At 39.3% G+C, this 72,089-nt stretch overlaps 1 long non-coding RNA gene across 1 annotated transcript; it reads left to right on the top strand.

The window, feature by feature from the left end:
• Positions 1-26,167: 26,167 nt before the first annotated feature.
• LOC123377381 lies at positions 26,168-57,460 on the top strand. The gene is made up of 3 exons (XR_006582191.1): positions 26,168-26,259; positions 51,225-51,288; positions 57,342-57,460. It is a non-coding gene; the product is annotated as an uncharacterized LOC123377381 (long non-coding RNA).
• Positions 57,461-72,089: the final 14,629 nt, after the last annotated feature.

The raw sequence follows: 72,089 nt of genomic DNA, 5'->3' as shown, positions 1-72,089 counted from the left end.
TCTGGAAATGTTTAGTCATTGAAGAGATTTCAGTTGCTCTTCTGTAGTCTTCAAGGGAGCCAGGATTTCTTTTGCTGAGATCTTTAACACATCCTCTCTCTTACCAACCTTTTTAATCATGGTTAATCTGCTCATGCTTCCTTTGAAAAGACAACATACTACCACTGTCATTTTGAAGTAACATCACATTTTAATGCTGATGAAAGCAAGTGTGTCTTTTTTTGACAGCCTTCAGGTTAATAATAATGCCATTTAAATGAAAGAAAATCTATCTTTTCTCCAGAAATCAAAGTTATTTGGCCAGATCCTGATTTCAATTACACTGGCATAAATTCCAAGCAATTATAGTGACACCAACAGAATTTGCTGTGGTTTACATTGTTGTTTTTCAGATCAGAATCTGGCACTCTATTATCTCTAGACAGCCTTAACTTTTTTTTTTGTTTGTGTAAACTAAATTATCACATCTCATAAGTATCAGAGAAGCTATGTCTGAATTCTTTTGCTTTCTATCCTGTTTCAGGCCTTTCAATGTGGGGAAAAAAACCTTATGGCTAACCTTCTTTATTTCTATCTTCAGTACCTCCTCTGCTTTCTTCTCTTGAAAATGGTATTCTACATATTAAAAGGTTCAAATCAAACCTTTAATAAATGTAAAGGAATTTTTCCAGAGGATTACTAAAGATTTCAATTACTTCTTTCAGCATAATCAGACTATAACTACTTCTGTTTTTAGAGTCCCTGTTAAGAAGGATCTATTATTTTTTTTCTTTTCCCTCTGTTTCAAGAACAATGACATACAATTATAAGAATGAAATAATAAAATAGAGAAACCTCAGAAATCTACAGAGTGCTATACAGAATTGCTATTAGCCTAAGCAGACTTCAAAAAATAGTAGATATATCAAAGTATGTATAAATGTTAGATAAGACAAGATATCAGTGTACTGTACTATCCAAATCCTGAAATCCTAGAGAAAACTCATATTAACATCAGTGGAGTTAAAGACTGAATAATAATGATGATAGGATTTGGCCCTGTGTCAATGCTGAATCCCTACTCTGTCACTTTGAGTACAGAAGGTGGGGCCCGCAAGGATTTTAAAAAGTAATACTTGCCGCTCCAGGCTTGTAGTACACTCCCAAGGTTACAGCTTTTCTCTGACCTTGGCTTGGTAAATGCTGCCATCACCCAAATGCAAAAAAACCCCAAACCCTTGAACCCAGGAAGGAGCATTTGGGAATTCCTCCCTGTGGCTCAGTGGTTTGAGCATTGACCTGCTAAACCCAGGGTTGTGAGTTCAATCCTTCAGGGGGCCACTTAGGGATCTGGGGCAAAAATTGGTCCTGCTAGTGAAGGCAGGGGGCTGGACTCAATGACCTTTTGAGGTCCCTTCCAGTTCTAGGAGATAGGTATATCTCCAATTATTACCTATAACAGGGAAAGTTTCTTTCCCAATTTTAAAAAGTTCTACCTTCCCATTGGTTCTTTTGGTCACTTCCTTTTCTTTACCTGGAGGACTTTTAACCCTTTACAGGTAAAGCAAGCAGAGAACAGCTACCAAGAGGGATTTTACAGCTAACTGGCTGGTTGGGTGTCCATAAAGGGGAGCTACCAGCCCCACACACTTAATTTATCACACCCTGTATGAATATTGTCTATAAACAATTCCAGAATAAGACACCTTCATAAGGTACATTTGCATAACTTCTATTAGATTTTATTAAACATAATAAATCTGACATCCTTACTTCTAGTTCCATCTACATACTTGTCTGCATTATCATGGTCTTCAGAGGCACAACAATAACGATTGCCATATCCCACTAACAAAATAATCTTTAATTATATCTTATTCTAACCACCACCATGCTAAACCCCTTTGTATATAATACAGTCACAGATCCTGGAGCAAGATCTCAGGAAACAAGTCAGCTACATCACTGTACAAGCGTGCCAGAATTTTACATGATGTAAATTGGTGTAGTTCCACTGACGTCAATAAAGCTACACTGATTTACATCAGCTAAGGATTTGGCTGTGAGTGTATAGTGATGTTGTAAATATCATACTGTCAGACATAATGCTTAATTAGTTCTACATTCTTTATTGGATGATTAGGCAACACAGAAGTATTTGGTTTGTGACATTCCCAATGATTCTCCAACTCAAGTCTAAAAGGAACCAGGGCTGCCCAGAGGGGGGGGCAAGTGGGGCAATTTGCCCCAGACCCCAGGCCCCACAGGCACCCCCATGAGAGTTTTTTGGGGCCCCTGGAGAGGGGTCCTTCACTTGCTCTGGGAGCCCTGGAAAACTCTCGCGGGGCCCGGGCCCCCGGAGCATCTTCCACTCGGGGTCTTCGGTGGCAATTCGGCAGCCGGGGGTCCTTCTGCTCCGGGACCCACCGCCAAAGTGCCCTGAAGACCCACGGTGCGGGGGGTCCTTCCTCCCCAGGACCTGCTGCTGAAGTGCCGGGTCTTCAGCAGCAATTCAGCGGTGGGGGCCCCCTGCCGCCAAAGTCCCCAGGCCCCCTGAATCTTCTGGGCAGCCCAGAAAGGAACTAACTGTTTATTTAATAACATTTTAATCAAATATGCCTTCACTCTCTCTTTCTATGGTAAATTCATTATTGAGTGTCTATCTCATTAAGAATTTCTCAGAACCACAAGAAGTTCTTTTCCCCATGAACAGCTGTGGAAAAAATGATCTATCTGTCTATCAAAGCTCAAATGTCTGTTGTTACTAAGTTAAACAGAAGAGAGTGTAATAAAGAGGTCACACTAATATAACATCATTAAATACTGCCAGGTCTGACTTGGCAGTGCATGTTACCAAGCATATTGATGAGACAAGAGAAACTAGATTTTATGGGATGAAAATAAATTATTAAAAGGCACACATGAGTTTAGATTACAGATGTGCCTTGAAACAGTGTATATAACTGATAATTATGTTGTAAATGGATGTATTGGGGACAATAGAGTGAAAATTGGCATGGCTGGCACCACAGGTTAACTTAATAGTGGTGCTCCAGGAACAGTTACTACTGTTTCCGTCTCATGGGCAGATCAGTAGAACCGTGCTCTTTATTTGGTGTTGCTTTTAATAAGTTATTGCATTTTGTTAATTTGTTTCAGTTTACAAGGTGAGCAAAGGCTTTTTATTGGCTCTTCTATATTTTGGTCCCATGTTTCCAGGCCATTCTGAGCCTTACCTGTTTATCTAAGCCAGGGGTCTGCAACCCGCGGCTCCGGAGCCGCATGCGTCTCTTCAGCCTCCTTGTTGTGGCTCCCTTCGGCCTTGACAAAAGAAAAAAAAAAGAAAAAAAAAGAATAACGGTTATTTATTAATTTAATTTTTATGTATATATTATTTTATTTTTGTTTATTTTGTTGCACAGTTATCTTGGAGTTCGAGGTGATACTTTAACATCGAATTTTTTAAAAGTTTTTATAATTTGTCAATTAAAATATGCGTCAGATCCACGTCTATAGCCCTCGCCTTTACCTGCAGGCGGCTTCTTGAGTGTGTGACCCCCGCGGTAAGCTAACCATGAATACATCCCAAAAAAGAAAAATCTCAGAAGAAAATGGAGAGTTTAATTCTGCATGGACAGATTCCTTTTCCTTCACTGCCAACGGCGCTGGCTTACCTGTGTGCTTGATATGTGGCGAGAAATTAGCAAACAACAAAAAATGTAACGTTGAAAGACATTTTCAAAACAAGCACTCAGCATTTTCTGAAAAGTACCCAACTGAAGATGGGCGAAAGAGAGCGATTTCGGAACTACTACGGAAAGTTGAGCAGAGCAAACATACTTTCAAGAAGTGGATCAACTCTCCAAACTCAACTACAGCTGCTAGTTTTGTGGCAGCTCATGAGATCGTAAGGAGGGGGAAGCCGTTCACAGACGGAGAATACATGAAAGAATTGTTCATAAAAATATCAGAGCATCTATTCTCCGAATTCAAAAACAAACAGGAAATTATTCAGAAAATTAAAGAAATGCAAAGACCGTCAAGGACAGGACCATTAAAATGGCAACAAACATCACCAGTAAGCAAATTGATGACATCAATTCAGCTCAAGCATATTCAATTGCCTGTGATGAGTCAAGTGATGTAAACGATATTGAGCAGACAGCACTTTTATGCAGATATGTGAACTCTGATGGGCCACAGGAAGAACTGATTGAACTCATACCGCTAAAGGGCCAAACACGGGGACAGGACATTTGTGAGGCTGTTTTGAGTTGTCTAAAAGCCAAAGGAATAAACACCACTCACCTGGTGTCAGTGTCTACTGATGGTGCACCCAGTATGAGAAGAGCACAGAAGGGCTTTGTGAATTTACTTCAAAAGTCACTGGATCGAGAGCTGATGACGTTTCACTGCATCTTGCACCAAGAAGCACTGTGCGCTCAAACATTCCCCCCTGAATGTGTAGAAGTGATGAACCTCGTTATTATGATAGTGAACAAAATAATTGCAAACGGGTTAAACCACCGACAGTTTTGTTCATGGTTAGATGAAGTCGAGAGCGCATATTTGGATCTCCTGCTGCACAACAGAGTTCGGTGGCTGTCAAGGGGAGACATGCTGAAACGCTTCGCTGCTTGTCTGGAACATGTGAAAACCTTCTTGGAAAGCAAAGGCCTCAGCTATCCCGAACTGGGAGACCTCGATTGGCTGGAAAAGTTTTATTTCATGGTGGATATGACAAGTCACTTAAACACGCTGAATAAAAATCTCCAGGGAAAGGGAAGCACGGCCCTGCAGTTGCTGGAGGATGTTCTGGCGTTTGAGCGCAAGATGACAGTGTTTGCCAGAGATGTACAGAGAGGTACGCTCTCTCACTTCCCCTCCCTGAGAGAGTTCAAAGAAGAGAACAATCACATAAATTGTGATTATTTACACCGTGCAATTATGGCAATGCAAGCTGCATTTGGAGAAAGATTCAGCGAGTTCAGAAAGGAAAAAAAACACTCTGTCCTTCCCTGTCACACTGCTGGACATCGACCCATCCCTACTGAACATATCCGCATTCACAGGGATAAGTCAGCCCGATCTTGAAATTGAACTGGCCGACATAGCGGATAAAGACTTATGGGTGTCCAAGTTCAAAAGCCTGACAGCGGATCTCGAAGAAGTCGCCCGTCAGAAGGCCACTCTCGCTAAAGAGCACAAATGGAATGATATTGAAAACCTCCCCAAACCCGACAAACTTGTTTTTGAAACATGGAGTGCCATTCCCGACACGTATATGAACTTGAAAAAGTATGCATTTGGAGTCCTGTCCATCTTTGGCTCAACATACTTATGCGAGCAAGTTTTCTCGAGCATGAACTTCATAAAGTCCAAATATCGCTACTGCCTCACAAATAAGAGCCTACAGTCCTGTGTGAAGATCAAAGTCACATCTTACGGCCCCGACATAGGGAAGATCAGCATCGAGCTTCAGAAACAGAAGTCACATTAAACAGGTGAGAACACTAGCATTTAATAGGCTATTATTATTCAGAAAAAAACATTTATTTCAGACCCAGAGCTGATGTAGTTTTTTATTGTATGTTCAGGTGCTTCGGTTGATTGCTGGCCGAGAAAGAAACCCGAAGAAGATGAGAGCACACTGAAATGGACTTGTCAAAAAACGTTCCTAATTTTATGTTTACTTTTTTAAAACTGCTAAGCTGCAACTATATGTTTTTTTTATATTAAAGTGGGCTACGTTTTATTTTAATTTTACACAAATACGGGAAGGACTCAAAAAGGCCTGCATAGTTCAGTGTTTAATTTATTTCAAAGTAGGCCTACACATGCACACTGCACTTCTGTTTGTTGTATTCTGTTGTTGTAACAGGTAAAATTAAAAAAAGATTCAAACTTTTAAAAGTTTATAAGCAGTGTTATGTTTTGCGGCTCCAGACTATTTTTCTTTAGTGGAAGAGGGGGCAAAATGGCTCTTTTGATAGTAAAGGTTGCCGACCCCTGATCTAAGCTATAGCCATTCTGCTAATGCTTAGCTGTTGCCCTCTCCTCTGGACAATGCTAATGACTATTGATATATTCCATCCTGATGATGCCTGTCTGACATTTTGATGTCCTTCGCTGATATCTCCATAATTAATGACCTTGTGCAATGCATTTGTAGGGGGTAGCAAAAAAAAAAACAACAACCCAAAAACAAACAAAAAAAAACAAGACAAAACAAAAAAGAGTACTGTTGTGACCCATGGACACATAAGATAGTTAGAATTTAGTAGTAGTTTTTGCAGTGATTATATCTGATCTTTTTTTCAGACATACCAAAGCACGGTAGAAATAAGAGAGTGGATTTATCAAATTTCTGATCATTTTTAACTTTATTTTTTAATATAGACTATAATCACATAAAACAAAACATAAATAAATACACGCTTAAGATGGAAATAGCATATAAAAACAAAATTCAACATTCATTACTTGTAACACCTGTAAAAGAAACCAAAAACAAACCAAAAAACCTGAATCAGTAGAGGTTATGAAGGGCATCAGCTATTAAAGTGATTAAAAAGTTAAATAAGTGAGAACATAACCTATGAGTATTGGGGACTAAATATACTCAACTGCAAAAGTTTGCAATAGTTTTATGTGTGACCAGACATCCCCATATTTTTCCAAGTGTTTTTATTAAAGTCATTTTTCCATTAATGCAGTAATAGTGAACTCATTAAGCCAGTCTGTGTATGAGGGAGGAGCTGCAGATTTAGATTTTCTCAAAATAACTTTTGGCCACTAAAATAATTACTGCAATCCATTTTTTATGTTAACTGCTAACATCAATGTGTCTTCAACAAATGTTCTGGAGTCCAATATTACCCGCTTAATATCTTGTTCTAGAAGAATCGTAAGGATAAAGTCCTTGAAGCCTGTTTCACATTAAGCCAGACATGCTCCCAGATTTCTGTAGTGATAGTAAGGCTAAATTCTTTCCCCATTTTTTTCAAGATTGAGATTGAGGGGGTAATGCAAAGCATTAAGCCACCTATAAGTAATTCCTACAAAGTGACTTTTGTTTCCATATTTCTTAACAAGTTCTTCAGAATCACTACTCTTGACAATCAAATATTTTGCATGTGAACGAGGGGAAAAAAAAGAATGGTGCCAAAGCTTAGCATCATTAAGTAGCAAGAATTCCTATAAAAGTCAATGGGGATTTTGTGTAAACATTGACAGAAGGATAATGCCCTTAGAGCTTATTTCTATTTCAGATTAATCCTGCTGTTCTGCATTGCCACCTGTGCTGTCTCTTGTGTGACAAATTAAAAAGAAACATAACAGGTATTTAATAAAAATCACAGAATGTCACTAACATTTTAAAAGAATGGGGCAGTGTCAAATACTTTTGAAGCCCCAGATAATGACCAAATCCATATAATTTCAATTATTGCTTACATGACAGGACAATCCACCTGAATTCTGAAGGCCAGATTATGAACAGCTTACTTGCACTTGTGAGCAATTATTTACACAAGTAGTGATGGGTCTCACAGCCAGTGAACACCTGTAGTTTCCATTTCACTGGAAGTTTTGACATTTCATTCTCAATTGGAACAAAAACCAAATAGTTCTGAAATTTCATGTGAGATGAAATTTTTTGAAAAAAATCAATTATGAAAATTTTGGTTTAGAAAAAATGAAATTTTATTTCAAACCAGAATTTTTATTTCAAAATGTTGCTTATTCATGTTTATATTATTTTCAGTATTTTACATTATTTCATGACATTTCAATATTAGTGCATAATATCAGATGGCATATCATGTTATAATATAAAATTAATGTCATTATGATATAATGTACAAGTAAAATATTCTATTTCATTTTATATATTTTAAAAATCAGTAAGGGCTGTTGCTACTTAGTACTGATTGAAATATCTTATCTTATTTTCTAGATCAAAGTGGATAAGCACAGTGTACTAATCAGAAGAGAAGCTGTTTTCAGTGTCATAGAAACATGATTGCAGGCTAACGCAAGGACTTTGAAAACATCTGTTCTCTTAATATAAATAAAATATCATCTAAATTTGAGAAAAATAAAATAGATTTTCCAATTAAAAGTTTGTTTTGAAACAAAATTTTCAATTTTTTCCAAAATGAATTTTTCTGAAACAAAGTTGTTTTCATTTCAAAATATTTTTATCTACAGGAAATTTAGTCCAAATCAATATGATTATGCAACAAACAAAAAAATCAGTTTTGATAAATCATAATTTAATGGGAAACTCTTTTGATAAAAAATTTCTAACAAGCTCTAGTCTCAGTCCATTTTCCATTTGTGTGTGCCCTGTCTGTTGTTCACAGAATTGGTACATTTAGTTCTTGATTACTAAATGGAGTAATTAATGTCCCCATTAATATCCTCATGACTTGCACCAGACAACAGAAGGATTCAATATCAGAATAAGGATTAAAAGTCAAACCTATAGACCTCTCCTTGGACACATATGGACTATAAACCTTTCTGAATGGTTCACCTGTCTACTGGAGTACAGCAGAGCAATAAACCTGGGCATGAAGACTTCAGTACTTAAGAAATTCCAACTAGTGCACATATCCTCAGCTACACAGACTACCATGAGAATATCAAATCTGGCTTCCAATAGAATATTGAACCAAATTCAAGGTCTTGGTCCTTATCTTCAAGGTGCTTCATGGCCTGAGCCAAGAATATCTAAAAGACTGCCTAAAGTTCTGGTACGAAGGCATGGTCAACAATGTCTCTCCTTGGTACAATGGTAGGTTTACCAACTCTCCAGGATTGGCCTGGAGTCTCCTGGAATCGGCATCAATCTCCCAGTGACTATTGATAGCAATCTGGGAGATTTTAATAGGATATTTTAAGAAAATGACATTACGTCATGTTGGGGGGAAAAATCTCCCAGAATAACTTCAGTCAGAGTTGGCAACCCTATACAATGGAGCTCTCTACAACAGAGGTAAAGCTCATCTGTGCAGCAGACAAAACTTTCTTGGGGGTTAGTCCAACTCTGTGGCATGAACTCCCCCAGAAACTAATGATCAACACAAATCTCACCATCTTCCACTCCAAGTGCAAGGCTCATTTCTTTGAACGTGTCTTCACTAATTTAAATACATAAGATTATGTGTGTGTGTCTGTGTGTCTAGACATGCACACAGAAAAACAACAACCAGAAAATCAAAAAGAAAACTAAAAAAGCCTACCAAAACAAGATACTACATTGCTCACATGTCTAACTCTGTGGAGAGAATGAGAGAACACACAAGTCACAGATGTTAGTCACCTTGCTTAATGCACTACTGGATGGTGCTCAAATACTACAGTATTGAATGTGGTATAAGAACCTGAATAGAATAGGATTAAATAATTCTTTGTTTATTTTGAGTTCCAGAATATCCCAGGGACCATCTATTGCATCATGTTGCAACTAGTGATGACAATCCTTCTCCACGTAAAAGATTCTGACAATAAGTATGAATGAACCCTCTTGGTTAAAAAGATACAGACACATTTTCAGTACCTGTAGACATAAAATAGCAGTTTACTCTAGCTCCTGTATGTTGTAACTTTCAAGGGGCCTAGATATACCCTACCTTTGTATTTCTTCGTATTTACAGACTTTCCGCAACAGGTCTCATACTCTTAACAGAATTAAAACCTGTTTTATATGTACAGCTGCATCTTCCATACTGGAAGCTGGAAACACTTGATCTTGGATCAGATCAATCCTTTCCAAATCCAGTATTGACATTTCCTTGCTCAGACCTCATTTACTTTGTCACCTAGGCCATAATTAATTATCTAGATTTGCATGCAGTGTTATTTAGGGACAGACAGTCAGGAGGGGAACATGGCTATCTATCTTTTTATTGATGACCTTTGACAAATCCCATGATTCTTTGGCTTCAACTTCTCACCTTCAGTAAGTAACATGTTAACTTCCAGTGGTAACAGGGTAACTCCATATTCTCCAAACGAAGAAGGTCTGATTTACCAAATTGACTTCTTATAGTTCATTGCATTCCTTCCTACCCTTTTCTTTCCCTCTTCTCCACCTTTTGTCTTCCCTCCTTCCGTTCCTAGAGTAAATCCTTTTTACACTGTTCTAATTCCCTGTCTTATTTATTTTGACAACCCCTTGTCTCCAAGGCTACAAATTACCATATAAACTCATGTATGATTTAGGGGTAGAAGCCGTGTCCTCTTCTCTTCCTCTTTCAACTGCTGATCTCTTCTTCATCACAGCTGCTTTTTATTTTATGGTCCTTTAAAATTAACCTTCCAGACATCCTCAGACTTTGTATTTTATACTCTATTTTCACTGCTATATATTTTAGGTGTTTTGGGGAATATTCACCCTATATCAGAATTGTTATATTTCTACATCACACTTGTTTAGATCTATAAAATTTAAAATACATGCAACAAAATGCGGGACAAATTTCCTTCAAGCCAGGAATTGTTGAGGAATTTTCCTTTTGAACAATACTCGTCTATGGCATAAAACTTAAGTGCCTATCTGATTATGGCTGTAGTATACCTACTTATCAAAAACAATCAAAGAAACCTCAAACTAAATTCCAGTACAATCTTCTTTGACAAAACCACAAACATCCTGTTTCATCTGCCAGTTAAGATTCTAGTCTGTGAACATATTGGATTCATTAGCTTTCCATGCAGATTTTATTATTTATGGGTCAGGTTCTAATACCTTACTGAATGCACCTACTGCACTGAAATCAATGGGATCACTTAGGAGGTAAGGTGCTTTTAAATTTGAATAAGGGTACAGGTTACCATCCTGGTGGTTCACAACCCTCAGGGAAATTGGAAATAGATTTCAAGGGTGTGTGGTCATTCTCTTTTTCTCTATGGATAGATGGGAGCAAGGTCTTGAAAATCTTTAAGGAGAGGGATCACAGCATGGAAAAGTTAAGAACCTCTGAATAACTGTATCAGCATCTGGCCCAATCATTATATCATCTTGGATAGAAAACAGGCCTCTTCTTCTGTATAACAAACTAAAACTACATTTAGTGACAGTTCAGGTTGTGGCAGCATGTACTCCAGCCACCAAAAAACTTAAAGGCATGGAAATAAGGAGTTAAGGAGAAAGACTTGTGCATACCTTTCCACCTTCATATTGTCTACAACACTCCAGTGCTCTATATGGCTTTCACTTCATCTCCAATACCCAAAGGCAATACATACCCCAGTTTCATCAAACTTGCACTCAAAACATTGTGGCCTCATACATGTTTATATAAGTTATATCAACAGGTGAGCACATCAGACTGGCACACATTACTAGGGTGACCAGATGTCCCATTTTTAAAGGGACAGTCCCATTTTTGGGACTATTTCTTATATAGGCACCTATTACCCCCACCCCCCACCTCTGTCCCATTTTTTTCACTGTTACTATCTGGTAACCCAACACATTACGTGCATTCGGGAGGTCATTGCTGAGTTCACTATTAAGGTTCCTCTTTTTTCTGAATGTGGGGGATGGGGATAAGGAAAAAGAGAATGATTAATTTTTTAATGTCACTTCATTTCTGGATACTCAGGGTTTACATTTCTCCTACTCTTTTTCAACAAACATAGCCTTATGAAAAGATCAGAGGCCAAGACCTGTTCCTAGTTATACTGGCATAACTCCACTGATTTTAAAGCTATGGCAACACTACAGGCTAAGTGTGTGATTCCCCAGCTCATGTACATATATTTGTGCCAGTTATTATGGAGCTAGTGTGAATATAAACAGAAGTGGAACATGGCTAGTGGCAGCAGAGGCATCACTGAACAGGGCCGAGCACAAACCCACTTCTTTCAGGTAGATTTGTACTTGGCATGGCTCAGCCATGCCTCTGCTGTCATTACCCATGCTACTGTGTCTACACTGCTGTTTGTACTTGTGCTAGCTTGATAATAGCTACTGTATGTGTACGTCAGGAGGGGAATCATACCCCTAGCTCATCATGTAGACATAGCCATATGCAGCTACTTGAGATTTGGCTATTAACCAGGATGGGCAGGAATGGTGTCCCTTGCCTCTGTTTGCCAATGAGTAACAGGGGATGGATCACTTGATGATTATCTGTTCTGTTCATTCCCTCTGGGCACTTGGCACTGGCCACTGTCAGAAGACAGGATACTGGGCTAGATGGAGCTTTGGTCTGACCCAGTAGGGCCATTCTTATGTTCTTATTTACATTGGTGTGAGAGCTGAATTCAGCCCCAAATATTTCGGATTTCTTCTGCTTACACAATACTTCATCTACAATATGACATTTCTATTTCAGAAAGCTCCATAATGAATCAGTTACTGGAAAATGCAATGTTATGGATAGAACATTTTAAACCTGAGTTTACTTTAATACTTGATTAGACAAAGGAGGATAATGTATCTATCTCACAACTCAGCTTTATATAGTACCTCATAGTTTTGCATTCCTTTTGCAAGATTTGTATTCCTTTTTAAGGAGTTTGTCCGGGTGGAAGGAATGTAACTGACAACCCTGGAGACTGCAGTCCCATATTTAACCACATCATTTTAAAGCATAGGCAGGAGCACTGCACGTTTCCCATTAATATGCTACAACCATGTCACCGAAGGGCAATGTCTAGATGATGATGTTAAAGCTCAATGAATGGGATGGACAACCGGGATGCTAATTTGTGCTGATTTTGATTATTTTTCATACAACTCAAGAAATAAATCTGTTAATTGTTAAAGTAGCTGTAACAACTGTATGTATTGCACATGCAATCTGATATCATATTCTATTTGTCAGAAATATGGCTTCTGAATTTTTTGGGGGGGGGTCAATATTGTTGATTTTCTTTCATTTATTGGCATTTCCTCCATAAAAGGAAGATTAAAAATACTGTCAACAATGAAAACATGATAGCTAGGTAGATAATAAAGAGAACAGATCTGAAATTCACATATTTGTGATCTGGAAACCTATCTAGTAGGAACTGGACTGAGATGAGCAACTAATTTTACAAAGAACACAGGAATGCTCTCAAATGTGCAGTATGTTTTGGTTATTACCACTGTGGTTGAATTTGGACTGTTGTTGCTGAGCGTTGATCTAAAATTGAAAGTTTCTATGTCCCATTCCCAGTTCTCATTATCAATTTTCATCCATCAGCAGCTCCTTTAAAAACACATCCTTGATGTAAAGTGCTAAAATCTCTCTCTCTCCATTTTTAAATAAGGAATTGAGAATGCTTAAGAATTAAGAAATGTGTAGTAGTTTTGAAAGTCTAATTTTATTCTTTGCTCAACAATGTATATTTGTCAATGTTCAGGGTGGTAATTTCTGCCTTGAAAAGGAATATGGTATTCTGATATAAAGAGGAAAGAATAGAGATGTCTATAGATGTTGCTAAGTGAGCAAGCCTATGCAAATTGAAAAGTTCAAAAGCAAAAGTTTATTGTGCCTTGGGAATATATTCTTTGTTGGTTTCTTTTCTCTTTCCTTTTGGGGAGATAGTTATTAGGAGCATAAGAATATTAATTACAATGATGAAAGTAGGAGTTAGATTCTGAGTAGTATCTATTGTGTAATGGGGGTATTTTTGTGAGGTTATAAATGTAGTTGTAAACACCCTGTGGTTTTATAAGAAGGCTTATAGAATGAGACATTGAAATGTACAAGGTTTGACATGGGTTTTGTTTCATGACTCTCTTTCTTCCCTATTTTTGCAAAGGAGAAGCTGGAAAAAGTATCTTGCTTTTTAAAAAGCTGTTTTTACTAATTGGTGTGACTAAGTGATGAAGAATAAAATGTAATTTATACCTCATTAATGTTGCCATGCCCCTTCCAGGGGGGAGGGAGAAGAGGGAAGTAGTCCTATGTGATAAATTATCTCTACCAAGGAGGGGCAACATGCTTCACAGTGAGTCACTAATCACTATGAATTACTTTGGTATTCAATGGAAAACATTTATCAGAATGAATTTATTTAGCATTAATATGGATGTAATTTAATTCCACAGAAAATCAATTTCAATTTAGCATTTAGTTTATGTTTACAGGGAAAAACAGCTTTATAGTTGATGTTTGCTAATATATTTTAAATCCTGTTAACTGGATTACACACACACACACAGTAATTGAAAGGACACTTAAGAGTGAGGCCCTCAGCTCAGAAGCAGCTAATTCTATTGCCTCAGTTGTCCCTTCGGTAAAATTTCTTATTCTTATTCACTTCTGATATGAAATAGTGGCCACATTAACACCATTAAATGCTACCTTTAAACAGATCTCATTCCTTAAAAAATCAGATAAACAATACAAGTGTTGTTGTTATATGGAACTCCAATCCTTCTACCTTTGTGTTAATGAAGTTGGTAGTTTTAATGTGGTTTTATGCCTGACTAGCAGAAATTTTGCTTTCGTTTTTCTTTCTCTGCACTATATACCTGCAACTTTATCCTATTTGTTGCACAATATTGACTAGAGATAGATATAGTGCAGGCAGACATTGCATTTGTTTCTGATGACAGTTCATGCCTGACCTTCAATTCTCCTGTTATCCCATTGCTGATTCTTCCTTGCGCAAAGGCTGCCAGATTGTACTAAGTTATACTGAGCTGTGGTGTTTTTGAGATCCAGACAAACTAGGATAGTAAATGCATACTGCATTCTCCCACTTTTAATTGGCACTTTCCAACCGGCATAGCTGAGTTCAGTGCTAAGGCATGTGTGTGTGTGTGTGTGTGTGTGTGTGTGTGTGTGAGGCAGAGGCATATCATAAGGGGCCACAGACGCCTCCCCCCCAAATAAATAATGATAACAAAAAAAAAATCTGAGTTGTTGAGAGGGACATTGTAAGCACTGGCTTACTAAAGTTGATGCACCCAGTTTATGATAGACCCCCCATCTTTTTTCAGAACATTTTAAACACTGGCTGAGCTTACAGTGGTCTGAATGCCCTGTTGCATGATTGTCATCCATGTATGGATGCACATGGTTTGAAAGTAGATGACGAGACATTGTAACTGCCTTTTGTCTCCAAACTACTTGAGGAATTCATTTGCTGTTATTTGTCTTTCTGGATGGTTTAATGTCACTGGATCAAATCCTGAGGGTGCCGAGCACCAGCAACTATATTAGGCTTGACCCTGAAACAATGAAGACAGTGGGAGTGTTGTCATTACTTGGAATGGACCCATTGGCATCAGAACTAGTTACAAGTACTCAGAAGATGCACAATACATTTCCTGTGGCTGAAGATTGGTTGAAAACCTGTAGTTCTCACAGATGTCAATGGGGATTGTAGTTACTCAGTACCTCTCAGGATTTAGTTCATTGTATTTATTGTCATTTTGAATTCTATATTATAAGCTGATATAATAGATATGCAGATATTGCAGATATTTAATTCATGCATGATACTTATCACTGGACTAATTTACAATAATTTAAAATTTATTGTTGTAATTCTGGAGCAGATCATGGTGTTGATTGGAAGACCCTTATGTCCACTTCCATAGGAAAATCTTTCAGAGTTCTTTAGTAGTGCTATGAGTTGAACAGTCTGGTGGAATGGCCATACATTTGAACTGCTCACCAAGAAACATGCTGGAGCTGTTAGGGCAACCAACATTCCTTTAGGTTTTTTTACCATTCAAAGAGCCCTTTATCATAGATTCATGGAAATGTAGGACAGAAAAGGGACTTTGAGAGGTCATCTGATCCATCCTCCCATGATGAGGCAGGACCAAGTACACCTAGCTCATCCCTGACAAGTGTTTGTCTAACCTGTTTTTGAAAACCTCCAATGACAGGGATTCCACAAGTGCCCTTGGAAGCCAACTACACTCCTAGTTAGAAAGTTTTTCCCAATACATAACCTAATTTATCTTGCTGCAGATTAAACCTATTACATCTTGTCCTACCATCAGTGAACATAGGGAACAATTGATCACTGTCCTCTTTATGACAGCTTTTAACATATTGGAAGACTGTTACCTGGTTCCCCTGCCCTTAGTCTTCTTTTCTCAAAACTAAACAAAGCCAATTTTTTTAAGCTTGCCTCGTAGGTTAAGTTTTTGGTATCTTTATGAATTTTGGTGCATTCTAATGTACTCTTTTCAATTTCTCTACATCTTTCTTAAAGTTTGGTGCCCAAAACTGGACAGAGTACTCCTGCTGAGTTCTCACCAGTACTGAGTAGAGAGGGCCAATTGCTTCTCTTAGCTTACATACGACATGCCTTTTAATATACCCCAGAATGATATTAGCCTTTTTCACAATGCATGAATTTGTTAGCTCATATTTGATTTGTTAAGCAATATGTCCCCGAGATTCTTTTAAACAGTGATATTGCCTAGCTAGTTATAACCCTTTTCATATATGTGCATTTTATTTTTCCTTCTTAAGTGTAGTACTTTACCCACCTGTCCATTGAATTTCATCTAATTGATTTCTCAAGTTTATTTTGAATTCTAATTCTGTCCTCCAAAGTGCTTACAACCCCTCCCATAGTAGCGTCAACTGCAAATGTTATAAACATACTCTCCACTCTATTTATCAAGTGATTTATGAAACTATTAAATAGTGAGGGATCCAGGATGGACCCCTGCCATACTCCACTAGATACCTCCTCACAGTGTGACAGCAAACCATTGATAACTATTCTTTGAGTAGTTTTTCAACCAGTTGTGCACCCATTTCATAGTAATTTCATCAATATCACATTTACCTAGTTTGCTTATCAGAATGTCACATGAGACAGTGAAAAAGCATCATTAAAAGCAGGATAAATCACGTGTACTGTTTATTCCCTTTCCAGTAAGCCAGTAAACGAAGGAAATTAAGTTGGTTTGGCATGATTTGTTCTTGACAAATCCATGTTGTCTCTTACTTATCACTCTATTATCCTTTAGGTGGTTGCAAATTGATTATTTAATAATTGTTATAGAATATTCCCAGTATTGAAGTTAGGCTGACTGGTCTATAATTCCCCAAGTCCTGTCTGTTCCCCTTTTTAAAGATAGGTGCTATGTTCTCCTTTTCCACACCTGTAGGACCTCACCCACCCTCCATGAGTTCTCTTGTGCCTGGATAGACACACTACCTTTTTATACCAACAGAGAAGCATAAGGAGCCCTAGGACAACAGATAATCTCAGCCACTGAGTCTTCTAGGAATTTGTCAGCTTTATACCTAATGATATGTCAATAGTCATGTGAGGGAATTTAATCTTCACTGTTACACACCCTTTGACTGTGATAGTGTGCTTACCTCCAAAAACTGGATTCTGACATGGAAATTATATGCATTGTTTGAATATACTTCTAAACTAAGATCTGTAGTTGCTGACAACCTGGATATTCTTTTGAAATGTAACTGAAAGACAGTGGACTAGATTCTGATCTCCATTTCATCCACGAACATTTCTGTGGACTCACTCCAGATTTGTATTCTAGGTGTAACTGATATTAGAATTTGTCCCTGTACCTGTGTGAAAGTTTACAGAAATGTTGTGAAGTTTTCTCATTCTGTTCTGTGGGAGTACACTCTGAGGACCTCTTCACCTAGTTCTCTTCCTTTGGATCTTATTTTCTGGTCTGTTTCATGAGGTCGGTTACTTTCTCTTGAAGCATGAGAGTTCCTAGTGTTTGACATTGGAACTTTAGCCATTGGCTACTGAATACAAAAACACCAAGGCTAGCATGTACTGTTCACTCTCTATCATAGGTCAGTTTGTCTACTAATTGGCCTGACTTAAGAAACTAAAGGGATTTCATAGGATCACACTGATGTGGAAATTGCAGAAATATCACTGCAGCTATTCTTTGAATATGAGCTTCTTTAGGTCAACAATTGTATGTTCTGAGACTGCTTATCCATTTTAGATGTCAGAAAGAGATTTTGAAGAGTGTCACAGAAAGGGGCCTGCAGTCCATGGGGAAATCTGGAGAAACTAGCACAATTCTTTTGCAGTGTGCAATCTGCAGATAAAGCAGAAATACAGATTCAAAGTGTGTAATGAGGAAGCAGGGGGCAGTATTGTTAGTGAAGAAGACCCGGAAAGCAGAACGATATAATAAAATTGAGTAACTGAATTAGGGTTGCCAACTTTCTACTCACATAAAACTGAACACCCTTGACCCTCCCCCTGCCCCGCCTCTCCTCTGAGGCCCCACCCCTCTCACTCCATCTCCCCCTCTCTGTTGTTCACTCTCCCCTCACTCACTCGCTCATTTTCACTGGGCTGACTCAGGGGGCTGAGGTGTGGGAGGGGGTGAGGGCTCCATATGGGGGTGCAGGCTCTGGGCTGGGGCCAGAAATGAGGAGTTTGGTGTGCAGGAGGGGGCTCTATGCTGAGGTAGTGTGTTAGGATGTGAGAGGGGATGTTGGCTCCAGCTGGGGATGCGGGCTCTGGGGTGGGGCCAGGGATGAGGGGGTGGAGCCAAGGGGTTTGGAGTATGGGAGGGGGCTCAAAGCTGAGGCAGGGGGTTGGTATGTGGGAGGAGGCATGGGCTCTGGGCTGGGAGTGTAGGCTCTGGGGTAGTGCCAGAAATGAGGGGTTCATGGTGCAGGAGGTGACTCTGGACTGGGGCGGCGGGTTCAGGTTTGGTTCCCAGCCAATGGGCGCTGCAGGGGCCATGCTTGGGACAGGGAAAGCATGTGGAGCCTCTCTGGCTGCCCCTATGTGCTTTCTGGGAGCACACTGACCGGAGCCACCAGGATCCCTTTTTGACAGTGTATTCCGGTTGAAAATCGGACACCTGGTCACCCTAAACTGAGGTGAGTATGGAGTCTGACTGCTAGCTAGAATCATAGGGCTAGAAAGGGCCACAAGGATCATCTAGTCTAGCCTTCTGCCAAGATGCAGGATTTGTTGTTTATAAACATTGTTATCCAGCCTCCTTTTGAAAACCTCCAGTGAAGAGTTTCCACAACCTCTCTAAGCAGTCTGTTCCATTGTCCTACGGTTCTTACAGTTAGGAACTTTTTCCTGAGATTCAAAAATTTCTAAATCTGCTATGCTGTAGTTTGAACCCCTTGCCTTTTGTCCTGACTTCTGTGGCAAGACAGAACAACTTTTCTTCACCTGTTTTATGGCAGTCTTTCAAGTATTTAGCCCACCTCAATCTCCTCTTTTCCAAACTAAACATACCCAGTTCCTTCAGTCTTTGTTTGTATGGCTTGCATGCCATCCCTTTCATCATCTTTGTCACTTGCCTGTTGATCCTTTCCAGTTTCTTCACATCTTTTCTATACATTGGTGTCCGAAATTGGACACAGTACTTCAGCTGAGGACTAACCAGTGCTGAGTAGAACGGTATTATGAGGGAACGTAGCTCTTTATTCTCCTTAAAATGACACCCCGTTCTCCACTGAGTGGTTTCAAGGATTGTACCTAGAAACTCTGGATCTAAGCGTATGAGCCTCTACTACCTAAGTTACTCCCAAAGCCAATAGTGGACTCACATCTCTCTATACATGATTTAGCTCTGGATGTGACCAAAGAGCATGGTGTGGTGATACATTTTCCATTTTTTTCTTAGTGGTGATACAGACAATATTTGGTGATACAAATAATATTAATGGTGTTATAAATAGTATTTTTCATTTCTACAGTACTTTCACCCAAGAATCTCAAAATGCTTTACAAACATTAATTTAATTAAACCATATTACATTCACTGGAATGTATAACCACTGGAAAGCAGCAAGTCAACAGCTTAGGAAAGTAGATAGAATACATTACATAACCCACTGGAACTGCAGAGGAAAATTTACTGTAGAGCAGGGAGGTAAAATATATTTCCCTTGGTCCAAATCCTGAGGACCTTATTTAGTTTTAATTTCTAGTGACTTCAGTGATAGTTTGTCTTACTAAGGACTAACTCAGGTTTTGACCCATGAGTTAGAATTTGGCCAGAGTAATTGTTTGATATCCCACTTTTACAATAGTTTCTATATGATTTATAATGGCCACTAGTAATCAGCACTTTGGTTTTCTATCTCAGCCAAAAGGTAACACACCTTTAACAGCTCAGTACTCCTTAACATCATGCTGGGAAACTAGTTCAATACTGATTCACAAAGAAAGAGTGCCACCTACTGAATCAGCAACATCACTTCCTGTAGCAACTGCTATTCTGGCCCTTTAAAATCCATCTGTCTTAATCTGCTAGGAAATTCCTGCTCTGCTTAATGAATTCTGCTGAATACCACTCAGCCTTTGTTTTTTGTTTAAATTGATCAGGGCTTAAGAGTTTAGTTTGGAAGGTCTCACTACCCACAGAAGTAGTGTTGACTATCTGAATTACTTCTGCATTGCCTTGCCATAAATTAGTGCCCCTTGTCTGTGCCTATACCTCAATACCTAACTTCTTTTGGTTGGTTTTTGAGTTAAACATATATAGATTGTTTGCTATTAATATCAAAGCACAGCAGCAACAGACAGAATTAAGTTATTACTGCAGTATTATGGTTTCCTGAAAATACTGTATCCACCTTTATATTTATTCCTCAAGCTTCATTGAGAGTGTTTAGGTTCCCATCATCTTTTAGACAATAATGTCCTTGCCAGTCTTTTGCATGTGCTTGATAAACTGTGATGACCCAATCCTGGTGATGTGTGTTGTGCCACATTCCTTGGATTTATTGTATCCTGTCCCAGAGACAGCATGCTAAGCACAGAAAGTATGGGGCTGGTTTGTTTAAACTCTCCTTTCCTTTTGACAATAAATAATGAGAACACCAGCCAAGAGAATCTGTTCAGGCATCCATCAAATCAGCATTATTGAATGCAAATGTAATGATTTATGAGTCATTAATAATTATCAATCTGCTTGTTGATTCAGAGTTAGACAAGAGCTTCTCTCTGAAATTCCTGCTTAGACCAGATAGCCCCTATGGACTTGATTTTTAAAGGTATTTGGTCACCTAAAGATGCAAACAGGTGCCTAGTGGGATTTTAAAATCAAGAGATTGCACTGGGAGTTAGGCACCTAAACACTTGTGAAAGTCCCCTAGGCACCTTCTGCATATTTAGGTGACCAAATGCCTTTCTTGCCTTATATGTCTTTTAGAAGTTAGTCCTCTGTATCCAGTACACCTTATACCAGCTTATTAAATCCCTAGAGGAACATGTCTTCATATGGTCTAAATCAGCATAGCTCCATTGTTTCACTGCTGTTACGTGGACTTACACTAGCTGAAGGTCTGTCCCCCATCTCTTATCTGGCCATCCAAATTAGTGACCACTAGTCTATTCTCATGTTCATGGTGCTGCCGGATGGCTTGGAACAGTATTTCATTGGCAAAGACAGGAAATTAAACGTATGGCCAGATTCTGGTGCCCTTACTCGTGTTGGATAGTATTGTAACTAGCACTGCCTAGTAAGGAGCCATCCTATAGCATTAATTGCTGCAGGAGGTCAAGTAAAAAACTAGGGGTGCATTTATATGTAAAAAGACCTGGCTAACTTAGTGATGTTAATGAGTTGTTGTTACGCAAATTAAGAATAGGAATATAAGCAATCAAATCACATGGTGTAATTGATCAGGAAGGACTTTATTCCTCCTCTCATCTATGGCATTATATAGTTGATTCAGTGTGTTATGACTTTATGATTTTTTCCCACCATTCTCTTAAATCATTAAACATTGGCCATTGCTGAAAGCACGATACTGGAAGAGATTTATCACCAGCTTTCCCAACCCCAAGCATTAAAAATATCATGAGAGAGGCTCCACAATCTTTTAAAAATAGTGAATGTTGGTGTTTCTTTGTATTTGCTTCTGGTGCACTCAGGTCTCTGCAATCATAGGACTTAAAAAAAAAAAGCTGAGATTTTCATGTAATCTCATGCCTCCAGGACCTGTGGTTTTAAGAAAAACACCAAATATCATAAGACTTGTGATAAAATCATTAGAGCTGGCCACACTAGATTATTAACTCAGTATGGTAAGCACTTCATTACATTTTTGTTGCTTATTGAATTGATCTATCCTATTATGCAAAGCTGTAAAAATAACGAAGGAGGAAGTATGCAATATACTGTAGAGTTAGACATCAGATTCAAGATGGGCATATTTAATACAAGAGCAGTGCCCCCTCAGGATTTCACAGCCTCTCCCCAATCTAAAGCAGATTACTGAAGATGTGGGATTCTGCTCATCTTTCAATTAATCAAACTAGAGGGTTTCCCTTAACTTTCCCATTAGTCACTAGCTCATTTCTTCACGGCCATCTTGCTATACAGAGTTTTTGAAGCTAGTATATAACCTAATGAGTAAAACACCTCAGCTGCTGATTTTGGGTAATTTCAATATCGCCTGGGATATTTTTCTGATTAATTAACAGAGTCTTCTTACATTGTTACAGCCTTTAAATTGATGTTCATTTCCCTGCTCACTCTGAGGTGTCACACTTGATGTAGTTATTTCACATGGTAATGTATGTCACCTAATAATTTTCAATTTATCACCTCAGTTTCACAGATTATATATTGCTTTTATTTGAGTTTTCTGGCACATATCCACAGTCAGGGATCTTGTGTATTAAATATAAACAGACCTTGCCATCTTTGCTAGTCCAAGTTCGGTGAATTAATAGCTAACTGTGAATTACAGGACCGGAAACTCTCCTGGAAAAGGTTAGAAAATGTAACACTCTTAAAGCCAGGGATTTTTGCTGTCTATGATGTTTCCACATAGGTCACCATACTTTATAGATACATTCAGAAATAAATTGTACAATTTTCAAAAGTGTTTAAATCACTTAGGAGCACAATTTCCATTGACAATCGCTGAGACTTGTGCTCCTAAATAATCGAATCTTAGAAATGTAGGGCTGGAAGGGACCTCAAGAGGTCTTTTAGTCCATCCCCTACCCCCATGCTGAGGCAAGATTAAGCATACCAGGCAGGTGTTTGTCCCCATCTACAAGGATGGGGATTCCACAACCTCCCTAGGTAACCTATATAGTTAGAAACTTTTTCCTAATATCCAACCTACATCTCCTTTATTCACTTAGGTACATTTGAAAATTCTACCTATAGGGACAGATTCTCAGTTAATATAATTCAGCATAACACCACATGATAATTTACACTAACTGAGAATCTGGCCATTAGATTACATTATAGATTATAGATAGATTATAAACCATAAAACAGTCAATTGTACATTCAGTTCATTTTCAGTTAGAACAGCAACATTTTGATTTTATTAATGCCTTTTATAACACACATCTTCACACTTTCTCACCTTTCAGATAGAAGGAAATGGACTTGTTTGATTGCATATGGCACGCGTCCCGTTTGACATGACTGTCATAGCATTTCTTTCTCCACATGCTGAATTTCATTGGATCTCATTGAGTTTCTATAAAAAAAAGAACCTCACTGCAGGACTGGTGGATGATTCCCAGCCCTGCCCTACACTCCCCATGCTCCCCACACTCTCCCCTTAGTATGGCTATTCAGGGCTGCTCACAATGGCTGTCCCTTTGTTCTCTGCAAGCTGGGAAGCAGGATACTGAAAAGACGGCATCATCCCCTGCCACTCTGGGTCGCAGTAGAAATATTCTGCTTGATCATAATGCATGGAGCAGACTGTGTGTCCACCATGTACAAAGAGTAGCCCCAGAGAGATCATGCTTCTCTGAGGAACAATCACCCTACTCTGCATCAGTCATGTGTTACAATCTACTTTCGTATGTCTTTTGAATGCTACATGTACACTAATGAACTTGGCCAATAATTGTATATGCTACCCAGAAACATATGTCAGGAATTTCTTTGTGAGGCTGTTTGAAATATTAATCTAGAATTTTATTTGCTCCTTTTGGTGGTATTCATCAATCACAAGGCTCATTTAGGATATTTTCTTCAAAAGCTGCCAGCCTTATAGACCTGAGACAACAGAATTTTCACACAATTGTGTGACAATTTAGAGACCCGTTTCTCAGTTTTATCTCTTCACTTCTTTACCATTTGGATATCAGATCAGTTTCAAGTTCCTGTTGATTGATACATACACACATCTATATTTAATGCATTAAGAGAATGCACATTTAACTCAGGCACATTGTTTTGTAGACTCCAAATGATGAGCTTCTGTTTGTATGGAAATCATTAAGAGTTGGAGTTTATTGTGTGTTATGTTCCCCAGCTTTGGAGGAACATTGCTAGCAGAAATTCAAAGTGCTGCATTTCTTTACCCCTCTGAATTTAAGTTAGAGGCACATTTGCTTAATCAGACTATTCCCCAAATAGTTTATTTTAGCTTTTGGTTCTGCGAACCACAAAAGTTTTGCAACAAAGTGAGAGCTATATGAATAGGAATTCTTCTCCCATAGACTGTGTCCACATTTTGAAGGGAATAGATTTTGTGTGTGTGTTTGCTTGTTAATGGAGACAAATAAACAGATAGTACCAATGGTCTCCGCCTATCTCTTGCCTAGCCTTGATCAACTGGCCATGTTATATAGAAACTACAGCAGTTGATTACATGGAAAAGTAACATAAGGTAAATAGCTAGTATATTCCTAGTGGCTTTTTTAATGCTGTTGTACACTTGGAAATAGTAGGATGCAGTACCATGGGCCTGATCCAAAGCCCATCAATGTCAATGGAAAGACTCTTGCTAATCTCAGTCGATTTTGATCAGGTCATATATGAGCAGTCAGCTCTCCATAGACAAAAATTTGAGAGCCACTGGTACATCACATAACTGTTTTGAGTAGCTCACCAAAAGTGCTGAAAAGAGTAATCCTCTTAGGCTTGATCTTTACATCTCATTTTGCAAGATCGGGCCTCAATGGAAACTATTTGAATGATTATTTATTTATTTTATGTGAAATAAATGACTTTCAAATAAACTCAAAACAAGTGAATGCACATTTCAGGGTGTTTTTTTTTAAAAATAAATACGCCACTACAATTGGTGTAAACTACCCTGCATCATTTGAGTTTGGTATTTGCAATCATAGGGCCAGACTGTGATCCACTTACTCACACTAAGTAATACCTTGGTCCACTAGCAGTTCTACTCAATTCATTGAATTCTGTGGTGGATAGGCTGCAATTCAACATGATTAAGAGTATCAGAATCAAGACCATAGAATCTCATATAACAAGTAGGGAGTTGGCCATGACTGGACAAGTAGTTTATTTGCCCATTAATCTCATTGCATCATAAGGCTGTGATTTAATTAAACGTAATTGTAGAATAAAAGCTACTTATACCAGTAAGATTATTTTGCCCCATATATTTTTACATGCCTCTCAAGTTGCACATAGAACACAACTTGGAAATATGAGGACATAAAAGAGGTGAGACTTATGGGACCAAGTTTAGAGGGAGGAGATTTGCACATAAAATCAGATCCATCTAAGCATCCACACTCACCCCCTTAGCTCAGAGAAAGCACATTACCTGCTCTATCACTGGTACATATGGGTAAAATACCCTGATTTCCCTAAGAAATGGTAAACTCTCCTAGACCTAGAAAGTCATATATTTTGGCAGACAACTTCCAGACAAATATTTGAAACTCTTATTTCCCCAGTCATTAGAATACTATTTACTAAAAAAAAGTCTATTAAACAGAAGATGTACAATTAAGAGATGGCTATTTGTCCACAGAGAAGGTGAAAATGCTGTATTTAATCTGGGTACTATAAATACATTTAAGGCCATGGGTGAAAATTCTCAGACAAAGAGGTTCACCTTGATGGTTCGCAGTGCAATATTGCCACCATTTTTCCTAAGAGGTTCTGCAAGGGAGGCAGCTGTAAAATCTGATTGGGGCTCCATAGGGAAAGGTACCACATTAGTGTATCTCTTTGCCATACTGGTGCAGCTTCTCACCTAGAACCAGTCCTAAGTACAATAACTTACCCCTCCTCTGATAGCACCTCCATGAGGCAATGCAACGTCATACTGCCCTCAGTGTGAGACAGTGCCAACCCAACATGAACCAGCACAATCAGTGTGGTGCACAAGCCTGTACCACAGCAAGAGCAATAAATGCTGAGGGTGTATGATATGCTGTAGCACCTTGTGGCGTGGGGGGTGGGGGAGGACAGAATCAACACTCTCATAATTGATGTCACATTACAGGAAAAGAATCCAAAGTGAGCCAAAGGTTCTCTCCAAGAAGCAAGAAGGAAGCCACCAATACTGAGAGCAGTGCCCCTGTCCCTGAGAAAAGAACTGTCATGGTGACAAACACTGTCATTACCAGGTACCAACAGCAAGTAAAGGCAAAGCATTGTGGTATAGGGATTAAAGCATAGGTTTGCAAAGCTAGATATCTAGGGTCAAATTAGCTTTCCCTCCTTCAGCCCCATACACCATGTAAAAGGTTTGGAGCACATAAGGGGCCTGGAAAGCATCAGATCTGGCTGGGGGAGGAGTCACTTCTTGCCAGAACTGAGCAAAACAGTCATACAAGCAATACTGCAACCTATAGGGCAGACCAATAAGACTGCCATGACTTAGACAGTTCCCTGGGGTGTCTAAATTATTGCAGGTTCTCTCCATCCTCTGGAAGTGCTCAGGATCAGGCGGGCCAATGGTAGCTAACAGCCATTTTAGCCCCCACTCTCCCTAGGCTGAGCTCTGGGCTGTATTTCTTAGGGGCACAAAACAGAATCATAGAATCATAGACTTTAAGGTCAGAAGGGACCATTATGATCATCTAATCTGACCTCCTGCACAATGCAGGCCACAGAATCTCACCCACCCACTCCTGTATCAAACCTGTGTCTGAGCCACTGAAGTCCTCAAATCATGGTTTAAAGACTTCAAGGTGCAGAGAATCTTCCAGCAAGTGACCCGTGCCTCATGCTGCAGAGGAAGGCGAAAACCCCCCAGGGCTTCTGCCAACTGACCTGGAGGAAAATTACTTCCCGATCCCAAATAATCACACCCCTCCAGGAGCGCCGCCAGGTTTTTTGCCACCCTAGGTGGCGGAAGGTCCCGCCCCCAAAATGCCGCTCCCGACAGAGGCAGTGGAAGGTTCCGCCCCTGAAATACCGCCCCCGACAGAGGCAGCGGAAGGTCCGGCCACCGCAGTCACTGCCCCCCAAATGTTAGTGCCCTAGGCGACCGCCTAGGTCGCCTAATGGGTTGTGCCGGCCCTGCACCCCTCAATTCTAGTATCAGCTCTCACAACGACCATGGCTAAGTAATTAAGCTCTCTGTGCCTCAATTATCCCATTGTAATGTGGAGAGATATATGGGTAACGTGGGTATAGTGAGGCTTAATCAAGGGATGCTTATTAAGCACATTTTCTAGGGAGAAGTGCCAACAAATGTGCAGAGATGGTTGAGTTAGGATTATAGTTAGGATAGGAATCTGCTACCTGTTGTTTTTGTTCTCCAGCTTCATCTTTTTACCTCAGTCTTCTCAGATCCTGTTTTCCTTGTCCTTGTTACTGTTTTTTGTTTTTTCTATTCATTGTTCTATTTTCTTTGTTGCCAGTTCTTTAATGCATGTTATCTTGTTCTCTTTAGCATGGCAGCAGGTACTGAGCCTCTCATTGCCATTGTTTTGTCTCAGATTTTTGAGATCTGAGAATAAACATTCTCCAGTATCAAGATAAACTAGTTTTATTGAACATGTCTATTCCCAATGGATGTCTACACAAAGCTATTTAAAACTTTCAAAGTCCTGTCCTATTTGGCACTGGCCATTTGTGTGTAAAGTCTGAGAAGGTTTCTATCCAGGTTATCGACGCATCTTCTAATAGGATTCACCGATAAAAGTAGAAACAACCAAATGACCAGAACACAAAATATTGAATGTATAACAAAAAAAGTCAGCACCATGCACTAGGTAATTTACTCCAAGTAGAATAGAATGTTTTACAATTAGACAGGGCCAAAATTATAATCTAAGTAGTACTTGCAGCATTTTTATAATTGCACTTCTCTTCTCCATTTTTCATGGTATCACATGAGGCCCTCAGGCTTCTGCTAAGGCAGCTAGTGCTTTATTCAAGTTCAATATATGTTATCAGTAAAGGTTAGCTTATTTTGCCTTTTACATAATTAAAAACAGGTATTTTTGCTTATTTTTTATTAAGCAATGCTCCAGGCCATGAAACACGTCCTTGTGAAAAGTTAGTGGCAACTGAAGCAATGACTAAAATGACTGCACTTTGCATAATGCCAGCAGTCAAAAAAAATATTAAAAAATCTAAATAATACCAAACATTAATGGCTGGTCTTTTTTCATGTATCTCAGATACTTTAGAACATGTAATATTATTCGCTGCTTCTGTTCACTAGTAAATTAGCTCTGCAATCAGTAGGGGCAAAAGACAAATTTATAGTATATGAAAATGGTCTGTAAAAGATTCATTTTAGGATGAGCCAGTTTTGAAATTAGGTGCAGGCAAATTAGTTTGTAAACAATGAGAACCTTTGTCCATTTCTAGAACTTAATTTGAGCAAATCGCTTTCCATTTATAAAATGTTTGTGTCCCACACTGTTTTAGTGAGTGCAATTATGTCTCTGTCTGATAATTGGCAAGAGCCAATTGACGGTAACTGCCTGCTATTTATAGCCAAAGGAGTTTCTCTTCAGATGAAGTGGGAGAAGTCTGTGGTTTTGGAGGTTCTAAAACTGGAAGGTTTTAAAAATGGGCCAATAAAAAGTGGTTCAGGCTGCCAAAGTCTGGTCTATACCATGTATCCAACTGCATTGAAAAGCCTTTAGCCCTGCAGAGCTGAGACATGTCAGGTTCAGCTGGATTATATTCCATCCTGCACATCATCAACAAAAATTATTAATTTAATTCCAATCTGTTAAACATATCCAATGGTGTTGCTCCAATTGCTAAAGTATATTGCACTGAGGACTAGATTCTCACCTGCTGTAAGTTAGTGTAGCTCCAATGAAGTCAGAAGCTTCTGGGGGGATATGAAGTTCACAGAGCTACGCTAATTTACACCATTGGAGTATCTGGCCTACATTCTTTTCCCAAAAATCACTGCTAATTTTTGTGAGTTATAACTCTTTCTTCTCACTGCTATTTTCAGCAGAACGTGCAGTCACGTTAGTATGTTTTCTTCTCTTGCCACACTTTATTTTGCAAACAAATTCAAAGAGCAGCATGGTTCTATAATGGTGTGATAAATCAGTCAATTTTCACTTGGCAGAATAAAATTAACATTGCTATTACTTCATAATGGGGCCTGGCAATGGCTATGGGATTGATTTCGGAGGAAGGTTGATACATTACAATTGTGTTAATATTGAATCTTAAATAGAATGATGAATTGCAAATCAATACAATTATAAGAAGTGACTGGGGAAGAAAATCCTATATTGTTTTTAATTGTATTATTTTTCCTTGCTTCTACTTTAATAAGTTCACCTAAATAATATTAGTTACATTGTGGACACTTGTTCAGTTAAAGGGATATACCTCATTATTGCTAGGGTCAGAAAGAAGTTATTTTATCCTCATTTATATTCAATGTCAACAATATCTATTTCTCCATCCGCTTTATGCTTTGGTGTAAAGAAATGTAGGACCAAGATTTGAAGGATCTTTTAGGTCCTGATCCTGCAATTGGATCCACATAGGCAAACCCTTGACTTTAATTATCTTAGTTCAGTAAAACCAAAGAGAGAGGGCTCTGGCTGAGAACATTTCTGACATGATTCCCTCACAGAGTTGCTCTGAATTTGACTCTTTAGAGAGATGAGATTTACTTTTTCTCCCCACACAGAGTAGACTGTGAGGCCTACTCCTAAAGCTGAAGCCTCAAGGGGGATTTTCATAAAGACTCTGCTTTCACACTGTCTCTCGCCCCTAGCAACCTTATTTCAGACTAATATTGCACAGTAACATTAACAGCATCTTCATCTAGAGGAATTTCTTTAGTGCAGATGTGGTGATAGTTAATCAAATATCCTATAAATCCCCAGAATGAAATACTGCTTCAAGATTAACAGAATGTGCTCAGTTCCTTGGGGGAAAATGTGAATAGCACTAAATACATCTTTTGCTCCAGAGGCGCAGTTTCATTAACCTTAGTGAAAATCTCAAAATCATCCCCCAACCACTGTTTGAGAAACCACAAAAGTACTCAGAGAAGAGATGTGAATGTCCTTTGTTTGGGGCCCAGTTCTGCTACCATTACTCACTGCTGGCTTATTTCACAAGCATTCCCATCTTCGGAATGAAACCAGAGGACTTACAATCTTTATTCAAGTTGAGTAGAACTTCACCCAACAAGCAGCCCCATTGAAAGAAGGCGCTATGCAACATGAGTCTGGGTAATGGATATTAGTCTCCAGCATTATGAAAATATGTGTAGCTTTGATCCAGGGGGGAAAAAGTCCACTCCTGCAGGTCAGCACAGATTTCACTGTGAACACACCAAAGTTTTGGCATAATGTAAGACAAATTAGTGTATTTTCATCCATTTTGTACAGAAAGAATATTTTTCTCTTGTCACAGCAAGGGATTCTTGCCTTTTTTGTGAAATGTACCCTCATTTCGGGGGGGGGCAGGGGGAATTAGTGGGATGTGTTCAACCCACTAAATATTTCACATTATTGAAAAAATATTTTTTTTAGTCTTGAGAATTTGTTCCCTCAGCCCTGTATTTGCAAAATAGTTTATCCTTGCTTCCCTGAGAAACTGGAATCAATTACATTGAAAGCACACACATCTGTGAAGGGATTTTAATGGTTAATTTAGTGTAGATCATTAGTTTCAGACCTTAAAAATAATTAAGGGTCAGGTTTTGCCCAATCTGTATGTTTCTTCTTTCCCCTCCCACCGTTGTATCTTTGCGTGATTCATGTAAAGGCCAGGAAGAATTGTAGTCAAGTGAATTCATTGGAACTATTCATGTGAGAAACTGTTATTCCAAATACGTAGGAACTGTAGAATCATTATCTATGTGAGACTTTCAAAGCACTATGCTAGCTAACAGTTAAGCCTCAGATTGTACAGCTTTACATATAGATAAGTGAAGTAAGGTGACATGATTTACATAAAACCACAGTATGAGTCAGTGGCAGAACTGAGAATAGAACCATAATTAGAGCTGTGCAAATAACTGATTTTTGGCTTTCTGGCCAAACTGAAAAATTTGGGGGATAGGGATCAACCCAAAATGAAATTATTTAGAATTTTTCAGCAAAGGAACAAAAGAGTTTCAGGTTAAATGAAACGTTTAATTTGCTCCAAAACAAAATGTTTCATTTCATTTACGACTTTTTAATCTTTTTTTTTAAATGCAATTGAAATCAGATTTGAAACAAAAAGTCATTTAGATTTGTTGGATTTTTTTGTAACTGATGCAATTCAATGAAGTCAACACAAATTCACAAAATGTTTCAGCTGAACCAAATCTAATCAAATTTTCATGAGAAAAATTTCAGACAGATCTAATCCAGATATCCCGACAATTGGTTCCCCTGGCTCTAATTGTTAGAAAACATTTACCAATGAAAATACCCCTACCACAGTGTAGTATGATTACACTAAAGCAAAACTCCCATCTTGCTGGGCTGGATCCTCCTTTCATGAGTCTCTGTGGACACACGTGGGCCATAGTCATGAATGAACATTTGTTCTCCTCTATGAAGACCTAGTCCTAGGCTTAGAGGTAGCTGCTTTTTTCATGATCACGGTGTTTTTCTAATCTCTGAAAGACAGGAAGTCTTTGTATTCCATACTCAGTTTATCCCAGAAAAGAATGAGTGTCTGAATGTGAATTTATCCTCATGAAAGTTATGCTCCAATGCAGCCCAAATGACAACAGCAGTGGGAAGGTCTAATAAATCAAAGCTGTATTTAATCAGTCTTTTGATCTGTGGAGTGCCTTTTCAGTCACTGCTAAACAACATGTTATGTCTGGGCAATGTAATTTCAGTCTACTAAAAATATGAGGGGTCCTTTTATAGCACCAATTTCAATTGAATACAGCAGGTGACACAAAAAATACCAACAACTAGTGTAGTCCCAAGACTGGTGAGGCAGCAGTTTAGCAGGGGGTTGCAAACCTAATCATGTTTCAAACAAATTCATAGCAGCTGTTGTATGTAAGTCCAGAGTAGTAGCAATGAAGTTCTCATTGTTGCAAATGAATCTGTTATTCATTCCTTAGCAGTCCCTTTGCAGAAGAAGACTCAATTACAGCAGAAGCTCTAGCTTCAAAAGTATTTTCCTGAGCTGGGAACATCAATCATCCAATTTCTATTTAAAACTTTCATTGATTCACCATTTGGTTTCAACTTTTCTTGTGTTCTGCCCAATCTCTTCCTCTCCCTTCAGGGCCACTTAGTCACTTATTGTCTTCAAATCTCAGCTCAAAGTGTATCTTTTTTACTTCATTTTATGATCGGGGCTGAAACTGGGCAAAACAGATGGTTGTTTTTCTACACTTTCTGCCTTTTTGCATTTTTCTGCAGAATTGTGCATAGTTTTGGTTTCTTTTCCATGTAATTGTGCATAATTTTCTAGTTTTGCTTTGAAAAGTTTGCAAACATTTGAATGTTGAGTATCAATATCTGAAGCCACATTTCATATAGAGTTGGGCAATTTTTTCCTGAGATGGTGATTAATTTCTCTAGAAAAGAGTTACCTTGCAAACTTTGATCAACTTTTATGCAAATGGGCCTATTAATTTATTCAAAATATGCAGAACACTCAGATTCTGAGTAGGTTTACCTTTCTTTATATCATTTTAACACATTTCAGTACATTTAAACCTCTTTAGCAGCACTGTGCCTATCGTGCTTTTCACCTTCCAAGTGTTTTACAAACACGAACTAATTCACTTTCACACACTGTCATGAAGTGGATAAGTCTTATCCTTATTTTATAGGCAGCAGGAAAGTGATTTGCCCACAATCACAAATAGAATCAATATTAGACTTGGGAACAGAATTCATAAGTTCTTGATGCCTGGTCTTGTGTTCACTCCATACCTTTCTTTAGCATTATGTGTTTAAGTTGCACAGTGCAGTTTTGGCCAGGCTGGCATATGTGGAGGAATCATTAGTTCAGTAACATCCACAGTAAATAGGGTGACGAGATGCCCTGATTTTATAGGGACAGTCCTGATTTTGGGGTCTTTTTCTTATATAGGTTCCTATTATCCCCCACCCCCTGCCCCGATTTTTCACACTTGCTATCTGGTCACCCTAACAGTAAAGTACATACAAAGTCCATGGAGCCAATGATTTTGCAAAGAAAGAAATCCTCATGTGCTCTGAGATTCTAGCAACATGCTAGTCACTATAAGGAACAAATTCAATGGAAGCCCCAGAATGCCATTGAACTAGAACAGAATAGATACAACAAAATTTCAGCACAGACACTGCTAGGTACAGCCATTCACATGATGTTTGGAAATGGGGAGATGGTCACTTGGCCAAACCACTCAAGATCAGGAGAAGTCCAAGCTGCTTTACACTTCCAAGGATGCCAGCCAACAATATAGGGGAAAAACAAGCTCTGCTTGCATTCCTTAAAGAATGGGTATGGATCACAGCTTGAAAACCCTGAGTAAATTAAGCAATGAGTCATAGGAGTGTAAAAGGGAGAGACAGATTTGCCCGACATTTTCTGGGGCTGAAAAATGTGGGCAAAAGTTCTGTATGATTCTTATTTTGCCCAAATTGGTTCATTCATCATTAGTTCGACCTTTCCTACAGGTGCTGGACAAGTAGAAAATCACTCTATTACCAGTTAAGAGAGTACATCATTAACAAATCTGTCCCTTTAGGTTACACTCCAAAAGAGCTTTCCCTTTTTAAAAAATATGCACTAAATTAGTCCAGGAAAGTCAAATATATATTTCAGCATGATTAAAACATGCAAATATCAGGAGAGAGATTTCTTTAAGGTTTTAGCTAAGGCTTCAGAAATTCTACTCCCCTAACCCCTTGGTGCCAGTGGTTGGCACTAGCCGATTGCTGGCAATGCCTTTCCTGCCAGGGATTAGACTCTTAACAAGGTTCCTTACCTGCAGATTTAGGAATCGTGCAGTCTGGGATTTTAGGTCATTCAGCTTCTGCAAAGTCCTAATAATGCAACTTTTCATCGTACCTTTGTCTTTCAGGGCAAAAGAGTTATAGAATGGCTTCTCTCTCTCCCACACCCACTCCACAGTAGATTACTTTGATGTTTTTCTCTTTTGGTGCATCCAACTAGCCAACAGTAGGGAGGGGGAACATGTATTTCTTAAATGTCACCATGTTTTTCATTTGTCTCTTTCCTTCTCTATCTTCTCTAATCTGGCTGACTACAGTCCCATATATTTGATGTAGTCTAGCTGAAACACAGTTGTCTAACATCACATGATGGAAGGACAAAGGCTTGGTTAGGTTTGGATTGAATATCGTCACTAAAGTTCATTTGAAGGTATGTGAGTGCTAACCAAACATCTTAGAAATGTAACATTGGACTGGAAATCTATTGAGAATGGGCTCATGTTTTGTATTGTACTTTACTGTTCTTGTCAGATTGAGAGTACAGTGCTACAAAAATATTCTCTCTTGTGATATTTTGGAAATTCTACTGCTGGTGCCAAATCTCAAAGTTAAGAGGGATACAAATATTTATTTTATGCCATTTCAGACAGAGTTGTTGTGACTTATAATATCTGAATATATATTTATGCCAGACAGTAATAACAGACAAGATGGAATAGTCTGTGGGTTCAAGTTACCACATTCCAGGGCACTGTGTGGATGATGGGTATACTTCATGATGGCCTTTGCCCCCTCTCATCCTTTGGTCTGGTCCTTCAGTCCCATTCCTTCAGTTTCTGGTCCAGTGTTTCTCCATTTTGGGCCACATTCTTGAATTCTTAAATATCTTTATATTCTGTATTATATAACTTTTCTTCAGTCAGCTTTTAGCTCATTACCTATTTATTTATGTAACCCATTCATTAACCATATGCAAGCTTCAATTTACCCAGCTTATGCATTTTTTTTTACTGTTTATGCAGTTTTTCTGTCATGTTGTTTTGTGTCACCCTGTTCCTCGATCTTCCCAGAAAAAGGCTTCTGGTAATTACCAGTTTGTGGTTCTGCCTCAAAACTTCCAGCACTTTTGTATTTGTCTGTCAGTAATAATGCCAATTGAAGTAGACCAGCAATTCTATGTAAAAGAAGAATTCTAAGTTATCTTATCTATACTCATTCATTATGCATAATTACAAATCATTAAATATAGCTATCAAAGCTTTTAATCTTCTCATTTAGCAATTGTTCAGATTTATATTTTAGTACCATATTCAGCATGTTATCCTATTCTACCCCTTAATCTATTAATGGGTAGGGAGTTGGAAAGCATTTATGAATCTTTAATGGCAACATTTCTTATTGTCTTTAAATATGGTGTGGGTAGGTGTGCTAATGCAACAGCGTCCCCTCTGGTCAGACAGAGTGTTGCACAGAGTCCGCTCGGTCTGGCAGGGTGGTCAGTCAGCTCCTCTGGACTGAGTCCCCATGGTAGTGCCATTCTGGGCTATGAAGGATGTTAGCTGAAGTCCTGTTGGGCATACAGATTTCCCCTTATACTTGGTGGGGTTAGCTTGCTCCTGGTTTTCAGAGATCCTTTGGTTCTTAACTCTCTGAGGAGTCTGTAGGGGAATGTAGGTCTACCCGCTCCACTGGCTTCCCGCTCAGGGTGCTTGAACCAGACAGATGGAATCAAGTTTCAACTCCTCCTGCGTGACCTGAACTCCCTCCTATTTCCCTTAGTTGTGTAGGATTATCCAGCCTGTACACTCAGTTGTCTCTTCTCTGGCGTGTTGTCTGTGGGCGGCTTCTTACCAACTTGCTGGCAGGACTTTTCTTCTCCAGACTGCTTGCTCTTCTGGCAGCCACCCCACAACTCTGCTTCTACACTTTTTTATTCTCTGTGAAGCTGCCAATCAGTCCTGGCTAGTGGTCGCTGCATTACCTCTTTTGTTGCCAGGCCAGCATGGGGTATATTACACCCTACGAAAATGGGTTTTTGATGGGCTTTTTTCATTCAAACCCAGTTTTATTTGTGAATCATTACAACAATTATTCATGAGAAATTTTCCTGTTGCATTTTCAGGGGTGTCTCAATTTTAAGGCCTTTATATTTTAATGGTACCCTAACATTCCAAAAATGTTTAATAAGGAAAACTAATTTCTTAACTGCCATTTCTTTTCTCAAAGACAGCTTGTTATTTGATAGATGCTACATCCCCATGTACAGATCGTGTACATGCAAAGTGGGTAGTTTTTGCTTGTCGAACATAACATCCGCTGAAAGCTTACAGCCCACACAAGGCCAGGAGGGTCTGATTGACATCTCTTGTATTCTGATTTGGAGAATTTATCCTTTCAATGGCTAAGTAATTATTGATACTAGTGGATACATCCAAGAGTACTGAACTGCAGTGAATTATGTCTGGTAGTTTTATGATCTGTAGCCTCTGTCAATGAGAAACTGAGCACATATTACACCGCTCAGATTCATTTATTCAAGGACTTTAAGTAGGAGTTAAAATGGAGTTCCAAAGAAATAGACAAGGGTTTTGTTCACAAAGTCATCAAGACCTGAAAGCTTATGATCTTTATCAGCACATTATTTGCATTTCTTATCCTACAATATCTCTGACAGGGAGAGGGGCAAAGAGAGAGAGAGAGAGTGAAGGAGAAAAAAAATATAGAGCCATTTGGCAGAGGTTATAAAGTAAATCCTGAAGTATATTTATGGTTATAATTTTGTACCGATCACTTGGTGCTCTAGCACCATGCTACTGATTACAGCATAAATCACACTTTAATTTTAACCTTTGCAGTTCATCAATAGATTCAATATAAAAAATAATTCAACAGACACTGTTGGTTTACAGGTAAGTGGAACAAGAATGAAAGAGACTTAGTAATGTATTAGTTGCCTTGTCAACTGAGGCAGAAAGATTCATGTCTTCTTACCTATGTTTCTATCACATGCTCAAAGCTATAAATAAAGCCAACAGCTAATCAGACACCGAAAAGATAGATAGTGTCATTGAAAATTCAGTTATTTGTACTATGTAGGCTTTTAAAATGTAGTCTTTGAAAAGGAATCCATTGGGAGAAATAAAGAAGAATTTGTATTTTGCCATTTTGTCTCCATACTCACCATATATTAAAAGGACTCTCATTCAATCATGCAATATCATTTGCTCCAATCTTGGTTTATTAGTTCTGCAAGAGAGTAGCCATTTATGCAATTCTGTAAAGGATGTGAAATAATTTTTAGAAAACAAATAGCTTGTTTGGCTAGGCCAAATCCTGGTTTCATCGTAGTAAATGGGAATTTTTCCACTCACTGCAGTGGGATCAGGATTTGGCTCATTGTGTGTGTCAGTTGACAGTAATTGTGACCATTTCAAAATCTGACTGTCCGTTATTAGAGCTATTGCATTTCGGGTTTCAGAAGATTTTTTTTCCCTTGAACTAATCTGAGCTCCCAGGAAGTGTAGAATGCAGAAGGTAGATACTTCACTTGGGGGAAGAAAGAGAAAGGCCTTTCCAGAAAATGGTTATCACTGAACCTCTTTATAATTTTAATAACACTCTGACATATAACTTTCAAAAATATTATAGAGCCTTCGGAAACATAGAAATGATGAGAAACTGACATTGCAGTGCACCTGGCTACTCTGCTATATGTGTCTGCTTAATTTACTTGCAGATGTTACAGAGTCTCAAGATAGCAATGTGCATTAAAATATGTATATTATCATCACATGGTGTTTCTGAGTATAAGGTTACATCATGCTACAAGTGCCTTTTATTACCAAATTTCCACACATACATTTCTCTGTGCATACAAAGAAAACAATACAAAAATACTCACTGACATCTACATCATGCTTTTTAAACTTTCACAAGATTGGGGCTAAGTTTTGTTTCAGAACCAATCTTTAGTGCAAAACAGCATGAATCCCCAAAAGGCAAAATTCCATGAAAAAGGCTGTATTTTTGCTGATGTCTAAAGACCTGATCCAAAACCAGAGAAGTCAGTGAAAGCCTTTCCACTAATTTTAGTAGGCTTTGGATCAGCCCCTAAGAAAGGATGTTAGGAAGAAAGTTCCCCTATGGGCAGATTATTCCATAATTGCTCACCTTTCATATTGAAGTATTTGATACAGGTCCCTGTCACAGACTGGATACTGGATTAGATGGATCACTGCTCTGGTATGCGTTCCCTTTGAAACAGAGCTCTAGCATTAAGAGCATTAGGAAGCTCTTAGAGGGGAGCCATTGTGTTCTGTAAGGTACTTATTATTCATTTAAAAAAGCATGTATGAGTGAGAATTCACCTGATTTACCCTATAAGAGCTATTGAATTTCTTGGGTAAATAGTAGGCTTTACAATAGTTAAACATATATTTAACTAATAGACTGAAACAGCTCTATGAAAAGCCAATCTTGTCTTCTGGGAAGCCTTTTAAAAATGAATACATATTTATAGTACATTATAAAAACTAAGTGTAGATATTGACTCAGAAGAGTGGAACGATTCCTTTGAATCCATCCCACTCTCTCAGGGAGACATTACATGCAATTTAGAACCTTTCATGATTTTTTTTGCTTTATTCAAAACAAAACAAACAAAAAATAACAAAAACAGAAATGCCCCCTCCCACACACACACAAAACAAAAGAAACTTAAAACAAAACCTGTCTATAAGTAACTTCCTGGAATTTTAACAAAAAGCACAGAAGACAAAGTAAAATTTGAGTTCTCATGAAGGGCCAGCAGTTTGTGTTTTGGAGTGTGCAATTTTACAGTAGCAAGAAGAGGACACTGTTTCATCCTGAGCTCTGAATTTTCTGGAATACATTGGCTTGTGTCACAATACGGGATGGTTTAAACTCAGTTGTTCATCATTCTTTCACCATAAAGATGTTGTCTGACAGGTGCTGTGGGATAATGCCAGTGAATAACACTATATACATTTGAACAGTAAGGTATTGTACAGTGCTATAGATTATTAATATATTATTAAAATAATAACACGAATAGAAAGAGGAGGTAGAAGTAAAACTGTTTTGTTTTTTGTTTTTTGTTTTTTTCATTTCTACGTAAACTGTCTCTTATTAAATGATCTCCATTCTCTTGCAAGGCAGTTAATTTAAAAAATAGAAAATATGCAGCAGTAACAGATGGAATGATATTGTAAATCCCTTATTGGACACTGACCATTGACACCGTGGTGTACCCAAGACTCCCACTGACTTCTGTAGGGGCTTTTGGGTCTGACCCTGCAGCCTATATAGTTATAGATTACTTTAATTAATTACTCAGCCCAAGGGGAAGGTTTACACCTACTTTAATCTGTGAGAGTTCAGTTCCAAGACTCACTACAGTAGAGACGTTATTAATAAAAGGGGAACCCCATGGAGCACAACAAGGACAACACAGTGCTCTTTTTGTAATATTTACTTTTATTAGTCAACCGAACAACAGTACAGACTTTGCAGTCTGGTAAAGGAGAGAGATAACACCACGGGTCACCTAGCATTTGCACTATTCACACCATCCCTTGCAGAGAAACCCAAAGTATCTGTCATCATCTTCCTCATTGTCATCTTCATCATTACTATAATCACCAGTGGGTGTCATCCTGGCATTTCCCAAGGCACACAGACCAGCATACAGCTTCTATAATGTGTTACACTGAAACCCCTTTTCCTAATGCATATTCAGTAGGGGTTTCAACCCCTTTTCCTTATCTGAATTCTCACCTTAATAATGTTGGGGTCCTCTTATCCCCTACGTTATTAGGGTTTTATGTCAAGCTTATTAGCATATACATCAGTTAGTTACCATGGCATTCTTGTGGTCGGACATCTGCTGATGTTCCAAACTTCAAATAACTAAAATTGGTATAAAATGGCCTCTTGTGGTTAATTGTAAGCAGCTTAGCAACACTGATTTATAACATTATTCTATTTTGTGACCTTTTGTGATATAAGATCATTTATCATTTAGTGTCCTGTTCTAGGCTACAATTCAGACCAATCAGAGGTTGCATCACCACTTGTTTTATAACCCTGAGTGCCCCAAAAAGCTTCTGCTACTTGTGGCTCCCTGTCTGGGACATACACATAGCCAGCATGCACTTTGTGTGCTGTATGCTGGATAGCTCTGATTCAACCACTTTGAATCCAGCAGCCTGCCAGCATTTATCACAGACACACTTTTGTCTTTACCAGACTTGGTTAATGTTAGCAGGTGACCTCAACCCACCCCACTCTTGAACTTCCCCAGACCTGAGTGCTCTGACATATCCAATCATCTCCTGCAACATTCAGAGGAATAATAAGATCTGTTCACTCCTTTAAGGAGACAAAAAAAACCCTAGCTTGACACATTAACTGGAGCGGACATTCACTTTACAAACACAGTGCTGTTGGTTTAGATCAACAGTAAAACAAGTTTATTAACAAAAGAAGATAAGATGTTAAGTGAGTTCAAGTATAAATATAGAAATGGTTACAAGCAAATAAAAGTGAAAACACACATCTAAAATTCTGAAACTTTAATTTAGCAAAATTGGTTCAAGGATTTGTTCAAGATAGCTCTTCTCACCCAGTTTTCCAGCAAGATGGTGGCTGACCCCCTCCTCAGTCAGAATCTCTTCCAGAGGCCCAAAGGTGCTAGTTCCCTTGTCGTATCAGGTGAAACAGAGAACTTGGGGTTTTCTGCCCCTTTTTTATAGTGCAGTGAACCTTTGAAATGGATTCTTCTGAAGGTTACCCGTCAAAGTAAAGTTTATTCAAGCAGTGAGGAAGGCGACATGGAGTCTGGTGGCGAAGAAGGGTCCATGCTCTTCCCCACCCTTGAACCCTCTCACACTCTTGTTTGCTAAAATGCAAATTGCTTGGCTTCCTCCATTCTTGATGGTTCTGTTTAGTATTTATATGCAAATTGAGGTAAACACACAGTCCTTTGTTTAGGATAGACCTGTTTAACAACTTTTGCCTAAGCAGGGCTGTCTGGTTTTGAACAAGGGTACATCGTAAAGGGGAATTCATAACTTTACATATAATATTGCTACATACATTTCACCATGTTATTATTGACCAGTGAGTTATTAGTTTTCAGATGATACCTCACAAGGCATATTTTGTAGAAAGATTATTACAATAGTGTGTAGGGCAGGAGTAGGTAACCTATGGCACGTGTGCCGAAGGTGGCACGTGAGCTGATTTTCAGTGGCACTCACACTGCCCAGGTCGTGGTCACCAGTCCGGGGGGCTCTGCATTTTGATTTAATTTTAAATGAAGCTTCTTAAACATTTTAAAAACCTTATTTACTTTACATACAACAATAGTTTAGTTATATATTATAGACTTATTGAAAGAGACCTTGTAAAAACATTAAAATGTATTACTGGCATGCGAGACCTTAAATCAGAGTGAATAAATGAAGACTCAGCACATCACTTCTGAAAGGTTGCCGACCCCTGGTGTAGGGTGTGAAAACAGGATGCTTTGAGTCACAGTTAGTTACTTATGTCAAGTGTTTAGGCCTTGGGCCTAGTTAGTTTGTCTAAACTATTGTCTTTACAGGCTTGAGATCTGTCAGCTTTTGCATTACTACCTCAATTCATACCTATACCTTATTTACCATATGTCCATATAGCTATAGCAACAGAGCTGGCTACAAGCCACTGACTTCTGGGGTGCAGGACCAGGTCATGGATGAGAAGTGAAGAATAGCACTTGGACACCTGGAGAATGCTGTCATCACTTTCAAGGAGCAGACAAGTCTAATCAAAATGGAAGAATAAGACCTTGATTTAGAAAGATACTTAGGCATGTGCTTAACTTTAAGCACACATTGAAGCAAAAGAAACAATATTAGGGACTGCAAAAGAAAAAAATGGGACTGCTCCTGTGAATGAGAGGATCAAAATTTTACCCTAATATTGTTTCTTTTGTAGAAAAGGAAAAGACTCTAGAGAATAAGATAATGTGCCCAATCCTGCAAGTGCACTATACAGAGCCTCCTATATATGTCAATAAAGGTCCTATGTGCTCAGGGAGGCAGTGTGGTCTGTGGGACAAACACAGGAGCTGGACAAAGGAGACCTGAGTTTCATTTCCAGCGATGCCGTGTGACATCTTTCTGTGCCCCTGTTTCCCCTCCCATCCTTTCTTTGTCTTGTTGATTGAGACCAGTGGTTCTCAAACTTTCCAGACTGCTGTACCCCTTTCAGGTGTCTGAAGCCCAAACTCCATCACCTGGGGCTGAAACATGTACCTTAACTTTGTGGGGATCCTTGTGGTGTGGGGCCCCAGGCAATTGCTCTGCTTGCCATCCCCTAACACCAGATGTGACTTGTGACCCCCTCAAATCCATTCCATGACTCCCCTGGGGCTCACAACTCACAGGTTGAGAAACACTGATCTAGATGAGTTGATGTACCTCCTGGAAGACCTCTGCATACCCCCAAGGGTACCCGTAGCCCTGGTTGAGAACCACTGTAAACTCTTTATGACAAGGACTGTCTCTCCCTATCTGCATGTACAGTGCCTAGCTAAATGGGGCTCTGACCTCGATTGGGCCCTCTCTGTGCAATCACAATCAATTATTATTAATTTGCAGGTTGGGCTAATTATTTCCAAAGGAAGAAACCTCTAAAACAAAAAGTTGTTTTAAAAAGCGAATTCTGTATCCTCTGGGCATGGAAAGTGTAAGTAAACATTTGAGAAGTCTAACAAAAGCAACATGCCTCTCTACCCCCGCAGAACTAGGATGGCTGTGTCAGTCGCATTGCTGATTTAAAAAAAAAAAACCTGCATTAAAAGAGGGGGGAAACGCTGATTCTTCTGTATTGACTCAAGTCTACACATCAGCTGTGCCAACCACTTCAGATTGTTTAGTATAAAGGAGATTACCAATTTTTACAGTTCTTTCTTTTACATCAGTAGCTCAAGTCACTTCTGCTCCAAATGACTACACCATAAATACAGCTGTGATAGATATAGTCAATGCATCATTTGCTCATGTCCTACAGCATTTGCAGGTTCTGCTGCAAATTGTTTATATGGTAATTTCAGGCCTCCAGCTCTAAAGGAGAGTGTAGATCTTGTCATACTATGAAAAGAAGTACACAAAAGTTGCTGAACTCTCAAGAAAAAATGTAGTTTATATTTATATTTCCTTTCTCCCATTATTTCTCCACTACTTGTAATTGTGCTGGGTTTTTTTAATTATTTCCCTGTAGCCTCTGAACCATCATTATTATCCAGAACTCTAGTCTCTTTGTTTCATCTTGAGACTAGCTAAATGGAATATCACATTATCTTTTTACCCAACACTGTGCCAATGTTTATCCAGCTCTTTCATAAAGGATGGCTTTATTTATCCCTCCCTCAAAATTAGATGGCTCATCATCAGCATTCAGTAGGAGAAATCTTCCACATCCCTGATGTTGCAACAGAAACCCACAAACAGCTCAGATGAGTAGCTTCCCAAGTAGTATCATTCCTTAGTTGGCTATCTTTAGCTAGGGTAAGTGATACACTGCTTTCTTTCCCAGGGTCTGAGGCTATGACCTGCAACATAGCGCCCCCACCCCCACCACATTCAGGGAATGAAATGTATTTTCCACATCTCCTGTGGCAGCATGAAACACTGGTTTCAAGCCATTAAGTCAGCATGTGGGGAGAGGGGGTTATGAGTTGAGTCCATATTGTATATTTATTTCTTTACATTTATTTTATTTTGATTTAGGGTAATTAAAAAGCAGCTGCACAGTCTCCAAAGACCTTACCAAATACTTAAAATAACAAAAGCAAAATACAGTACAAATGGGCCCTCTTGTGAAACCTGAAACCTGACAAATCTGGGCTATTCGGACCACAGGTGGGAGAGCATCCAAAAGTGCTGGGGGCCTGGAGCCCTTCTGGAGAATGCCCTATCAGCCACTCCCTCTTGATAGGTGAAATCCTGTCATCCTAAGGCATGTAAAGGACAGACTGAAGTCAGTGGGAATAGTGTCTGAATAAGGGGGGCAGGAGATAGCCCTTTATTAAGCATAAGGTTATTTGTCATTACTCATTACCCACTTTTGTTGCTGATTGCTGTTGATGCAACTATTTGCATAAGTGATGTGAAGTGTTAAAAAGCTTTAAAAATATGAATTATAATTTCACATTCCACATCATCTGTCAATACATTAACTTGTAAAATATTACATCACTTTTGGATGGGGTGCCATTAATTTAAGGGATTTTTATCTTGTCTTCATTTATTGAGCAACAAACAACAGGATGTACTTGGGGAGGGAAGGGGATAGCAAGAGTAGTTTGCTGCCTCCTGAGTGACAGGAAAGTACTTCACTCCTTGAAAAGAAACACTTCAGCAGTTTCGGCAATGTTTAAGCCCTTAACAGACCCAAATAAGTCCCAAGCTGCATCTGTAGCATGTGCCTCTTTGCAAAGAGCTTCTAAATAACTGCCAGTTGCAACAGTTTTCATGAGTGCACATTGAGAAGTACCCTCAACAGTGCAATGTTTGTACAATTCTATAGTGGTCCCGCAGCGATATGCCACCAGCAGCCACTACTGTATTGTGTTTGTGTTCTGCTGCATATTACTGGCCCACGCAGAAAAGTATTATGTTGGTCTCTTTAGTCTTTCACTGTTTTAAAAAATATGCCTATTTTTGAACTTAAATTACAGACATTTGGGTTCAACTGCTGCCCTGTACTAGGGTTAAATAAGAATACATAATAACTACCCACAGTAACCTCTTTCTTATATTCTACTTTCTAGGTCTTTAGCCCCTAGAAACCTAGACCACACTGTTAAGTCACAGCAGCACATTTTCAGTCATCTATTACTGTGAAAATTTAATCTCCTCACCTTACAAAAGCACCAATCTCATGGAAGACATATTTACTTACACAAATAGTCTCATTGTTCGCAAAGGGAGAAGTATTTGGCCCTAAATTTGAGACATCACTTTTTAGCATTACTTTGAATTAAATCACAAAAGAAGTACTTCACCCCACCAGTTCCCCAACTGATAAAGTAACATTTCAGCAATGCTTTGCCAGCTTTATCTTGCTTCAGAGCTCATATTCAAAAGCAGAACCATAGAAATACTAGGATGCTTCTGGTTAAAAATAAAAGTCTGTTGTGTTACAAAAGAATTCCTAGCAATCCTTACAGCATGGACTTCCATTATAGCAGGGAATCTTATAGAATCCATTATGTGGTGGTATAAGTTCCTACACCATCTCTTCCTTTCCTTCCATCTCCCAGCTTCAGTTCTCTCCCCCAAGTTCCATTTTCAGTACCAGTCTCTGCCACTAAGACAAAATACTGTTGTTGTTCTAGATGGTAGAGCTTGTAAAAAAGAATGGAGTATTTCTGCCCAAAGGGCAGCTGTCCTTTATAAAATATAAAATGTTGCCAGGTGATCCTAGCAGCATTATTAATCAGTTCCTAGATATATATTTTTTTCTTTCTCATCTTTGGAAGAGAAAAATACAGGAAGAGAGAGAAAAAATTAGGCATGGGAACATCAGACTGTGGGCTTAATCCTGGTCCTCTTGCTTATGCAAGTAGCCCCATTGTCTTCAGTGTGATTAATCACACTGTTAAACAAGAGAATACTAATTGAAATTTATTAAATATTTCACATAGAATCATAGAATTCAAGAACAGAAGGGACCATTATGATCAGAGCAACACTCAGTTGCGGAAACTAGAGAACCCGAACCACCAAAAAAGAAAATCAACCTTCTGCTGGTGGCATCTGACTCAGATAGTGAAAATGAACATGCGTCGGTCCACTCTGCTTTGGATCACTTTCCAGAAGAACCCATCATCAGCACGCACACATGTACTCTGGAATGGTGGTTGAAGCATGAAAGGATATATGAATCTTTAGCTCAACTGGCACGTTAATATCTTGCAATGCCAGCTAAGACAGTGTCATGCGATGCCTGTTCTCACTTTCAGGTGACATTGTACACATGAAGCAGGCAGCATTATCTCCTGCAAATTGTAACTAAACTTGTTTGTCTGAGTGATTGGCTGAAGTAGGACTGAGTGGACTTGCAGGCTCTAAAGTTTTAAATTGTTTTATATTTGAATGCAATTATTTTTTCTACATAATTCCACATTGGTAAGTTTAACTTTCATGATAAAGCAGCAAAGAGTCCCGTGGTACCTTATAGACTAACAGACGTATTGGAGCGTGAGCTTTTGTGGGTGAATACCCACTTCGTCGGATGCATGTAGTGGAAATTTCCAGAGGCAGGTATACATATGCAAGAATCAGGCTAGAGATAACAAGGTTAGTTAAATCTCTAGCCTGATTCTTGCTTGCATATTTATACCTGCCTCTGGAAATTTCCACTACATGCATCCAACGAAGTGGGTATACACCCACGAAAGCTCATGCTCCAATATGTCTGTTAGTCTATAAGGTACCACAGGGCTCTTTGCTGCTTTTACAGATCCAGACTAACATGGCTACCCCTCTGATACTTGATTTCATGATAAAATACTACAGTACTTGTATTAGGTGAATTGAAAAATACTATTTCTTTCGTTTTTTACAGTGTAAATAGTTGTAATAAAAAATAAATATAAAGTGAGCACTGTACACTTTGTATTCTGTGTTGTAATTGGAATCAATATATTTGAAAATGTAGAAAACATCCACAAATATTTAAATAAATGGTATTCTATTATTGTTTAACAGCGCAATGAATCTAGATTAATTTTTTCATCACGTGATTAATCACGATTAATTTTTTTAATCTCTTGACAGCCCTAGTATATTTCTTATACATATTTTATATGCATACTATAAACATAATGAAAAGTTAGCCATTGGGATGCTTAAAAGTTGGCAAGCTGAATTCTCTGCCTTTGTGGTAATTTCTTCAATGGAAATATGGAATTACTTATGGACAGAGATCCTATAACAGGGCTGAGATAATAACTCTCTGTTGTAAACCAGAGGACTTCATTTGGTGTTTATACATTTGAAATGACAGGTTCCTGAAAATACAAATCCAGTTTCTGTCTAATTTACATCTTGTCATTTCATAGAATTCAGTAGTGCTACATAGTGTGTTACATTGAGGACTCGTTTGGCCCACAGATTCTTGATAGGCAATTCCTTCCCCTGGTTTCCTAACTAAGGGCCTCATCCTGTTCCTGCTGAAGACAGCAAAGGCCCTACATGAGTAGAAGTTTTGAATCCTGGTTCTTTCTAAATTGTCTGAATCTTTCCAGTGTAAAGATTATAATTCATAGGCAGAGACCTAAACATAAATTAAAGTACCTAAATGTAGTTACCCATATTTGAAAATTTTCCCCTTAACCTCTCCAGGCCAAATCCTGCTCACCTTACTAACGTGAGTCGTCCTACTGGAGTCAATGACACTATGGTACTACTGTGAATAACAAACAGAATTTTGACTTTTGTGTCTTAAGGCTTGGCTGGCTACACTTTAAAATTAATTTGGATGAAGTTAGGGTGTGAATTTAAACTTTGAATAAGAGTGTCCAATCATGCAGGTATTCAAGAATAGTTATTCCACAACTATTCCAAAATTACTGCATATGTAGACAAGACCTTAGTTTTTTCCGTCTGTAAAATGGAAAACATAGAAATTCCATTACTACACCAGACTAGTCTCCCATCAAGTCTCGTGCAGCGTTGAGCACAGGAAGGTGCTTCAAGGGAGGGTGCAAAATGGGTATAATGGTACCTACCTATTTTAAAAGGGTGGTTCAGCTCATAATGACTGCAAATAATATCTGTAGAGTGATAAGCAGAAGAAAGAAACTATAGAAAGAGAAATAGTTTTGCTTTGGATTAACTCTTCTTTTCCCCTCCATTAGAAATGCAGAGGGGTGGGGGGAGAATATAAAAACAAATAAATAAATGATTCTGTTCTCCAGCATTACGCATTTAATGAATTGTGTGTTCAGCTCCATCTTATCTGTGACTTTTACCAATATCACCAGTAAATCTTTATTCTTTATATGTGATTTCTTGGAGTATAATGAATTCCAAAGTGCAGTTGACAGTTAATAACATAGAGACTCCACCATGAGATGAATACAAACCAGTAATTCAATCAAGGGGTCCTGTTGACATCATTAACGCAAAAACTATTAATAATAAAATGAGTACTGGATTGAGTTGTTAATTTCTTTCCTACATCTAGCACTTGTCATGATGAGGAGTATAAGTGATTCCTTCATAGCAGCCCCTAGAACTCAGCCGCCATATAGCCGTCAGCTAGAAGAATAAAAGGGGTAACTTTTGACTGTGAAGGAAAAGAAGGAATATTTCTTTTATTCATTTCAGTCAAAAAAATTTCAAAGGGACTCTTCCCTTCCCATAGAAAAGCCCAAGGATGTGCTAAGGGACACAAAATCTCCATGAAAATCCTGTCATGGAGTTTTTTGCTGGTCATTCCACTCAGGAGAGTTCCAATCCCCAAATAGCCTCATAGCTCCTCTTCATTCCCTGTTTCCCCCTCGCTGATGCTGCCCAAGGAACCCCAGAAAAGAGGATTCTCACTGTGGAAGCCGGGGAATCACCATGAGGGTAGCCCCGCCTCCACCCTGTGGAGTGCTGCTTATTGTCTGCATCTAGCTCATTCAGTTCCCAAGCCCCATTCCTAATCAGTGTAATACGATCCCAGACGATTGGGAAAAAAAAGCAAATATAGTGCCCATATTTTAAAAAGGGAAGAAGGAGAATCTGGGGACCTACAGACCGGTCAGCCTCACCTCAGTCCCCAGAAAAATCATGGAGCAGGTCCTCAAGGAATCCATTTTGAAGGACTTGGAGGAGAGAAAGGTGATCAGGAACAACCAATATGGATTCACCAAGGGCAAGTCATGCCTGACCAATCTGATTGCCATCTATGATGAGATAACTGGCTCTGTGGATATATACCTGGACTTTAGCAAACCTTTTGATACGGTCTCCCACAGTATTCTTGCCATTAAGTTAAAGAAGTATGGGATGGATGAATGAACTATAAGGTGGATAGAAAGCTGGCTAGATTGTCATGTTCAACAGATGGTGATCAACAACTTGGTGTCTAGTTGGCAGCCAGTATCAAGTGGAGTGCACCAGGGGTTGGTCCTGAGGCTATGTTTGTTCAACATCTTCATTAATGAGCTGGATGATGAGATGGATTGCTCCCTCAGCAAGTTCGCAGATGTCACTAAGCAGGGGGAAGAGGTAGATACACTGGAGCATAGGGATAGGGTCCAGAGTCACCAAGACAAATTGGAGGATTGTGCCAAAAGAAATCTGATGAGATTCAACAAGAACAAGTGCAGAGTCCTGCACTTAGGACAGAAGAATCCCATGCACTGCTACAGGCTGGGGACTGACTGGCTAAGCAGCAGTTCTGTAGAAAAGGACCTGGGGATTACAGTGGACAAGAAAGTGGATATGAGTCAACAGTGTGCCTTTGTTGCCAAGAAGACTAATGGCATATTGGACTGCATTAGTAGGAGCATTGCCAGCAAATTGAGGGAAGTGATTATTCCCCTCTATTCGGCACTGGTGAGGCCACATCTGGAGTATTGCATCCAAATTTGGCTACAGAAATGAAGTGAACAAATTGGAGAGAGTCCAGTGGCAGGCAACGAAAATGATTAGGGAGCTGGGGCATATGACTTATGAGGAGAAGCTGAGGGAACTGGGCTTATTTAGTCTGCAGATGAGAAGAGTGAGGGCAAATTTGATAGCAGCCTTCAACTACCTGAAGCAGGGTTCCAAAGAGAGTGGAGCTCTGCTGTTCTCAGTGGTGGCAGATGACAGAACAAGGAGCAATGGTCTCAAGTTGCAGTGGGGGAGGTTTAGGTTGGATATTAGGAAAAACTACTTCACTAGGAGGGTGGTGAAGCACTGGAATGGGTTACCTAGGGAGGTGGTGGAATCCCCATCCTTAGAGGTTTTTAAGGCCTGGCTTGACAAAGCCCTTACTGGGATGATTTAGTTGGGGTTGGCCCTGCTTTGAGCAGGGGGTTGGACTTGATGACCTCCTGAGGTCTCTTCCAACCCTAATCTTTCATGATTCTATGAAATAACAGAAAATTGAAGTCAATAGGGTACAGATCAGTTTTGCTGAACAGTCAGTGTAGGAGTTGCTGCAAATATGGGGCAGGAAAAGGAGAAACTACAAAAGGATCAAAAGAGATTGAAATATTGGACTATGCCCAGTGGCTTGTGTTTCAAAGAGACTACATGCAATGTATTATTCTCAATGGAAGAGAAGAATACCAAGCTGAAATAAAATACAGGGGAGAGCTGGATAGAAAGTAGCAATGCAGAACAGAATTGGGGAGAGAAAGCAGGTAACAAATTAAGTACTAGTGAAATGGAATGCTGTTAGGGGGAAGAAGCCGATGCTCTTTCAGGCTATAGCTCTCATAAGGGAAGCAAAGCAAGCATTTTATTTCCCTCAGCCTTAGTGCAACTGAAAGTTGGACTATTGTGCTTGTTTGGCAAGGCCACATTGTATAAATGATATTGATAAATGAGAGGTGTCCAAACAAGAGTTACCTGACATTCAGTGGCACCTGAACACTTTGCTAGCATGGAACGCTAGTGCTTTCTTCTTTGAAACATTTCACGCTGTCCATAACCATTTGGATACACTGGTCTAATGTCTTCACAATCTTTGGCTTAGGCTGCATTGTATTTGTATGGTTTGTTTGTGGTTTGGTTTGGTTTGATTTAGGGAACATTTCTTTTTGTAGGTTGGCTAGTCATGGGCCTCATACCCTATTGTACTAGGTGCTATACAAACACAAAATAAAACACTTCTCCCTGCTCCGAAGAGTTTACAGTCTAAGGGTAGATCTACACCACAAATTAGGGTGTAATAGCATGAATAGACATACCTACACTTGCTTGAATTTAGGTAGTACAGGGTTTCTGGTGAGCTTGTACAGGGGCAGCTGGCCCACGCTGCAGTGTAAGCCGCCATGCCTTTTGCCATGTTGTTAGCCAGGCTGGCTGGATTAAAGCTAGTACAGTTATGTCTACCCACACTACAATTACACCTTAATTTGTGATGTAGATGTACCCTAATCCCTTAAATTGACTTCAATTGGCATTAGTTCAAGCCCTTGTTGCTTCTAGTCATCCTTTTCTCTTCTATATGTTGTCTTTTAGGGGAAGGTACCGGATGCCTGATCTCAAACTGGCATAAATCAGGAGTAACCCCATTCAAATCAATGTAAGTGAGAGCAGATTCAAACCCACTGTCTTCATTTTTATCCTTGGTTTTCTATCTAAATAATAGCAGCTCATTTTACTCTTAGAAGCTCTGTTTTCTTTTATGAATAAAAATAAATAGAATAAAGACATCTACATTATCTCTGTTGGAGAAAAAGGTTTCTTGACTAATCTTTATTTTTATTCAGAAGGCATTTGCTTCATAAAATTAGCTGACATTTAAAACTCAATCAAGAGTTCCATCTACAACTCTTGTTAGCAAAAGCAAGCACAACCAGTATACAGTAGTTAAATCATAAAACAATTAGGAATAATAGCTCCTTTAGGTAATAATATTGCTAAATAATGTGTGACTTGCTTTTATTGTGTCAGATGTTTCTGACTGACTTCAGATCACATTTTAAGACAAAGGAAACATTTGCAGCCCTAATCTTGCATGAAAAAAATAGAGATTATTTAAAGGTACAAAGAACAAACCACTCAAAGCCTGTGGATGTGCTATTAACCTTGTTATTCATTTGCCTGAAGGTGATTATTAAGCTTATCTGGAGAGAAATGTGTCTGATAGGAAAGCACTGGAACCATATAAGAAACTAGAATGAAGAATGAAATTCAGAATGAGAACACTGCCTCATGATCCCACACTGAGTATGTGTGGAGCCAGAAACTGTTCAAGTGATGCTATGGTAATACAAATAATAAATAGCAATCAGTGAGCACCAGAAGAGAAACAGCACCAGAGAAAGGAAAATGTACCTGAATTAGGATTCTGATGTGATGGAAATTTCCCTGATCAAACACTGTAGTATCTGGCGCTTTATATTGCTTTCCTTGAAATCCTCTCCAATATGCAACAGACATTGAGCATCCAGCGTTCCTCAGTGACTGTCAAAATATTAACTAAAAAGAAAAGATGTATACAATAGTACTATTTTTTTGGATGGGTGGATTGGGAAGAGAGAACTGAGATAAGGTAACAAAACTATAATCTGAGTGATTTCTATATTTTAACATTCACATTTTGAAATATTACTGTGAGAGCTAAGGAGCATATTTGTCTCAGGCTGCTTGGAAATTTTCCATCTACACTTTTTTTTTTTTGGATGGATGGATGGAAGGTTGGGTTTTCTACAAAATATTTTTTTTATGACAAGTGTCTGCATTTTGCAGAAAAGTGTCTACATTTTATCAGAAAACAAAGAATATTTTGGTTTGGTGGCAATTTTTTCGGTTTTTGATGAAAAGTCAAAATTTTCTTGGGGGAGGGAGAAGCCATTTTCTGATTAGCTCTGTTTTTTTCACTTATTGGCTTTTCTCTCCCTTTTTTAACTCTGTAAGTGCCATCTCATTTTTTTTTAGAGCTGGTGAGTGAGAGTTTGAAAACAAAACAAAAAAAAACAACCTAGCAAGCGAGCTTAGGAGAACAAGCTTATTCACTTACAGCTTTAGATCTATTACTAACACTTAAAAACATGATTACATAAAGGGAATCGTGAGTTAGTTGATTCAGTCCCTCATTCTATTTGGTAGACTGGTAGCATGTAAGCATTTAAATGTGTTGAATGACATCCTAATGAGAGATGTGAAGGACTCCTACAGTTCTTATTTGCATCTTTCTAAGGAACAGAGGGGAAATGTCTACTTTTGAAAATGTTTTGCAACAAATTGCATGACAGTTTTAAAAGAATTGACTGTCACTACCACAATTCACAGTGATGTCTCTCTTTGAAGACCCCTTTTATTTAGTTTTTTGATTTGTCACATCACATTTTGTACATGCCATAATAGTTGAAAGAGGCATTGCATTGATGAGGTGCTATGCTCCTGAAGTTGGACTTTTGTGTATCTAATGTATCCAACAGATGATGAGGAGCCCCATCATAGGCTTTCATTGCTTGTTACCTTGAAAGAACAGACCGGTGTTGCCTGTAACCAAATCCTATGGACAGTATGAAACATTTCAAAGTATGATTTTAACAACTTCTTTCATATTTTATTCTAAAAGAAAATGCAGAACTTTAAAGGTGCATTATACACCCAGGTTTTATCACGGAGTGTATCATCTGTAAGAAAATCTCTTCGAAAATGAAATCCCCTGAGGAATAAGAGAGAAAAAAACAAAACAAAAAAACAACATTTTTTTTGCATAAATAGACTCTTTATGAAATATCAGCTAATTCTAGATGATTTAATATCTGGCACGATATTGATTCAGGCCTGCATATGGGTCAGAAACAACTTCAAGGTCATTGATGAACAATCTCCGCTTGTCAGTGGACAGTAGGCAGGCTTCCATTCTCATCTTGGTAGGCCTCTCTATATCCTTTGACACTGTTGACTGTGAGATACTGCTGTTCTGTCTCAGAGAGGTGGCAGAGGTCCAAGGGAATCCACTAAAATGGAGGGATGCCTACAAGAGTAATGATGTTAAATTGCACCTCTGTCACTCTTCCGTGAAGTCACACAAGGATCAATATTCTCTCTGGTCCTACTCACCAGTTAAATGCCACCAGTTGGTGAGAAGATCAGAAGACTTTAATTGTGGTAAATCAGAGATATGGGTAATCTAGACAGAACTTTCTTTGAGCTCAGTAAGGTTCCCAGGAGCTACAATGGATTACTAGAAAAAATAGTTTGCAAAAGAATAGAGAGATCATACAATAAACCCCTTTCTCAGCCTTTTCTGCTTCCCCGTGCAGTGATTTGAATAGCTGATGTTACTTTGGCTGGGAATTTTTCAGGTCTGAGTCTGAGGCACGTATTAGGAAACATGCATCTACTCAAAATGCATGTATGGATTCAGTATGGACCTTAAGAACAAAACATAGATCTTAATCTCACAACAAGTCAAAGTCCATGTCAGAATGTGTGCATGGCCCCAGACAGACATTTGAAAAACATTGGACATGCATTGTTCAATTTATGTTAAAGTTTTTTGAGAAATTCTGCCTTGGCAAAGCATCCATTATGCCAATGTTCATTCAGTTAAAGTTTTTGTTGAAGTGAGGTTTTAATGGAGTATTAGATTACCTTAATTATTGTTACAATAAGAACAGACATACTGGGTCAGACCAATCATCCATTTAGACAACTCTTCTGTCTTCTGACAGTGGCCAATGCCAGATGTTTCAGAGGGAATGAACAGAACAGGCAATCATTGAGTGATCCATCCCTTGTCGTCCACTCCCATCTTCAGGCAGTTAGAGGCTAGGGATATCTAGAGCATCTCCATAATTAAATGATGGACCAAATATTGCGCACAAATCTTATATAATTACTATGACTGTAGGATATGATAAGTAGGATGGCACGGTATCAGGAACAAGATAGTGTGATGGGATTAAGTGATCTCTAAGTATCTGAAAGAAAGGTAGACAAAAAAGTACAGAAGGTAACATTAGAGAAGACCACGAATCCAGTATATTATGATGGTGATTGTAACAAAAAAATCTAGGGAACTGTTGGAATCGTTCATAGTGCATATTATCAAGAAACAAATCTCATAGAGTTTGAGCACTGCTGTTACTTTTTTCAGAAGAAAGGTGACAAAGGGAGACATAAAGAACCATAGACTTATCAGCCTCCTGTCTAAAGCATGGAATGTCTTGCTTTCACCAAAGTAAATGGTGCTATGCAGTGATGGTGTTCAGTCAACCAAAAGAACAGGCAGACTTTCAATCAGGTTCTCCAATGTAGATCACTTTTATGTGATCAGTGAAATACTGTTTTCAAAAGTTTGAAAGAAACATATCTTCTTAGTATGCCCTGGAAATAGCTTTTCTGCTTAAACTGTGCAGTATGACTCCAGTTTCTCTGTGAAAGTAAATACTACTAGTCCCGAGAGGAAGCGATTCAAGTAACTTTTATTCTGGGTTCCTTTTGATGTGTAAAGTGGGTACATTTAAAAATCTTGTTGTAGTCATTCAATCACAAATTGTTTTCTTGTAGAAAGTACAATTATTGAATTTCCCCTCTCCAACAGCATGTTTGACATGATCTCCATTTCTGCTATTTTTTCTGTGACCAATAAGTGCTGAGCATTTTTCCTTGGTTAGCTATGCAGATACAGCCATTCTGCATATGCACCTTTCAATTGTAGTATGGCTGGGTTACTAGGGCAAACACTTATGTGCAGTAGGGAGCAGCTGTGTTTGTTCATCGTTCCACATTCAAGATGAGGAGAGTAATTGTATTATACAATATGCTATAGTATATAATATGCCTAATACATAGCACATTTCAAATGATACATATTTATTCAAAGTCTTTAGGAAACATTAAAATGGGCATCTATCTATCTATAGATATAGATATAGATGTGTGTGTGCGTGTGTGTGTGTGTGTGGTTTTTAAAATTGTGTACCCCTGTATTACATTGCAAAGATCTGGTATTGTGGTGAAATTATAGGAGATTTTTTTTTTCAGATGCTGGATTTGAAGTAGGACCTAGAGTGCTCTAAAAATGTAAAACCTGAATTTTATGGTTGGTGGCAGCTATATCAAACTATATGGTTAACTTATCTCTGCTATATACACGTACACACACACACACCCCTATGTGAAACATATGCAAATATGTAACAAAACTGCTAAATTCATTTATGCATCATTGAGACCTTAAAACTTTCAGTCAAAATGATCAAAAAAGTGGACCCCCTTCTTCAAACATTTTACAGTACTATTGTTTTTTTGTTTTTGTTTTTTTTTTGTTTTGCTCCCTTTTCATATCCGAAAGAAAGTCCTACAACACCACCATTAGTAAGGGGATGAAGTGTGACTTATTGAGATCTTCCAGTTTTGCAAAACTATCTTTTAAGCAGTAAGTAGATACTTCTGTTTCTTAGAAGAACAACTGTAGATTTAGAGCCAAATGTTCAAGGGAGCTTCAATCTAGGATCTAAAATAGTGGATGCATTTTTGTGTGCTCAAGTTTTTTAGTTTTGGTTTTGGTTTGGGGGGCGGTGGTTATGCAGTTTTGTTATGGTCAAATATCAGCACATACAAACATTTTGATTTGTGCTAGCAAAGTTAAAGGCAGGATTCTGATACCTTTGCTCATGCTGAATAGCACCTTGGTTCTTGAAAAGTCCCAATCTAGACAATAGGGATATTTGTGGAGTAAGTGTACCAGTATGTTTACCTCAGGAAACGGGGTATGTAATTGGTGGGTCCATGAACACTGGTGATACATGTGCAAACTCTTCCCTTCTCTGGTTTTCAGTGGTTGGGAACAGCTCAAGCTCTCCCTGGTTTTCTCTGACCTTGTCTTGTCTGCAGTACAGGGGTCAGCAGTGACTGCTTTCACTTGGAAGGTTTGGGGTGAGGAAGGAGGGATTGTTTCTGCTCACTGCTGGCTTGTAGTCATTTTTAGCTTTGCCCAATCAGTTGTTTAGGCATGGGCCCACTGTTGCATGGTGAGAAGGTATACCTCCATGTTTTGCCCAGCAAAGGGCTCTCCTCCTTCTCCAAACTTTCCTGAAAAAGTGTGGGACCCAGGCTTTCTGCCAAGGTCCCTGAGCAGTCCTGGAGATATAGAGGGGGCATTGCCCTCATACCATCCTTAGACTTTTAGAACCCAGGGCCATTGGTGCCAGGTAGTAGTCATTGGTTAATAGTTTACTAACATTGTAGCCCCTATATTTAACCATACTCTGGATGCATGTTTCAATGTTTCCATGTCCACATCAATCTCTTCTTAACTAATTTACACCGTTGATCGCTCTGATTTGCAGAAATAGACTTCCAAATCGGATGTTGCATAGCATTACTCAAAGTCTGAAGTTTGAAATTCATGCTGTGTTGGTTAGATATATTAGGCAATGCCAAAGGGAACAAAAACAATGTTGAATTGTTCACAAGCCAACCGCATGTGAATTTGGAAGTTGGAATTCAAAATACTTACTCTGAAATATTTGTCAGCTATTACATTTATAGAGTATAAAGAACAAAGCCGAAAAATTTGTAATTGATTGGAATAACTGAGAATTTCACAAACTGCGAATAGAAAAAAAATTACTCATATATTCTTTCCTCACCTTTTCTGTCATCATACAGAAGAAGAGGAAAAAGAAGATGGCATTCCTACAAGTCAACCCCCTTCAGAATGAGGACCCCAAAAATGGATTAGAGTTTCTCAAAGATAATTTCAACAATATTGTACCATAACTTCTGATGCAGCTGGAAAGATATTGCTCCTTTGAAATCTTCTGGAAAATGGCAGTTTCAAATAAATTTCTAATTACCTAAAATGTCAACAACAATATAAAAGCTGCAGAGTAAAAATTATGCAGGCAGAATTCTGGCAGCAAATTTGGAGCTATCCAGCTTATTGTACTGAATGCAGCATGCATGATTACCTGCCTTGTGGGCAGGTGACAAGTATGTGCATTTGGTGAAAGCAGCTCGTGGCCCTCAGAGACCAAGTAAAGACTCTTGATGCCAGAGTGGCTGAATTGGAGGAGCTAAGGGAGACAGAGAGGTTCATAGATGAGACTTTCTGGAACACAGTAGAGTTGTCCCAGCCCCAGCTTGACAGCCTCTGAGCTGTTGAGGAGGATGAAAGTCTTGGGAAGGAGAACATCAAACTAGAGCAAAGGGGAATGATGGCACAGTTAGGATCCTCCTTCCAGATGATGCATGGTATCCTCTTGCACTGAAGATACCCCTCTGTGGAAGGGAACACCAGTTACTAGGAAGAGACAGGTAATAGTAAAGAAGGATTTGATCATTAGAAATACAGATAGTTGGGTTTGTGATGACTGGGAGAACTGCATGGTGAATTGTGTGTGGATGCAAAGATTGTGGATCTCTAGAGATATCTGAACAGACTTATGTGCATAGATGACACAATGGTGTAAGGAGGATGTTTTAGATTTATTAGGAACTGGGGAATCTTTTGGAAAAGGAGGATCCTTTACAGAAAGGATGTGCTGCACTTAAACCAAAATGGAAACAGGTTGCTGGCATGTAAAATTAAAAAGGTTGTAGAGGAGTTTTTAACTAAGGGCTGGGGGGAAAGGTAACAGGTGCAGAGGAGCACAAAGTTCGGTAGAAACATCCCTTTGGGACGATCTATTAATGGGGATTCTCTGTATCCTAGTAAAGAAGAGAAGATAAAAGTGAATAAAGTACAGCTCGGAACTGAAAAGAGACAGTCAAGTGAGAAAGAGTCCCATTCAATTATAGCATGTGAGGGCAGACAACTAAGTGCTGACAAACTGTATAAGTACAAATGCTAGAAGTCTAAGTAATAAGATGAGTGAACTTGGTATGGGCTGAGGGATGTGCTGGCTGCCGCTTCCCGCAGCCCCCATTGGCCTGGAATGGTGAACCACGGCCAGTGGGAGCCGTGATCTGCCAAACCTCTGGGACCTACAGGTAAACAAACTGTCCTGGCCCACCAGGGGCTTACTCTGATGGACCACGTGCCAAAAGTTGCTGATCCCTGATCTACCCCTTTCTTAATGTAGGTTCCCAACATTCTGTTCATTTTTTTACTACCACTGCACATTGAGTGGAGTTTTCAGAGAGCTATCCACAATTACTCCAAGATCTCTTTCTTGAGTGGTAACAGATAATTTAGCTACCATCATTGTATATGTATAGTTGGGATTATGTTTTCCAAAGTGAATTACTTTGCATTTATCAACATTGAATTTAATCTGCCATTTTGTTGCCCAGTCACCCAGTTTTGTGAGACCCTGTCAGAGTCTACCCTCACTTGAAACTGGGCGGTTTCAAAGTGAGGACCCGCATGTCTTCCCCCCACCCCAAAATCCTAGGGTAGGTCTCCCCTTCGGCTGCCACCACCCGGTCAATTCCGTGGGCCGGGACACCCCTGTTTCCCCCCTTGGGAACACAGATCAATTCACAGAGGAGGAACCTTCCCCCTCCCCCCTGATTCAACTCCTTGAATCTCACACACACAGGGAAGCAGCCCACTTCCCCCTCCCCTTCCCCTGAATTTCCCCAAGGGAAGGAATTAACCAAGTCCAAAGAAAAGAAAAGAATTTATTAAGAGAACAAAAGAAAATACAGAATCTCTATGAATCCAAGCTGGGCACTCATAGGGTATAACCTTGCTAAGTTCTGGAGAGAATCCTCTCTCTTTCTCAGTACAACCAGTACAAGCAGAATTAAGAATAATCAATAACAAACACACAGAATTGCAAACATAGGATTATTAGATAAGGACACAAAGTATCTTTCTAATACTCACTATCTTGACTAGAAGAAATTAGTTCAGAAAGGTGGAACTTGTAGGGACTTGATTAACTCGTCTGGTCTCTTGAACTCCAAACGGCCAAAGACCAAGACCCCCCCAAACAGAGGGAAAAGTTCCCTCCTAGGAGTTTCAAATTCTCTTCCCTGATTGGTCCTCAGGTCAGGTGTTCACCAGGTACTATGTTTTAACCCTTTACTAACTATTCATGACAGACCCTTTCAAAGCTTTTCACAGTCTGCTTGAGACTTAACTGTCTTGAGTAGTTATGTCTCATCTACAAATTTTGCCACCTCACTGTTTACCCCTTTATCCAGATCATTTATGAATATGTTGCTGTCATAAACAGATAGTTAAGGGTTAAGGTCTCTTTTACCTGTAAAGGGTTAACATGTAGTACCTGGTGACCACCTGACCAGAGGACCAATCAGAGATAAGATTTTTTCAAATCTCTGTGGAGGGAAGCCTTTGTCTGTGTGAGAACTGTTTTTGGATTTAACACAGGACAGTCATGTCCCCAAGTTCTCCTGGAGTAGTTTCTACTAATTAATAGTGAGTATTAATTAGAAAGGTGAATTAGTCTTATGATTTGATTTCTACATTTGCAATTGTGTGTTTGCTAAAGGAAATGCTTTATTCCTGTTTGCTAATATTGCTTGTACTGAGAAAGAGAGAGGATTCTCTCCAGAACTTAGCAAGGTTATACCCTATGAGTGCCCAGCTTGGATTCATAAAGGAAATGCTTTATTCCTATTTGCTGATATTGCTTTTACTGAGAAAAGGGGGAGAGGGGATTCTCTCCAGAGATTGATAAGGTTATACCCTATGAGTGTCCAGTTTGGGCTCATAGAGATTCTGTATTTTTCTTTTTATTCTTTAATAAATTCTTTTCTTTTCTTTGGACTTGGTTAATTCCTTCCCTTGGGGAAATTCAGGGGAAGGGGAGGGGAAGTGGGCTGCTTCCCTGTGTGTAGAGATTCAAGGCGTTTGAATCCAGGCACCTCTGTCTCCAGAGCAGGCTGGAGAGAGGGAGGAGGGGGAGGTTCCTCCTCTGTGAATTGATCTGTGTTCCCAAGGGGGAAACAGGGGTGTCCCGCCCACGGAATTGACCGGGGTGGTGGCAGCCGAAGGGGAGACCTACCCTAGGATTTTGGGTGGGGGGAAGACATGCGGGTCCTCACTTTGAAACCGCCCAGTTTCAAGTGAGGGTAGACTCCTGACATGTTGGCAGTGGTTTTTCGGACCAAGAGAGAGAGGCAAGGCTTTTCTACCAGAGGCACTCTGAGGCAGTTTCAGGGTTACAAGTATTTTCAGTTTTTTGCAGGGCTTTCTGTTACAGTACTTGCGTCCATTGTGATACGAGGTACCACTCAGGATTCCTGAGGTGGGGGGAAGTGCTCGCCAAAGTACATTCCCATCCAACAGGAAAAACAGGTTTCGGGGGGGAGAGACAAACCCTCCAGCCAGGTTTTTTTTCTCCCTGTGTCTTTTGAAAGGATCAGAAGACAGGACAACACAAATCCCTGATTGTTAGCAGCAGCCTTTCAGCTGGGCTGCTGAGTACAGCAACTCAGAGCAGAGGCAGTTTACAGTTTCAGCCAGGTTGGCTGGAGGCAATTTAGTTTTCCAGCAGGCTTTGTTGGAAGTATATTTTCGTTCTTGTTGCTTGGACAGGCAGCTTGAGGAAAAGGCAAGTTTCAAGCAGTTTTCAGGAAAAGGAGGAGTTTTTTTCTCTGCTGGCTATGCTGAGGAAAAACTCTTCCCTAGAGGTGTGTCCTTCCTTTGTGATATCAGGTATCACTCAGGATTCCTAAGGTGGGGGGAAGTGCTCGACAAAGTACATTCCCATCCAACAGGGAAAACAGGTTTGGGGGGGGGGAGACAGAAACCCTCCAGCCAGATTTTTTTTCCCTGTGTCTTTTCAAATCCTCTGGAGCCAGGGAATACAAATCTCTGAGAGGATTTACTACACTTTTCTGCAGGTACTAAGTAGCACCAGCCGGTTAGCTGGGCTTATTAGGAAGATTGTTTTTTTGGAAACAGATTTTCAGCTGGGTTTAGCTGAGGCATAAGGTTTCTAACAGGCTGTGTTAGAAAAGGATTTTTTTCCTTCTTCTTTTCTTTTTTCTCCTTTTTTTTCTTTCTGTCTGCTTAAAAACAGCTAGGAAAGAGGTGCAAGTTTTTCTAGGAGGCTTGTTAGAAAGGACCCCCACTGTGAGGTACTTAGCAAGTGCTAGAAACAGGACAAACCAGTTTTTTTGGTCTTCTCAGTATATCAGCAAACAGCAACTACACATTTGCAAATGAAAAGGTTTTGTTTCTTTTCTATTCAGTCTCTCGGGAATAGAGAGGGTTAGGAATTGGGGAAACCAATTCCCTGACTGCAAAGGGGTGTGGCCAGCACCAAAAAGCAACACCAGCAAGCCACACATAAAATTCACTGACTGCAGAGGGGTGTGGCCAGCACCAAAAAGCAACACCAGCAAGCCACACATAAAATTCACTGACTGCAGAGGGGTGTGGCCAGCACCAGAAGGCACTGTTCCCCATCCCAAGAAATTTCCCACCTACATGGCAGGTGAGGACACTAAGGCCTTCTTCAAAAAGGTTAAAAGGACCTGCCATGGGTACAGCATCCCTGAAGACCAGTACAAGGACTGGTCAGAAAAGTGGACTTTTGCTGTCTATAACAATTATTCCATCCCCATGCTATTGGGGAAAGACTTGGCCAACCATGTGCAGCTGGCCAAGAGTGGGGGAGTGGTCACCTGCGGCCAGGCCAAACAAGCAGGCACTCCCATCCCTGTTCCTGAGCCATCCACCAGGACCCTGTCTGTGTTACCAGAGACCCAGACAGAGGTGGTGGAACCGGATCTCATGCCAACAACTACAGCAGCCATAGTACATCCAGTCCCAGGACCGGAACTGGAAAAGCAACCAGCGGCAGAACCAGCGCCAGCACTGACGCCAGCGCTTGCAACTCCACCGCCAGGGGGCGCCAACGGGCCTAAACTGGCAGAAGCAGCAGACAACTCTACCCAAGAGGCTCAGCCAGAGCCTGAAATATCACCTTGTGCACCAGCGCGAGCGGTCCACAGTCAATAGAAACAACCTCATCACCTACATCGCTCCCAAAGGAACTGGTGTCTCCCGCCTCAAGGGAACAGTTCCAGACAGAGCAGGAAGCCGATAACAGCCTTAAGAAAGCTTGGGCGGCGGCACGAAGCAACCCACCGCCTCTCAGCTCTTCTACCCAATTCCAGTTTGTTGTAAAACAAGAACTTTTATATAAGGACATTCTTTCTGGTGGACACCAGGAAGGCCAGCATCCTCAAAGACAGTTGGTAGTTCCAACTAAGTACTGGGACAAGCTCTTAAGCTTGGGCCCTGACATCCCAGTGGGCATTCTGGGGTCAACAAAGCAAAAACAGGTTAAAAACATTCCTTCCACTGGGAGGGGATGGGCAAGGACAATGCCAAGTATGTCCGCTCAAATGCATACAAAGTGTTCTTCAGTGTCAAAAATCTTGTTGTTTACATACTTAGTAGTATATGTAATAGTGCATGTGTTTTGTTTATCTGTTTATGGTACAGTGCTAGGAGGAAATCACCACCAGTAGTTCCCACTGTTGGCGATTTGGGGGGCGTGTCATAAACAGATAGTTAAGGGTTAAGGTCTCTTTTACCTGTAAAGGGTTAACATGTAGTACCTGGTGACCACCTGACCAGAGGACCAATCAGAGATAAGATTTTTTCAAATCTCTGTGGAGGGAAGCCTTTGTCTGTGTGAGAACTGTTTTTGGATTTAACACAGGACAGTCATGTCCCCAAGTTCTCCTGGAGTAGTTTCTACTAATTAATAGTGAGTATTAATTAGAAAGGTGAATTAGTCTTATGATTTGATTTCTACATTTGCAATTGTGTGTTTGCTAAAGGAAATGCTTTATTCCTGTTTGCTAATATTGCTTGTACTGAGAAAGAGAGAGGATTCTCTCCAGAACTTAGCAAGGTTATACCCTATGAGTGCCCAGCTTGGATTCATAAAGGAAATGCTTTATTCCTGTTTGCTGATATTGCTTTTACTGAGAAAAGGGGGAGAGGGGATTCTCTCCAGAGATTGATAAGGTTATACCCTATGAGTGTCCAGCTTGGGCTCATAGAGATTCTGTATTTTTCTTTTTATTCTTTAATAAATTCTTTTCTTTTCTTTGGACTTGGTTAATTCCTTCCCTTGGGGAAATTCAGGGGAAGGGGAGGGGGAAGTGGGCTGCTTCCCTGTGTGTAGAGATTCAAGGCGTTTGAATCCAGGCACCTCTGTCTCCAGAGCAGGCTGGAGAGAGGGAGGAGGGGGGAGGTTCCTCCTCTGTGAATTGATCTGTGTTCCCAAGGGGGGAAACAGGGGTGTCCCGGCCCACGGAATTGACCGGGTGGTGGCAGCCGAAGGGGAGACCTACCCTAGGATTTTGGGGTGGGGGGAAGACATGCGGGTCCTCACTTTGAAACCGCCCAGTTTCAAGTGAGGGTAGACTCCTGACAGTTGCATAGGACTGGGCTCAGCACAGACCCCTGGGAGACACCACTATTTACGTCTCTCCATTCTGAAAACTGACCATTTATTCCTATCCTTTGTTTCCCTTTTTTTAACCCGTTACAAATCCATGAGCGGACCTTTCCTTTTATCCCATGACAACTTACTTTACATAAGAGCCTTTAGTGAGGGACCTTGTCAAAGGCTTTCTGAAAATCTAAGTACACTATATCCACTGGATCCCCCTTGTCCATATGCTTGTTGACCCCTTCAAAGAATTCTAGTAGATTGGTGAGGCATGGATACCCTTTACAAAAATCACGTTGACTCTTCCCCAACAAATTATGTTCATTGATGTGTCTGACAGTTTTATTCTTTACTATAGTATCAACCAGTTTTCCCAGTACTGAAATTGCCAGAATCACCTCTGGAGCCCTTTTTAAAAAATTGGTGTCACACATTTGAGTTCCTTCAGGACTCTTGAGTGAATACCATGTGATCCTGGTAACTTATTACTATTTACTTTATCAATTTGTTCCAAAACCTCCTCTAATGACACCTCAATCTGGGACTGTTCCTCAGATTTGCCACCTAAAAAGAATGGCTCAGGTTTGGGAATCTCTCTCATGTCCTCAGCCATGAAGACCAATGCAAAGAATTCATTTAGTTTCTCCGCAGTGGCCTTATTGTCCTTGAGTGCTCCTTTAGCATCTGATTGTCCAGTGGCCCCACTAGTTTAGAAGGCTTCCTGCTTCTGATGTACTTAAATGCATTTTTGCTATTACTTTTCGAGTCTTTGGCTAGCTGTTCTTCAAATGCTTCGTTGACCTTCCTAATTATATTTTTACACTTCATTTGCGAGAGTTTATGCTCCTTTCTAGTTTCCTTATCTCTCATTGCTTATTTTACTTTGCTGTTTAGCTACGGTGGCACTTTGTTGCTTCTCTTAGAATGTTTTTTTTTAATTTAATTTGGGGTATACATTTAAGTTGAACTTCTATTATGGTGTCTTTAAAAAGTTTCCATGCAACTTGCAGGGATTTCATTTTTGGCACTGTACCTTTTAATTTGTGTTTAAGAAAGTTCCTCATTTTTGTGTAGTTCCCCTTTCTGAAATTAAATGCTACAGTGTTAGGCTGCTTGGTGTTTTCCCTGCCACAGGGACGTTAAATTTAATTATATTTTGGTCACTAATCACCAAGTGGTCCAGCTATTATTCACCTCTTGGACCTGATCCTGTGCTCCACTTAGGACTAAATCAAGGATTGCCTCTCCTTTTGTAGGTTCCAGGACTAGCTGCTCCAAGAAGCAGTCATCTAAGGTGTCAAGGAACTTTATCTTTGCATCCTATCCTGAGATGACATGTACCCAGTCATTATGAGGATAGTTGAAATCCCCCATTATTATTGTGATTTTTATTTTTATAGCCTCTCTAATCTCCCTGAGCATTTCACAGTCACTATCACCATCCTGATCTGGTGGTCAGTAATATATCCCTACTGCTACATTCTTATTATTAGAGCATGGAATTATTATCCATAGAGAGTCTATGGTACAGTTTGGTTCATTTAAGATTTTTACTGCTTTTGATTCTACACTTTCTTTTATATATAGTGCCTCTCCCCCACCAGCACGACCTGTTCTGTCCTTCCAATATATTTTATACCTTGGTATTACTGTGTCCCATTGATTATCCTCATTCCACCAAGTTTCTGTGATGCCTATTATATCAATATCCTCATTTAATATGAGGCACTCTAGTTCACCCATCTTATTATTTAGACTTCTAGCATTTGTATATAAGCACTTTAAAAACTTGTCACTTTTTAGCTGTAATTGATGATATAATTGAATGGAACTCTTTTTCATTTGACTGTTTCTCGTCAGATCTGACCCATATTTTATCGTCTTCCATCCTCTTCTCCTTACTAGGACATAGAGCAATGGTCCCCAAACTTTTTGGCTGGCGGGCGCCAGCTGAAGGACCACTGCGGCGGTGGAGCACCCGCCAAAATGCCGCCAAATTTTGGCGGTGACGCCTCTCGATGACGCCGCTTGCCGTTGACAAGCGACGTCATCAAGAGGTATCCCCGCCGAAATTTGGGAGCAACGCCTTTTGATGACGTCACTTGTCGACGGCAAGCAGCAGCATCGAGAGGCGTCGCTGCCGAAATTTGGGGGCGACACCTCTCGATGACATCACTTGTCGGCGACAAGCGACATAATCGAGAGGCATCCCCGCCGAAATGCCGCTGAAATTTGGCGGCATTTCGGCGGGTGCTCTCCCGGGGGCCAGGACGTTGGTGCGTTAAGATGCCCCTGCGGGCGCCATGGCACCCTCGGACACCGTGTTGGGGACCACTGGTATAGATAAATGTAAATCATGTCATACCCTAGTGCTTAATGGTCCCTTAACCCATCACAATTTGGATACTAAAGACAAATGTAATTTAACAAATATAAACACGTCTCTTTCTAAAAACAAAGTGTGTGTTGAACCTGCCATGTGCACTTGCTTAGTTTTGCCAGGTGAGAAGCTGGGCTATGGAATCCACTATAAAACAACATAGCAGCGAACTACAGATAAATTAGGTAAATGAAATATAATTTCAGAGGGAAGTTTACAGTGGGGGGCTATCCCAGTAAATGCTTTGGTTTCAGTCACAAGAACTTCACTTTTTTTCCCCACATACATTGGTAATGAAGAATGATGACCTCATGTCTAGACCTACGATTTTAACTTTGCAGCAGCTCTGGGGGCTTTAATTCATTTTAAAAAGCAATCAATCAAGTACCAAAAACTATCTGACTAATTACCTCTGAGAATTTCTAAAACTCTCCAGACTTTTCTGATAGAAATGTAGGGGGCGGGTTTGTTTGTTTGTTTGTTTTTAAATAAATTGCTTTGTTGAAGCACAAACTAGGTTGTGGTCACCTCTGTTCTATTCAGTAATCTGTCAAAGCTCAGTTACAGTGCATTCTCTCTACAGTCATTTTTATGGGGTTCCTTCTTACACAAGACTAATGATCATTCTCTCCAAGCATTCCCACATCTCTCTGGTGGAAATAAAATAATTTAGTACTTTAAATATCATGGAAATCTTCGGATATAAAAACAAATTCCTTGAAATACACTCTAAAATATTAATTTGAACAATCGGAGTTGTTGGTAAAATTCAGAAAAATGTCTTGGTAAAAAATCCCAAGGAAAGTGTAATTAACATATATGAAAAATAATCTTGAGGAAAATAAACTTAAGTAGAGTAGGTTGAAAATGTTCCACAGAAATATTTTTCTATCCAAATTCTGTTTCATCCAAATTGAATTTTTTGGCTGATATTGATTGTTGATTTTTTTTTAAATTAGAATGTAATATTTTGATGATGTCCAGATGTTCCATCTTGACATCATCAGAATAGGCATTTCAATTTTTTTGTTTTTAAATGGCTTTTAATTTTTGATTTTTAATTTTGTTTGTTTTCATTATGTTTTTTAATACTCAAAATAAAAACCAAAAGCTTCCATTTTATTGAAACTGAACATTTCACTTGACCCAAACTATTTTATAATAATCAGATTTAACAGTAAAATTCTAAATGTCTTGGTTTTGTTCCAATTTAAAACATTTTTTTTAATTCAGTTTTTTTGTGTGGAATGAAAATGCTGGAGCTATACTCCAAAGTGGGTTGGATTCTCCTTGCCCAGCAGTCTGATACTCACACTGAACTCTCTTGTAAAGTGCTTTGAGATCTACTGATAAAACGTGCTGTTTAGGAAGTAGGTATTTTTATTATTGATCTCAATGGAGTTACTTCTGATTTACATCAGTGTGAAAGGAGAATCGGGTCCAGTATGTTTATAGGGCTCACAGAAATGTATTAGATATAACAAAACACACAAGAACAGGAATACTGGCAATCTGAGGGCTGATGGAAGCCTGAAAAGCTAAAACAGCAGTGTCGTTTCACAATAATGTAACAGATCATACTCAAAGACATCTCTAAGACTCCATCCAAAGTACATTGAAAGATGCTTTTGGCACTACTGTGTTCCTAGCAGACATATATTATCATTAGAGGTACAGCTGATACCACCACATAATAAGTTTGCCTGACACTTCCCACTATAGGATCCTGTTTTCATTTATGTATAACTTTGACTAACTTAAGCTGTTTAGGCTGAAATTTTGTATGCCAGGTGTCTGCCTCATTTTTTTTAAATTTCAGCCAAAATGTTTCAGCCATTTCTGAGAATGAGATGAAGGGCAAATGTACTATTTTTCCACGTTAAAAAATTCTGGCGACCTAGCATCCCCATGTTTTGGAGCAGGGACCTGAAATTTGACAGGGTCATGGCTTTTTCCCCCCCCCCCTTCTTTTTTTGGTCAGGGATGTGCCTTTTGCCATCCCTATGAAAATCTGCCCAAATTTGGCCAAGTTATGGGCTTTTGAAAAATTGCAGGTCACATGTACTCATTTGAGACTTCCTACATTTTAGAAGCTAAAATCTCCAAAGATTCTGCCCTCTCTGAGCTTGCTCAACACTCTCACAGCTCCTAATGCTAACCTGACTGATCGTGCATCATCGCGGCACAGATCCTCCACATAACAGAACTCCTCATGTACCATCTCCACAGGATGACTGAGGATGACTCCATCCTCTCACAGTAGGAGACAGGGATGTCGACAGTGAAGCTGGAAGGGAAGACTGGGACTGGATAGGAAAGGAGAATGGGGCTGGGACAAGGAGCCAGAGTGGGAAAGAGACAGGACTGAAACAGGGAGGAGTTGTAGGGGATTGGGTAGAAGTCATCAAGATTGGGGAGAATGGGCAGAAGTCTGTGCCCACTAGAGCACTCTCCCCTCCAGGGGCCAGAATGGAACCCAACATTCCTGAGTTGCTCTATTTCTCTGCTGTCAGCAAATATCTGTGACATCTAATGGCAAAACATGCCTGGGCCCCCTTTAGTTCTGGGCCCCTTAAAGGAAAACAACCTACTACTGCTATCCTACTCCATTAGACTCAAGAAGCAGAGGTCTGTGTGGTTCCAAGTCTGCTGGTGGACCGTGTACATGTCAATATGATGTCACAGTATGAAATTTCTGTTTCTTCAGTTTGCTTTTGGAAAACCTAGGAAATCTCTCTCTCACACACACACAGGAAAAGAACAAGAAAGCAAACAAATATTATTAAGGTTCCAAAGTCAAGCACTCAGATGTTAGGAAATGCCAGAATTCAGCCCCCTTGTGTGTATGCATTATGATACAGTCTTTAATAGATATGTTTTGCACATATGACAATGAAATTGTGGAACTTTACATCAGTTTTAGTCCAGGCCCATCTCGATTTAAAACACAATTATAAATATACACATATTTTTAAAAAAGATCCTTCTTCACGTTATTCATGAAGACTGCTAGATTCCTACTTAACACACTTGTTGCTAATACAACTTCACCTACATTATTGTCTAATTAGACACTGGATAACAACCTAATTGTGTACTGTTTCCTTAAATACATTTTCAACAGTTGGTGTAGAGTGTATTTGCCATTTTCTAAGAGTAAGGCCACAAGCAAGGAAGAGGAATGGTGTGGGGAAAAAATCCCTTTCATGATATGGGAGTAAGGAACTGTTATACGTTCCTGCAAACAAGGGTTGATCTAATTATTTGTAGGCAATAATATTCACTTTGTATTTAGCCCTTTTCTTTTTTTTCATAAATTGCTCCTGGACTGAGCCTATTTTCTACAAATGGTTTTGTTTTCTCATTAGCAGTCATTGAAAACTTGATGAGCTTGCTGACATCAGTGAAGAGATACTCCTGAGTTAATTAGGCTTTGGATCAGGCCTTATGTGGCTATATTTCAGCCTAGAGTTTCTGCACAAACTGTTCACTTATATACTACACTCTGTGCTTGATCAGCTAAGCACCTGAATAGTTGACTGAAGCTTTTTTAAGCAATAGGATTATGTTGAGGAATAACTACTAACACCTTTTACGTATAAATAATAATCATTTATGCTGAAATTTGTGAGAATTTTGGGATCTGTGACCATTTCACATGGTTTTTTTCAAAAACTCCACTCCCATTGAAGGCTATAGGAGTTTTTACCATTGACTTGAAAGGGAATTGAGACCAATTCTGATCACTTTTAAGAATCCCACGCCTAACAGATATCTGGCAATAGTTGAATTCTTACGAACAAGAAATAATAATAATAATAATAACAACAACAATACAAACAACAGCTAAACTAACTTCCCACTTTGATCTGTGAAAATGCTTGAGAGCCATTATTTGTAGCATTTGACCAGCTCTGGCTCAAATTGTGTGAAAGTTACATGAAGCCTGAAGAAATAAAAAAGGTAACAGCCTTGTAGATAATAAAAGTTGCCATTTAATTTGAACTGGTGTGTCTCTAGTGAATTATTTTGCAACTAAAAAGCATAAGGATTTATGCCTCAGTTACAGTATTGCTCCTGTCAAATAAGCACTTTGCATTTCTCTTTTTAAATTTTTTTTATTAATTTTCATATTAATAACAGGAATCATACAACAATTGAAGAAGGAAGAGAACATCAACAAGAGCCACTGTGTACAGGATTAAATTGGTAGCAGGTACATTTAAAGGTACAGAAGCAAAAAAAGATTCTAATTATATTTGTTCATCCCAAGTTCTAAGAGTATCATGAAGAACAAAAAAGTCCACTTGTCTGAATCAGAATAAGAAGGACAATACAGTTATTGTAAAACTAAAGAGAGGATCCACTTAGTAGGCTATAAAAGTGTATGCACATTTTATGTTTGTTGCAGGCATTGCAACTACCTACTTACCACCAGGAGATGTGAGATTAAAGTATCATGGTCTTTACAGGGCTTCAGACCAAATAGCTGGAGTCATGGGTATAACAGACAATCATACCAAACAGTATTTTTAATCTGGATACATATCTTGGTCCAAAAGTCCTGAATACATGGGCATGTCTGCAATGGGTGGAAAAAGTCTCCTCTTTCCTAATATAAGTCAAGCAGCGGTTACATCCCTTCATATATGTTCTTTTGAGTGGACTTAGAATAAGGAAACAAGAGAAAATAAACTGAAGGGATACATTGTGGCATCAGAACCCCAGGTGGGAGCAGTGGAGTGACTGCAGTTTAGGCAGATACAACACTCCACTGATTACATTGGGGAAACTGTCTGGGCCTTTGTATATGGCATGAAAACACATTTCAAAATGTCAAAATTTCCCATGGATCAGAAATTCTGAGTTTCAACCAGCTCTAGTTAAAATCTGAGACAAAGATTAGCAGGTTTTTTCCTCCTTACTGACCACATAATAATCCTGAGGCTATTTTCCAAACCACCAGTCTATACCATACTAGCTACTTTCTGATTCACAAGTATATGTAGGTTGATTGAGAACCCAGGGCCTGACCGTTTTCACACATGTACTCAAAAGGAGCAAAAAGAAAAGGAGTACTTGTGGCACCTTAAAGACTAACAAATTAAAGGAGCAGTTGCTTTACTGAGGTCAGTAGAATTATATGAGTGACACAGTTGACACCAATGAGGTGGGTATCAGACCCACAGTCTCCCTTTATTATAGAAAAATGAAGTAATATTATTTATACTAGTGTACATAGCTTTGTCTCAGATTATGACAAGGTAATAGGAAAATGCAAATGTCTATCATGTTCTTTATGACTTTTTTCTAAGAGGCATTTTACAATGTACCTCTTCCATAAAGCAATCCACTTCACATATCATAAAGTCATTGCTGGAATGTGGAGAATGACAGTAGAAAAATGAATTCAAATCCAGTTTCAGGTTATATATCTATATCCATATCCAACTTTTTCTACAGTGCAATGACAAAACATTATTACTTAGGTTACGTTCAATATTTAGAGAAAAAATTATGCATACATTATGTAATCACATAAACTACTGTTTTCTGGGTAGACTGAAAATGTATCTTCAATACTCTTTGAACACCAACAAAATCAGCAAATGATTGCAACTGGCACTTATAATAAGCACTAGTTAT

This window comes from Mauremys mutica, chromosome 9 (assembly GCF_020497125.1).
Source record: "Mauremys mutica isolate MM-2020 ecotype Southern chromosome 9, ASM2049712v1, whole genome shotgun sequence".
Lineage (NCBI taxonomy): Eukaryota > Metazoa > Chordata > Testudines > Geoemydidae > Mauremys > Mauremys mutica.
The sequence above is the reverse complement of the archived record's forward strand: the minus strand, read 5'-3'. Positions and strand labels throughout refer to the sequence as shown.